We start from the raw sequence: 71453 nt of genomic DNA on the forward strand, positions 1-71453 counted from the left end.
GGCAAAAGGATTCAGTGTAATCAACGATAATAAAAATTATTTAAAATAATAATCATCTAGGATGAAGCAAAACACGACACATGCACAGAACTCTCGAACTGTAGTTGTGTGTGTGTGTGTGTGTGTGTGTGTGTGTGTGTGTGTGTGTGTGTGTGTGTGTGTGTGTGTGTGTGTGTGTGTGTGTGTGTGTGTGTGTGTGTGTGTGTGTGTGTGTGTGTGTGTGTGTGTGTGTGTGTGTGTGTGTGTGCGCGCGCTACGTTCACGGGGGGGTCGTGTTGTGCAATGGGGGTGGACAAGCGGTGACGGTGCAACTGGTGCAGGCAGTGGTGACGGTGCAGCAGGTGTGGGCAAGGGCGGAGGTGCAGTGGATGCAAGCAGTGGCGGAGGTGGAGTGTGTGCAAGCAGTGGCGGAAGTGCAGCGGGTGCAAGCGGTGGTGGATGTGCAGTGGGTGCAAGTGGTGGTGGATGTGCAGCGAGTGCAGGCAGTGGTGGAGGTGCATTGGTGGAGGTGCAGCAGGTGAGGGAAGTGGCGGATGTGCAGCGGGTGCAAGCGGTGGCGGAGGTGCAGCGTGTGCAAACAGTGGAAGATGTGCAGCGGATGAGGGCAGTGGCGGATGTGCAGCTGATGATGGCAGTGGAGGATGTGCAGCGGATGAGGGCAGTGGCGGAAGTGCAGCGGGTGCAAGCGGTGGTGGATGTGCAGTGGGTGCAAGTGGTGGTGGATGTGCAGCGAGTGCAGGCATTGGTGGAGGTGCATTGGTGGAGGTGCAGCAGGTGACGGAAGTTGTGCAGGTGCGGCGGGTGCAAGCGGTGGCGGAGGTGCAGCGTGTGCAAACAGTGGAAGATGTGCAGCGGGTGTAAGCGGTAGCGGATGTGCAGTGTGTGCAAGCGGTGGCAGAGGTGCAACGGTGCGGGCAGTGGCGGATGTGCTGCAATAGAAATTGGTAGAAATGAGGTCTGGGAGAGTTTTAGTGGGTGATGAGATTATTAAATATGCAGATTCTTCATTCTGCTGGAAGGATTGTGGACACAGAATTCTGTGCAGTTTTGAAGGAGCAGGAGTTGGGGACATTGAAGGAAGGGTGAACGATATTGTATCGGGTCATGGCAGGAAGAAGTTGGTTGTGGTACACCTTGGTGTGAATGATGTAGGGAAAGTTTACTCGGAGGTTTTGAAAAATAGACACAGGATATTGGGTAAGTGGTTGAAAGAAAAGGGTTGTGAGGTCATGTTTTCAAAGATTCTCCCAAGATTAGGAAACAATGTAGAAATTATGTGCAGAACAATAGACGTCAACCAATGGCTGGAAGAATGGTGTTGGGAGGAAGGTTTTACATTGAAGAAGCAGTGGGAATCATTTAGGAGACAAAGGGAGTGTTTCCAGAATGATGGCCGTATGTTTAAGAGAAAGGGGACAGCAAGTTTTGCAGTGGTTAATTGGGGAAGGAATTCAGGCTTGTTTAGATCAGTGGAGGGTGGGGAAGGTATTAAGGAAGGAACTGATGAAGTAATTGTGATGAGTAAGGCCAGGCAAGAAAATGGGATTTCAGGAAGGGAAAAGTTAAATATATTCTCCACCAATGCAAGGAGTTTACGTAATAAGATGAAAGAGCTTGAAGCCGAAGTAGATAGCGAGGAGTATGATATAGTTGCAGTGAGTGAGACATGGTTTAAGGAGGAGAGTAACTGGAGGACAGGATTAGAAGGCGACAAGGTGTATCGGTGTGATATGAGGAGCAGCAATCTGGGTAAAGGACAGCATTGTATCAAGAGAAAGGGGTGACATTAAGGAAGAAACAAATGTTGAGGATTCTGTGTGGGTAGACATTAGAGATTGTAAAAACAGGAAGATACTGGTGGGATGTTTTTATAAGGCTCTGGGTGTGGAGGAGGAAGAGGAAGGAGTACATAAAGAATTCTAAAGGGCATGTGGTGAGGGAAGAGTATTGATTATGGGGGATTTTAACTTGCCAAGGATAGATTGGGTCCAGGAATATGGAAAGGGCAGAGCAGATGAGGATTTCCTAGTTTTATTCCAAGATTGCTTTTTAACCCAGTTTGTAGATAAGCTCACGAAGGGGAGTACAGTGTTGGACCTCCTTTTAATTAACGATCCCAATATGGTGGAGAAGGTGGAGGTCAGGGAGCATTTAGGAGCAAATGACCACAACTCTGTGTGTGCAAAGATTCTGTTAAGGGTTAGAGTTCACAACAGTAGGGTAAGGCTATTAGAGTTCAGGAAGGCAAACTTTGAGGGTATGAGGAGAGAGTCGGGTGATGTAGATTGGGAGAAGCTAACAACAGGACAATCACCATCAGAAAAATGGGAAACCTTCAAGGACCAAATGTGTAGAATGCAGAGTGAGTACATTCCAATGAGGTGTAAAACTAGAAGCAGAAAGAGGCCAGGGTGGTTGAGCAGTGAGATAAGGAACACTATTAAGGAGAAGCAGAAGGTATTTAATAGGTTTAAAATAACAGGACTGGTGTTAGATTTATATCACTATCGAAGTAAACAGAGGTAAGTTAAGAAAATAACTCGGCAAGCCAAAAGAGAGTATGAGAAGGACATGGCGAAGAATATTAAACATAATATCAAGGCTTTCTTTCAGTATATCAGGGGAAAAGAACAGGTTAGGACCAGTGTGGGCCCATTGAGGAATAGCATTGGGAGAGTGGTTAGTGATGAAGGTGAGATGGCAGGCTTATTAAACAGGTATTTTTCTTCAACTTTTACACAACATCAGTCAGGAGAATTGCCAATCTCTGAGAGTATCTATTGAGGAGGTCAGAATGGGCTTTACAGAAGATCCAGGTTGGAGTGGAGGAAGTAAAGGAACGGCTAGATAATCTAAGAAAAGATGTGGCACCGGGTCCAGATAATATGCAACCCAGAGTATTGAGGGAGGGATAGCCTGGTGTTGGCGCAGTGGTTAGGGCAGCGGCTTGGTATCCAAGAGGTCCTGAGTTCAAGCCCCATTGAGCCACTGAATTAATACACCAGGGGGTTGACTCAGCCTGTCATCCTTCCGAGGTCGGCGAAATGAGTACCAGTATACTGGGCCGGTGTATACCCCGGTTAAAATAGGTGTACCATATCCCTGTGTCGTAAGAGGCGACCAGGGTTGCGTCAGGAAGGGCATCCGGCGTAAAACATGTGCCAAATCACTATGCGGATCATACGGATGATCCGCTGTGGCGACCCCTAAGGGGAGCAGCCGAAAGAAGAAGAAGAGGAGTATTGAGGGAGGTGGCTGAGCAGGTAAGCAAGATGTTAACGGATATTTTCAATAATTCGCTGGAGTCAGGACAGGTACCGGAGGATTGGAGAGCATCAAAAGTAACATCATTATTTAATAAAGGATCCAGAGAGGAATTGGGAAACTATAGACCTGTTAGTTTGACTTCAGTTGTGGGTTGTGGGGAAGGTGGTGGAGACATTAATTCAGGACCAGATGAGGAAACATTTAAATAAATACAAACTAATTAAAAATAGACAGCATGGGTTTACCAAAGGTAGTTCCTGTTTAACTAATCCTTTAGAGTTCTATGAAGCAGTGTCTGATTAGGTGGATGAGGGAAATAAAGGCAGTGGAGAGAGTATATCTTGACTTGAAGAAGGCATTTGATAAGGTACCACATCGGAGGTTGTGAGCCAAAGTGAGGGATTGTAGGTAAGTTTAGATATACTATAAGACAGCAGAAAAAGTAGATAAGTATAAGTTAGAATTAAATAGATACCTGGAAGTTCTGGAGGTAGAGGGGTATAGGGATGTTGACAGGACTTTGAGGTAGTTTGAGCATTGATGGGTGATTGTGTGCATGTGTACGGAGTGCTGTTGGTGGGAGTCTTGTCAAGGGGGGTTGTGTGGTTGATGTGTGTTTTTACCCAAGCCCATGCCTCCTCCCCTGAGGGTAAGAAAAGAAAAAAAAAAATCAAACAAACAAACAAAAATATTTATTCCATTAATTAAAAAGTTTTGTTTGGGACAACCCAGCCAGGCTCAATTCTAAACCACCATCCTCCTAGACGCATGAAACGGAAGACCAAGAAGGAACCTAAAGTGAAGAGCAAAAATGGAGTCATCACGAGGAACCTGGACAGGATTTGGCTTTCAGCCACTACCCCACAACCCTCAATGCCATCCAGGTGCAGCCAAGTGAGCCTTACAGAAACATTTATGCAAGAATTCACCTCTCTTTGGAGAGATAGATACCGAAAGAGAGAAATGAAGAGTAAAAGAGATGAATGAGAAGAAAAAGCAAGAATTAGAATGAATAAAGAGAATTGTGAAGAATTAAAATTAGAAAGAAATGTAAAAAGGAATAAAGTACAAAGATGTCAGGATGAAGATGGACAGACAGACAGATTTCAGCAGTTACTCCATAGGTTCAAACGCAGCAACATGTACAAGCTACCAGAGGTCCGAGGTCATACCAGAGGTCATAGCAGACACACACTCAGAGCAGACACATATCTACATTGCACTAGCCATTACACATACTCTTCACGAAGGACACCATGGGATCTTTAATGTCCACCAACTAATGCCGGCAGACAGGACGTCCAGTTGAACGTCCATCCGAGGGACAGCACACACATAGATGAATCATCCTGTTTGTGAAACACTGGGATAGTCGGGATTAAAGTTACACAGCTTAAATGTGAATGTGCATATTTCCAGTCTAGGCCATCCTGCCAGCACTCTCATCCATGATATATCTATACATTACTAAAACTCATCTTGTATGTATGTTCCTGAAATACAGTCGTAACGGCATACGATAGCGCAAAATTTTTAGGGCCACCTTACTCGCCATTCACCTACGGTGTGCAGTATCAAGTTTCGTTCAAATCGGGCAACGAAAAAAATTATTAAACTAGAGGGGGAGCACTCGGTAGAGTGCAAAACCTCTGCCGTCAATACTGCTGGGTCACTTAAGTGAACCTGATATCCTATTCATTGTAGGCCAAAACGGATCAGACTCTACTGAACCACGATTGAATAAACTAAACGAGATCGACGCGCATGTAGAAATGCCCAAAAAATAAAATCGAAATTTTTTTGAAAAAAAAGTTGCAAAATTTCTAAAAAAAATTTCTCTAACAATTTTTTTTGGGGGGTGGGGTTGGAAATCACTGAAAACATGTAGAAATGCAAAAAAAAAAAATGCAAATATTTTTCAAATAAAATCGAAATTTTTTTGAAAAAAGTTGCAAAATTTTGTTTTTTTTTCTCTCACAAAGTTTTTTTTGGGGGGTTGGAAATCACTTAAAATATGTAGAAATGCAAAAACAAAAATTCAAATATTTTTTTCAAAATGGCCGCAATAGCGGCCATATTGGACTTTGGACTAAGTCCAAAATCTAATGGCATGATCCTTGGACCATACCTAATCCCCCCACCAAGTTTCGTCAAAATCCGTCCAGGAGTTTTTCCGTAATACTGTTCACAAACAAACAAACAAACAAACAAACAGACAGGGGTGAAAACAGTAACCTCCGTCCATCTTCGATGGCGGAGGTTAAAAATCAATTCCCGATTCAGTCAAGTACTCTTTGGGAGAATTTGATCAATGCAAACAACCTCAGCGGTATAGCATACCTGCCAACCCTACCGATTTAGCCGGTAGACTACCGATTTTCGAGGCTATCTACCGGCTACCGATTTTACATGCTTAATATACCGGTTTTTAAAATTCAGGGAAAAATTTTTTTTATCCGAGTTACAGAATACGATACTGTACAGTACCTTGCAGTTTACGTTTTTCCGTCGTCACATGCGCGCGTCTACACCGTTACACGCGTCTGCTATCGTTAAATCTGATTATCCGCCCTTAGTTTAGTGATAGCAACGCGCGTAACTGCCTGGTGTCGCTAGCGTCGCATGGTTGAGTGATCAACAACAAAGCCATTTTCCGTGCGGATGCTTTCACAACAATCACAATGGACACGCCTGAAAAGAAAAAGCCACCTTTGCGGTATGACAATGTTTTCAAGGACGAGTGGACAAAAGAACATTCGTGGATCAAGGCATCGCGGAAAGGTACGAAGCACGCGTTCTGTGAGCTGTGCAGGACTGATATATCTGTGTCTCACAGCGGCTACGGAGATATTGCCACTCACATTAAAACGAACAAACACGTGAAAAACGCGAACGCTGTCAAAAGCATGCCCTTTATGAAAATGTTTTTGCCGAAAACACAGACAGCGTCGGCAATAAACGTTGAAGTCCTGTTCCAAGGATTTGTTGTTGAACACAACTTGTCACTAGCCGTTAACGACAACTTTTCAAAACTGGCGACACGAATGTTTCCAGACAGCGAGATTGCGAAACAGTACTAGTGCGGGCGGACCAAGGCGACACATTGCGTACAGCATCGCTTCACAGAATGTAAACTGTAAACACAGCAATGTCTATTGCGAATCCCTGTTCAGCATGGTCAAAAAGATTACATCTGACCAACGGAGTACACTTGGACGAGGGAAGGAGGGGCATGCCTGTGCCAGTGTGTATCAAGATCACTATGGTATCCGCAACACACTGTGTGGGCTATTGGCAGCCAAGATCAATATCTTTAAGAAAGATGGCTGCACTTGTAGCTGGAAACCATCAGAGGAGCTCGTGAAAACAGCTAAATCTGCCACCTACCAGGCACTCAATAATTAGTGAAGCTCTGGACGTTTACAGAATGAGTCCCACAGTCCCAGTGAACTTTACACATTTTGATATTGTAAAGTCACATTGTAAATTATTATCAGTGTACTGTATTACTGTGCTTACATTTATTTTCGTACATTATTATTTAAACTTGGTGTCATGAGTGCACTGAATCACTGGTTATAAAACATGAACTGCAGAACATCAGAGTGACTGGCATGAACTGTACACTTTGTGCACTGAATCACTGGATACTACAAAATGGGCATCAGAGTGACTGGCATGAACTGTACACCTATATACATGGCACATGTATACATGTAGTTCGTTTGAAGATACACAGTAAAATATCAGTGTAATTATTTTTGAAGTGGCTACATACAGTACACTTGTACATACATGTAATGCATCTGATTCTGTGGTAAATATGTCGTTTTTATTGAGGAAATTGTGTGGTCTAAATTCAGGATAATGCACTATTTTACCATTTTTGTTACTTGTTTCAAAAATGTCATGTATTGAAGTGCCAGTGTAATTATTTTGGAAGCTGTTACTTGTTGCACATAATAAATTTGACAAGTAGGTCAGATTTTGCTGTGGTAAATAGTTGATTTTATTGAGGCTATAAAGTGGTCTAAAATGCAGGAGAGTGCACCATTTTTTCAAAAAATTTCCGGGGGGGGGGCATGCCCCTGCGTCGCGCAAAAATCTACCGATTTTCATTCCAAAAAGGTTGGCAGGTATGGGTATAGTTCGCTGGAGCTATCTTTATTTTTTTTTTTCTTGAAATGATTTTTTTCATCAGCCGCCATCACAACGGGGACCCAACGGGTTCATGGGTCATCGAGTCACAACTAAATGTGTCTTCTCTGAGAGGTCTTTCTAAATCCATGCTGTGTTGTTGAAAACAACTCGTTGCCGCTCATTGACTCAACATTCTAATCTCGAATCAGCGACTCCATGATCTTGCGAACTAATCATGTAAAATAGGACTGCGTGTCCGAAAGCTCACCTGGATCAGGAGCAACAATCACTCAAACCCACCTTTGACCCTGATTTTCTATTTTTTTTAGACCCTGATTTTCTAATTTTTTTTTTAGATCCTGATACATCACGGGTGATGAAGGTTGTGGTGAAGTTTCATTGAAATAGTGTGTAGTAGTTTCGGAGAAGAGAGCAAATACCTATTTTGGGGGGGGGGAGGGGGGTCAACCTCCCCACCCCCCCAAGACCCCCTCAATGAGCACAGATTTTGATGCGGTTAATACACTTTCGTTAGGCATCAGATATGAAGCTCATGGCCAAGTTTCAATTAAAAAATCGTGTTTTTGTTTTAAGCGATAATGACTGAAGTGTTCAGTGACTGACACTCACTCACTGACGGACAAACAATCGCTAAAAACTCACAAGACGATATTATTTGCTCGTTTCTTGTTTATACTTCACAGTATTTACAACAAGGTCAGTCAGTAACAGATACCTGGAAATCTGCCATGCAATGTGACAGAAAGGCAAGTGATGATTTGGACGAGTGTGTGTGTGTGTGTGTGTGTGTGTGTGTGTGTGTGTGTGTGTGTGTGTGTGTGTGTGTGTGTGTGTGTGTGTGTGTGTGTGTGTGTGTGTGTCTACAGGAGTGATCTGATGTGGAGTGTGATATACCACAATGATCGTCATTATCTCGTGAGTAAAACAGGTCGATTAAGGACAAATATCCCGGAAGAATTCCCAGGTTTTAAACGCACGTCATCTTAAAGGTGTATAGAGCAGCTTAATCGGTCCTTCCGTGGCCTGGCTTTCCATTTACAAAATAAAAAACAAAAACAATGATAACATTGTAACAAAGTATACATCAATTGATACTAATAATAATAGTACCATTTGCAATAATAATAATAACGAACGTGTAATCTCCGTCCTGCCCAAACATATCTGGGGGGGGGGGGTGGTTAGGGAATGAGTTTGGGTGCGTGGCTTTTATAGAGCCTCTTAACTCTAACGCCAGTAAACACAGAAGAAGAAGCAAATCACGGGCATGGTGAAAGGCAAACTTGCATTCAAGCAGCGCAGCAGGCGGCTCTGCATCATAGTACTGCAGCATAGCAAACCAATTGTTCGACTTTTCATAAAAGCACCAAAATTGGTGCATATGTTGACTAATGTATTCCGAACAATTCTGGATATGGAGACACTCGAGATTTTGCCTTGGTCAGCTTTGGTGGCCATTTTCCAAAATGGCCACCATTCTACTTTAACAACATGGGATATCTGTCATTGTTATTCTCTTTGTAGGTTTCTCAGAGGTGATAAATACTCCATGTAATGTGCATTTTCAAAGGAAAACAATGCGAATGTCATTTGTGTTGATTTATTATATTTCCAACCATTGTATTGGGGAAAAAATGGTCATTTTTATGGGAAAATCCATTTTCGCACACATCATCATTGACAGGTTCAGAAGTATTTTGTTGTGGTGGTGGTTGTGGTGAAAGTGGTGTTGTAATTGGTAATATTGGTGTAGTAGTAGTAGTAAGTAGTATTAGTATGGTAACAAGGTGTTTTGTGTCTTTGCAGAATATGGAGTGATAATCATCAGGAGCGGAGTCAACACGAGTGGGAGTAAGCATGTCAAAGAAGTTCCAGCGAGTGCATTCTTCCATGGACCGTGCGTCTGTTGGCCTATCCAACACAGCCCATCCAACACAGCCCATCCAACACAGGAAGATGAAAGCTCTCTGGCTCCATGCGGTCAAGAAGAGGCGGACACTCGCATCATGCTACATGTGGCCCATGCTGCAGAACATGACCACCGTCGGATTTAAGTTCGAACCGTAGACACCGACGTCGTCGTCTTGGCGGTGATGGTAGCTCAGGCACTACCATGCGTGCATGAACTCTGGATTGCCTTTGGGACGGGCAAGAACTACCGCTACATCCCTGCCCATGAAATAGCTGCCTCCCTCAGTCCACAGAAGGCACGTGCCCTCTGTACTGTACTGAAATGGGAGATGCTTAGCAGGCAGACACGAGCGGAAGGACAGTCGAGCCGGGCTGTGTTGTACAAGTGCGAGCGCGGGCGTACTCTGCCCGGCGGCTCCCCTTTATTCCGTATTTGGCACACTCACGAGCCGGGCGACTCCAGTATTACTACGACGCCTCAGACGGCGCGCACACCTTATATCCCTCGCAGATACGATGACCACCACGACCCCTCCTCCCATCATCATGCCCATCATGCATCATCACCATGCCCCTCCCCGTAGGCCCGCAGACTACGCCACACTCCTCCCTCCTAAAAGTATGATTATTAAATGATCAGCATTATAAGAAGCATAGACAACACGAAGAACCTCGGTATAATAATCATGCAAATAAAATGAAAACAGCGAAGTATAACAGCACATCACATCATATAATGCGTGGAAGCGAGCTACTGGAGAAGCACAGCAGCACTACACAGCGAAAACGCCCCCAGGCAGACTTGAAACAGATAAACCTTTCGAGGCCGGACCCCCGCTGTCTGGAACCCGCGGCGCCACCGCCAGACCCAACCGACCTTGGTGGGGGCGCTGAACAGCACCCTTGGCTGGAAGCAACAAACACTCCCCAACCCCCACGCACCATAATCAGTTGAGATTCCACCGCATGGCCAAAACGGCCTTGAGCGCACCCAGAGAGCCACGCCCCAGGCGCCAGGCACGTCTGACCTCGCTGAAAGCAGAGGTGGGGGTAACGCCGACCAGCGCACGAGTCCCGGCTCCGAGTCGATCTCCGAGACCCACACGGCAGTTAGACGGTAGTAATTCCATTTAAACCCCACTTCAACCATAAGCTCGTTATAAATCAATAGGAATAACATTTGAACCATTGCGAATTCATTTTTCCGTACAGCGCGTTCTCTTGATAAAATCCCAGCACCTGACAAAACAACCACCCGTGGCCTGGGGCAACTGGAGGCCAATAAACCCTCTTTATTCGCCCCCACCTCTCTCAAAGCCCCCACATCACATTGATCATAATACAAATCCCATTGACTGATCCCCGCCAAATCCACTTTCACACGAGAACTGCTGGCATTTATTTCAACAACGTTAAACTGCATCACTAGAGCAAGGAAAAACACATATGCCATGAACAACAACCCACAACCCACATCACGAGTCCGCTTCTTGGTTGTCGACTTGATGTTGCGACTCGCGACTCCCTTTAACGCCACGGGCTCCCCGCCACCTGTTGAAGCTGCCTGAACAACACCGACGCGCATTGCCTCACGAACACTGCCGAAGCGCGGGAACTCATCGCGAGCGAAGCGCGGGAACTCATCGCGAGAGCTGATATGGCTCTCGCCGCTTCCGACCCGCACATCACCGCCGCAGGCAGCAACGAACGGTCGCTCCCGCTGCATCGACGCGGCCCCCGCCACCAGAGCCTCGCCCTCGGTACTCGACGAAGGTCTCGAAGAGAGCACTGGCACATCTGCAGGTACGAACCGGAGATCCAGTCCGAGGTGCGCCAGCCCGTTCCGACCCAACAGGGTCCGGCTCGCCGGCATCGTCATGCCCCGGTTGCAGGCCGATCTCCAGGTCACTGGGGTCCTGCTGCGGTGCCCCTTCGCTCCCGGTGCGACCGTGCTGCGGTGCCCCTTTGCTCCCGGTGCGACCGCGCTGCGGTGCGCGCCCTCGTCCCGCACCGCTAGGCGCGCGAGCACCCTGTGGCACCTGTGCCATCGCACGGACTCCGGGCTGCGCGACCTGCGGCACTTGTGCGGTCACCGCGTGGACCTCGGGATTAGCCGCCATGCTCCAGCTGGAGCTACTCATTACGTCCTGGCCAGCAATGGCGCGGACATCCGTGAGTGTCTGCTCGACAGATGAAGCAGTCGCGACCGCCGAGTCGAATGTGATGTCGGTCAACCGTAGGATGGCTGCTCGCAGACCAGAAATAAAACGATCTCTGAGCCGTGCCGGACGCTCCTCTGTCGTGAATTTGCACGGCACAGCCGAATGCGATGCGCGGCCAGCACGAGTGGACTCAATTCGACACCCGATCCGTGCCTCGCTCACTTCCACCTCCCCTGCCACTGATCTTGTCATCTCCGGATCAATAGGAAGCAGGTTTCGACCCGGGATGGAAGGATCGCTTCGCACACCGCCATCTATGACCGTAACAATGGGCGATGACCCTCGGCCCACACACCGTAGACGACCTCGAGAGCTCAGACCGCCGTCCGAGTGATTGCATTGCCACGCTCGCCCACGACCTGCGCCGCAGACCGTGCGCATGGCCGTGCGTGTCGAGATCAGGGTCTGCAATCAAGCAATGACTACACCAATCGTCGTAGAGAAGAGGTTTAATGCGCATCAAAAGTGTATACACGAGAGTAGAAAGGCACAGAATACCTACAGTATACCAGCCCAGTCAAAACTCTGGCCCCCAAGCAGTTTGGTTTACTTTATATATACTTTTCCTGCTCATCTGGTTTCTTTGAAAGTAACAACACCCCAGCAAATATTCTCTCCTGGCCTGACAAAGCCTTTATCTTTTCACAAGCAAGAAGATCTGTTATTGATCAGGCAGATCTTTATCACAATATATATTATCGTCTCATTCTGCTACAAGATGTTCCCCTTTGAACTATACCAAAACAGTGCTGATTTATAATTGGACTTCTCTGAGCCCAAGGCTCAAAGAATGTTGTTACAAGGGCCAACAAGAAAGCCAGATGTTCAGCTGCACGACAAAGAGACAGAGACAGAGACAGAGAAAGAGACACAGACAGAGAGAGTGAGAGAACACAGACAGAGTGAGAGAGAGAGATAGAGATAGAGATAGAGATAGAGATAGAGATAGAGATAGACATAGACATATAGCCGACTGGCTTTGATTACCAACAGTCAAAAATGGTAGCTTACTGAGAGCATTTTAAATGCTTTGGCTTCCTCAATTAAATGCTACATTCAATTTTAAGAAAAGGTAATCCTGTTAATTTGGCTGCTTTCATCTTGGGAGCTGTTCAACAGCTCCACATTTGCCCCTCTGTTACTTAGAAACATAGTGGAAAAGGAACACCACAATTATAGTATTTTTTTAGAGATGGGATCTCGATGGAGCGGCAAGGTGGTAAAAAGGGAGTCTCGTCCAGAAGTGGCCCACTCTTCTGAGTAGCTCCAAGTGGGTCATTACGTCACGAAAGCTCCGCCCGCACTTTCTTGCTTCATAGAAAAGCCCCCCCCTCCACCATCCCAACCGGCCCATCAAGACCCCACCCCTCTATAGAACAATGGATACATTTCAACAATTATAACTTGAATATAGGTCATGAGGAAGCAAAAAATTACCTTTCAAAAACAACTTACACAAAATTATTTCACACACACAAAAGATACATATATTTTCAACTAACTATGGTTCTTTATGAACAAGAATATAATTTTTATAAACAAGTCAGAATTAGCAAACAAGAATATAATTTTTATACACAACAAGTAAGAATCTATATATATTGTGTTCTTTATGAACCAACAAAAAGAATATCAGCAAACAAGAATATAATTTTTATACACAACAAGTAAGAATCTATATATATTGTGTTCTTTATGAACCAACAAAAAGAATATCAGCAAACAAGAATATAATTTTTATAAACAACAAGTAAGAATCTATATATTGTGTTCTTTATGAACCAACAAAAAGAATATCAGCAAACAAGAATATAAACTGCAAGCCAGAGTGAAAGAAAATTTTAAAGAAAAGTCCCAACATTTTCCAACAAGGCAATGTTCAGATAACATTTCTTTCCATCTTCGTCATCGGTGTGAGCAAGTCGAGACACTCATCCAATGTGAGTGTAAGCAGTGGGTCAACAGTCCCATTAAGTTCACAGTACTTTTCAGGGTCTATGGGTTGGGGAGGAAAACCAGAGTGAATTATCGGGGAGGGTAGAGACGGCGGAGGTGTTGGCAGCGGTTTGACCACAGCAACCACAGCAGGCTTCCCCAGGACCATCTCCGGTTTTGTTGTTTTCTTTGCTGTTGAAGAACAATGTCTCACGCACTCCCTGATTAGATTTTTAATACAAGTGATGACAACAATCACTGCTATGAAGATCATGAGCCCTATAAACAACCAATGGATTATCCAGGCTCCCCAACTCCCCAATATTCCCTTCAACCAAGATCCCATTGACCATCCCTTGTTAAAATCATGATATTTTGCACCTTCAGCTTTAATTTTTTCAGCCAAATTATCAATTTCTTCTGAATTATCTGGAATGTATGTGCAGCATTCCACACCTATAACCGCACACGTCCCTCCTTTTTCTGCTAAAAGCATATCCAGAGCGATGCGGTTTTGCATCACGGTTGTCCGTATAGCTACCAGCTCGGCACTCGTTTTGTGAAATCCTTCGCTGGTGGTATTAGCAAGCTTTTCCAAAGATGCTGCCAAATTGATAATTTCCCTTGCACTTTTGCCTGCTCCATAAAAGGGGAATGCAATCATGAAAAACCTCTCAACTTCTGAAATGGCTCTTTTCGATCTGACCTGTGGTACAAAGGGTGATTGGTCAGTGATCCGAATCCTGGGTAGTATAAATCCCAAAAACATGATCACCTCCATCCCACTGGTAGCCATGAGTATGCCTTATACCCACACACAAAATATGTACCATTTAGGGGTGCCTGAGGTTCAAGAAGGTTATTTACTTCGATTTTTACAGGTATGGTTGTTCCATTAATTCGCCCTTTTATGGTCACCATTTCATCCCCATGTCTAGCATAGTACTGGCATGTTGATTCTCCTAAATGGGGTCCCCCCCCTTGTCCTCTAACTAGACAAATCAATCCAATTTGTTTGTGCATGAGCTGAAAATGTGGGGGTACTTTTCTAATCCCTCCACCTTCTTCAATCCATCATAATTCGTTACTTTTATTGCTCTTGCCGGGCCCTGTCCCACAGCCTTTTGCTTAATAGTTCTGTACTTAGGGTAATACCAATGCTCATAGTTCGTGCAATTATAACCCCCCTTCTCCCAATTACTTTTTATTTCTATTATTCTACCTTCCACTGATGCCTTCTCTACTTTAGTTAAAACTGGTCTATCTTGTCTACGGACTATGTACCCACACATGTTCTCCCCCTGGAGTGGAACTGCAAACAAGGGTAATCCGTGTTTTCCCATATACGCCTTCCTAATGCAATTGATCCCAATGTTTACCTTTTTTCTTCCCTGTGCACCGTCACAACCCATTCCTTGTTTCCCCTACCATTGACCTACCAAACATTCTGATCTCTATGACATTCCCAAAATGTCCTCACTATCTGTTATTGTCAATATTATCACGATTATACTCATGCTAATCAAACACTGCCACATCTGTCATAAACCTCCAGTAATATTCTTTCTCTTTTCGATTTCCTGTATCCTTTTGCAATGAGATGCGTGAATCCATGATTGGCTTACCTTTTCTTGACAGCTCCTTGGGTAACCAATAATACCTGAAAAAGTCCAGTCCACTGCATCTTTAGGACGTTCCTCCATTCGAACACCCTGTTGTCAAACTCTTTCACAATATTTATAAGCGTCACAAGAGTTAATCTTCATTTATACATGTCCATATATTTTCCAGACATTCTACCAATAATTATATGTACTGTTTGGCCTTGCCCTTAAATTGGCGACCAGGATCCCAGAGCCCTGAGCTCAAGTTTAATTTACCACTAAACGAACCCCAGAGGGCTAACTCAGCCTGTCACTCCTTTAAGACTGGAAAAAAAAAAAAAAAATGAACATCAGTACACTGGTAATAGGGACACCGCATCAGCAGCACAGTCATGCTCCAACCAGTGATGCACCCAACAGCCCAAAGGCAGCACACACCACAAACATTTGATAACACATAGCTGCTTCCAAAACTTTCGATTTTACAAATTTTCGATTTTCTCCCACCTCTGCAAGTCCTTGAATGTACCATATTCTCAGCACCTCCTTCTACATCATCCCCCTTTTGTTCGTGCAGCTCATTTTTATGAGCCAAAGCGAGCAAAACCTTTTGGGTCACCACTTTGTTGTGGGGGCTGGGTATCAGCAGCAAGCACGACCGCTAGAGGGAGCAGTAGAGTCAGTTTCACCGACCGCACCCTTCTTTCCCATTCATAAGTTGGTCGTCATCAGAGAGCGTACATAGCCCCACGGTCTACCATTATGACAATACAATGCACAGAGAGCCTTCCCAGGTACGGTGGCTGCTATGATATGAAAAACGCGTTTTTAAAATACCAACCGATGTTGACGTCAGAAGACAACAAATTCAGATCTCAACGTAAACAAAGATGTGAATTCTGCCTGTCTGACCCGACCCATGGGTTCACACCACTACCTTCACCACAGATGCATGTGCTCACCTGCACCCACCATTTGCTCACCCACTGACCCAGATGATCCTGATGGTGCAATTATCCCAATCGCCCCTTGGCGTCCTGGTGTTGCAGACTCCCCGTCTCCAGCATTGCCCTGAGGGCCAATCATGCCATCATGACCACTTGGGCCTGGAGGTCCGATAGGACCTGAACCACTAACAGTTCCACTGCCTCCCGCTTCTCCAGGCGGTCCAGACAACCCAGTGGCTCCCTGGGCACCATCATGAAGCCCATAAGAAGCACATAAGGGCAGAGTCATTAGAATATAAAATAAATGGGAATTGATACACAAGCACCCATACAGGTGCCGCTTAAGGACTGGCCCTCACCAGACACACACCCCCCCCAAAAAAGGGACCCCGTTGGGTCGTTATTGATACTCCCCCCTCGGAGGGAAGGTGAGCTGGAGGTGAGAAGCTTCCTTGGACCTTCCTGCCTTGTGCAATCCTTGACAATCCGGCTCGATGGTACTCGAACCCGCAACTCGATACCGCTGCAAGCACCAGGTAGTTAGGTAGCGTTGATTGCCAATGGAACTCCCCCACAGGCGCTCGGCACGTATGCTCATCGGAAAGGCCAATGTTGGAAGGGAGCCAGGGAGGATGTCGTTGTTGTAGTTTTTTTCTTCATATGTGCTCAATATATTACTATCGATTTAACTATTCTTGACTAGCACACTTTGCGACATTAAATATCCTCTAATTTCCACAGTTCCCCTACATTGTGTCATCTGTACAGTATACACATATCAGGAATATGCTTTCACCCTCGGCATAGATTGCATACCGCAATTAGCACAGAATCACTTTCCAAGATGTTATTCTCAGTGTACACTACATACCCTGACAGTTATGTCCAGTATCGGACATCTTTCGATTACCACATTTTACTCTAACAGTGAGTCAACCAACACTGCCTAATCAGATATCATCCATTCATCCATTTGGCCCACACTTCTACAAAGCATTTGGTGCTGCCCAAAATAAAATAAAGTATTTTCCTCTGTTCCCGGCTGAGTTGTGTATGTAATTATGTCCACAGCCACAGTTGCGATTTTAACTCATTCTTCATTCAAACATGTCATGGTAATTGTTATTTTTTAAATCTGCCAAATTCTCAATTATCTTTTACATGAGCCTAAAGTAAATCCCAACACACACTCCGCACCTCACTTGCACGATTCGTATTTCCTCTTTCAAACCGTCAGAGCACAATGTCTATTGTTTGTGGCTCTTGGCGACTCCTGACTCTCAGTATCCCTGTTTCCTGAGGTTGACTCAGCCTGTCATTCCACCCAGGTCGGTGAGATTATTTATTCCAATGTGTGTATCGGTGGAGGGACACTGCATCATTTGCACTAACACGTCCTTGTGACAATTGATACTAATCTGTCGCCACGTACTGCACACAACTGACGACTCGAGTCCCGACCCATGCCCATCCTGACAGCAGCTGTGCCCCTGCACGTTCGAGCAGCAGTTTTGTAGCTTAATGTTCAGGGTGCCTGCAATAACTTGCCAACTCTTCGTAAAAAGCATCGTGGGATCTTTAATGTTCACGAACCGATGTTAGCAAACTTTGCAGTGCATGTGAAACACCAGGATGGCAGTTTAGAGCTCCGTTGAGATTTGAACCGAGGCTGCACAGCTCAAAGGGCAGCCATACCTCCAGACTCTTCGGAGGTGCAGGGGGCTGTAGGGGGTTGGCACATTGTGGAATTTACTCAGGTCCAGCACACAATGGTCTTGTCCATTTGCACATGTGTACTTGCAAACTTACAAGGCCAGGATGAAGTGGTTCGAAAATTTACACAGCACCCTCGGCACGGCCGATTTCAATGCGGCCCAGATGTTGACCACACTCGTGCTTCGTGCTCCATCTCGCACACCGGACAGCCCTCCCTCCTTCGAGGGCTCCACACACGGCTTACTTCGTACATTCAACCACAGATGCCTACCACAATTTATTGTAAAACCGAGCTCCTCACAATAATGATGCAACCAACCGTGTTGATAATTTTCCTGCCTCACTCGGTTAAAAAAGATATTTCTTTTCCAAATCATCTCCCCGTATTCAGGCAAACTTCACGCAGCCCGACTCTCCCAAGCAAAGATCGCGCACAGCCCGCACTTTACAGCAGGGCACCAACACATTTAGCACGATAACCGCTTTTATGGTCAATTTTAATCCAAATAATTTATCCTTACAGATCGAGGCTCATATAAGGACAACAAACATGCTCCTCTGTCCGCTTTCGTACAAAAAACTTGATCGCGCCAGGCAGAGGATTAATGCTCCGTGACAAGGTCCGCAATGGACGCGTGTTCAAAGACCACTAGTCATCTCCCCCAAAAACATTTCTTCAGCTTGCCTAATGTCTTTGTCCTGGTTCTTGGATGTCATTGTTTCATTCACCGACGAGTGAAGACACAGCACGCCTCTGGGCACAGCATGTGCACTTCGACACAGCGAGCCCCCACCTTTTATCCTACCCCTCCTTCCTTCGCACCTTGGTCCCGCGTCTCTCCCCATCTCCACATCTCCACATCCACAAAAAACTGCGTACATACGTTCGACCCACACATTAAAACGTATACAAATTAATTTAAACACATTTCAGAACTATTTGACTCTACATTAAATTACCTTTTATTTATATCCAACCGCGATTAAATAATTCCCAATTCAATTCGTGTTGTATGGACTCCTGGACTTGGAGATCACAATCAAGGCTTTATTCGGCACATCTGCCACAAATTCTCCCTTTGACTCGTTTTTGAGTCGTTAAAAAAAAATAAAAAAACTCTCAAAGAGGAACACGACCCCCACCTTTACCCTTCAGGCAAGACGCACACATTCCTCCACTTCACAATGGGGCATCCTTCCCTCTGTGGGTTATCATTCCCACCCACCTTCCATTTCCACACATCGTTTTCACGAGCAGCCGAGCTTCGTCCGCTGTTCTTTCAGAACTTCGCTTTAAATTTCCAATTATTATCACATCAGAACTAATCTCAATTCCTGTTCTTTTAATGGATATTTTACCGATTTTGAGTTGGCTGCACTGTAACCTTCCCTTCCGCCTGCGTTTTTCCGCCACCTCCTCACCGGGAAGGCAAAAGTCGTGGCCAGCGACCTCGTACCTTCCAGGTTTGGACACAACCTCGACGGATTAAGGAAACCCTCAGATGGGTTACCTGGTATTCTCTCTTGATTTCCCTGCTCTGTGTACTGCAGTTGCACGGGTGGGGCAAGGTGTTTTCTCAACTTATTCTTTTAATCTTAACACTTACAAGTTTTCTTTTTTGTTTTTCCAACATTATTTATTTGTCATGCTTCTTCCCTACACATCTTACAAGCTTCAAGTTTGGTTCGGGCTTATTCACAAATGCATATCTTAACAAATTTTTATTCTAGGAATGCATATGGGTACTTTTATATTCATTCATAGCATGATTCCAATTGATCACATTACCTTGGTCCATAATTTCCGTGACAGCTTTATTTTCCCACTTTCCCTGAATCATTTCTAGAGTATTCTTGGACTGGTCAGTGTTTTGCCTGGGGTGATCTTGGGTTGGGTTGAGTGTCTTTCACACCTTTCCACGAACCCTCACACTCCCTTGCACACCTTGCACGTCCTCAATCTCCCACAGAAATACCTTGTCTCTTGGAGATTTCTCAGATTACCCTCCCAGGGTTTGTACCTTGCAATCTCCCCTTTAGACATTGTTCTCCAGGGATTTCTTAGATGAGCCTGTAAGCATCAGCTGCAACCCCCCCTGCGAACACTTAACCCCCCGGGGGTATCCTTCTTTTTGATGCGCACAAAGCTCCCTCTTTTCTCGTTCTTTTAAGATAAGTACAGATCACAAAGAGCAGCGAACCTGTATGTCCCAGTGCGAGAAAAAGAGACAGTTCTTACCTTATCTTTAAGCCGGCCGGCTGCTGTCCTCTTTTTGTCTCACCAAGCAAGAAGTTCCCCTCTTTTGCTCTGTTTTTACCATCCTGCCGACTACGCCAAAATGTCGAGATCAGGGTCTGCAATCAAGCAATGACTACACCAATCGTCGTAGAGAAGAGGTTTAATGCGCATCAAAAGTGTATACACGAGAGTAGAAAGGCACAGAATACCTACAGTATACCAGCCCAGTCAAAACTCTGGCCCCCAAGCAGTTTGGTTTACTTTATATATATTTTTCCTGCTCATCTGGTTTCTTTGAAAGTAACAACACCCCAGCAAATATTCTCTCCTGGCCTGACAAAGCCTTTATCTTTTCACAAGCAAGAAGATCTGTTATTGATCAGGCAGATCTTTATCACAATATATATTATCGTCTCATTCTGCTACAAGATGTTCCCCTTTGAACTATACCAAAACAGTGCTGATTTATAATTGGACTTCTCTGAGCCCAAGGCTCAAAGAATGTTGTTACAAGGGCCAACAAGAAAGCCAGATGTTCAGCTGCACGACAAAGAGACAGAGACAGAGACAGAGAAAGAGACACAGACAGAGAGAGTGAGAGAACACAGACAGAGTGAGAGAGAGAGATAGAGATAGAGATAGAGATAGAGATAGAGATAGACATAGACATATAGCCGACTGGCTTTGATTACCAACAGTCAAAAATGGTAGCTTACTGAGAGCATTTTAAATGCTTGGGCTTCCTCAATTAAATGCTACATTCAATTTTAAGAAAAGGTAATCCTGTTAATTTGGCTGCTTTCATCTTGGGAGCTGTTCAACAGCTCCACATGCGTGCCTGGCCCATCGCGATGACCCCCAGACCATCTGCCGTGCCCCGACCATCAAGACCTCGGACATTCTCCAGAGCTTGCGCGACGTCCCACGCCGCGTTCGAGCCGAAACGCGTGTCCTCGACAAAACGAACAGTGAGCGCGGCTGTTGCCCACTCGACGTGGCCGAAGTCGATTCCGATGAAGGCGGGCACGCGTACGTTTGCCGTGCACCGACCCTCTGCCATGCTGGCGAGACCTTTGGCTCCGTAGCTTGGAACCGCACGGGTCATTTGCCGCCCTTACACACGCCGATCCGAAGATCCTCGTTCGCCAACTGTACTGTACTGAAATGGGAGATGCTTAGCAGGCAGACACGAGCGGAAGGACAGTCGAGCCGGGCTGTGTTGTACAAGTGCGAGCGCGGGCGTACTCTGCCCGGCGGCTCCCCTTTATTCCGTATTCGGCACACTCACGAGCCGGGCGACTCCAGTATTATACGACGCCTCAGACGGCGCGCACACCTTATATCCCTCGCAGATACGATGACCACCACGACCCCTCCTCCCATTATCACGCCCATCATGCATCATCACCATGCCCCTCCCCGTAGGCCCGCAGACTACACCACACCCTCCTTGTCTTCCATGCCATGACCGGATATGACACGGTATCAGCATTCGTGGGGCATGGGAAGAAATCTGCCTGGGCCACATGGAACTCATTTCCAGAACTGACAGATTCTCTTGTGACCCTGACCACCACGCCAGTCAACATCCAGGATGACACAATGCACTGCATTGAAAGGTTTGTGGTGCTCCTCTATGACCGCACCAGTTCCTATATGGACGTCAATGAGGCCAGAAAGAAACTTCGCCAAGAGGAACTCCGTCCAGCGCATCCCACCGACCTATGATGCTTTGGAACAGCATGTGAAGAGATCAGTCTTCCAGGGTGGCTATGTCTGGGGGCAGGTCTTGGTCCCTCAACCCGTGCTTCCATCACCAACAAGCTGGGGCTGGCAGCAAACAGAGGATGGGTCCTACGAACTGCTCTGGACCACACTCCCTGGGGCTTCAAAAAGCTGCTTCGAGCTGGTGTCGTGCGGCTGCAAAAAAGGCTGTAGAAACCGCTGCAAATGCAAGAAGGCTAATCTGCAATGCATTGGACTGTGTGCTTGTGAAGGAGAATGCCAGTAGACAGACGCAGTAGACACAGACTGAGATATCGGCCTAGCTTAGAATGTGCAAATGCAAAGTCGCATTGCTTGTAAAAGTGTTGACTTCTTGATTCAGAGCCAGTACACTTGAGCTCAGAAACTCATATTGTACTAGACTGATGTATGCGTGTACCATGTGTCCTGGTAGTATGGTAGTTGACAGTAAACCGTAGCCGCTTCAAAGTGAAGTGTGCAATAATTTGACTACATTTTCTGAGTGTCATTATCATGATTATCAGTTCCCTTTTCAAAATAGAGTAAAGTATGTAATCTATAATGCAATTTTTATTTATTCCAAACCCATTGAATGTGATGAATATCATTTGACTCGTTCTCCAGGCAATAATGGGTAATTTTCAGCGAAAAGTTTCAGGAGAGCAGCAATTTACAAATCAAATAATGTCTTTTTTTACCGAAAATACTGGCTTATAATATTTGAATACGCCTTTTCATGGTCAATTTACTGAATTTTACACTTTCCTTATATCTACCACCAATAAAATAAGAAAATAAGAGCATATAGCCAATTTCGCTAAAGTAGAATGGTGGCCATTTTGGAAAATGGTCGCCGAAGCTGACCAAGGCACAATCTCGGGTGGCTCCATATCTAGAATTGTTCGGAATACATTATTCTACATGTGTACCAATTTTGGTACTTTTGTGCAAATTTGAACAATGGATCTGAAATATCAGACAATATCAGACTACGCTGCTGGACTATCAAGGCCGTGAAGAGCAATGAAAACTGATATCCGAAAATAAGAAAGTACAAAGGAATTTGTAAAATGTGAAGGGAGTTATAAAATAAAGGGCAGCACTAATTCATTAAGTGAGCTGTCGGACGCCACCGACATCAAGAACTTGCAGAATCGAATGTGATCGAATAAAAATAAACCACTCACACACACACTCACACTCACTAACACACACACACACACTCACTAACACACACACACACACTCACTAACACACACAAACACACACACACAGACACACACACACACACACACACACACACACACACACACACACACACACACACACACACACACACACACACACACACACACACACACACTCCCACACTCACACACTCACACACATTCGCCATCCGTTCCAATTCTACAAATAAGTTAGCTTTCGTGATTCGAGAGCAATACGTGGCAATAACGTGACGTCCGCCGCGACGCAGACGCTCGATGGCGGTGACGTCACGACGCAAGGTATTTTCCTCATCCGTAGGATTAATGTTTCGAATAAAGTCGCTTTTTCCCCTTTACATCGCTCCTTGAAAAATTTTTTTTTTTAATTCCGTTTCACCTGCAGTCATTTCAATTTCGCTTCTTGCTCTTCTTCACGCCTACGTAGCCAAGCATTGCCAATAAGCTTGCCAAGTTCCTTATGAACCATTTCGTCGGAATGCTGCGAACGCCGTACGAGCTGATCGGAAATTGTGACACACCCCCAGCGGTGAAGCGTCATATGACGTCAAATCGACATTTTAATTTTTTTTTTCCTTCTCCTCACAGTCATTTATTTAATTTATGACGTCGATCCAAAGCTATTGTTTTCACACTCTGTGCACGATTCGATTATTTTATTCCAACGATGAGAAATTTCTGTTTTAACAAGAGCAGTATCAACACACGAGCGTTTATATATATACATATATATATATATATATATATATATATATATATATATATATATATATATATTGTTGAAATAACAGCATTTGTTGAGAGTTATTTTTTTATTTTAATACACTCGAAAATAAATAATCCTTGGCGTGTGTACGTGTGTACGTGTGCTGATCGAGCAGGTATTCCCGCGGATATAAAAGGCGCCGTCGGACGAACTTCCGGGTCCCTCTCTCTCTCTCTCTCTCTCGGTGGCGAGTCATGGCCGATTCGACGTTCGACGCGTTCGCTGAGGCCGAAGTGCCGGTGTCGAGTTCCGCGATGGAAGAGGACCCAGCCGCCGCTTTCCTGGCCCAGCAAGAGAGCGAGATCGCCGGCATCGAGAGCGAAGGTTACAGTATCTTGGACACCGGCGAAATGCCGTCCGACGTGCAAGGTGGGTCGAGCCGAGGGTCGAGCCGAGGGTCGAGCCGAGGGTCGAGCCGAGGGCCGAGCCGAGGGCCGAGCCGAGGGTCGAGCCGAGGGCCAAGACCCGATGTGATGGCCACGTTTAGCAGCCACTGTCTGGTTCTTGTGTCTCGCCTCTCGGGGTGGGGGGCTGTGACGTTCCCTCACATTCGGGTGTCGCAAAAAAGGGGCGAATCTGTTTGGTCGTTTCGAGCGAGGCCTCGGCTCGACCCTCGGCCCACGTCCATTGATTTAATGTATTTATTTGTTTTCCAGACGTTGAGGCTCCTGGAGGAGCAGGATCGATCGACGGACAAAACTGAGCAAAGGGGGAAGTAGTGCTTTGATTACCAATGGATGCATACCGGCACATATTGTGAGACTTGTGAGAGGAGGGTATTGGTCATGGTAGATGAGGTGACTGGCGGTAACACACTTGAAATGCAGTTGGGGAAGAGCTTGGGACTGTGGAGTTGGACTGTTCTACAGGGAAGAATGCAGGTGATTGTTGACTTCAGCTGAGGGTAACGAGGAAAGGGGTTTTGGCACGATGTGTGACGTGCAAAGGGGTGAGGACGGGAGGAGTGAGCTGATTTAATGTAAATGCAAAGCCACCACTAAGATGGTGAGCAAGCGGCACGCACTGAGTTTCTGCTTCTTGACGTGAGGGTCCAATGGCATTGAGGGCCTAGCGTTCCAGAGTTTCATGGGGAAGGAAAGCAAAGTGGAGGGTGACTTTGAGAGCTCAGTACCAGTCTGCAGTGGGGGACCCTTCCATGACGCTGAAGGAAGATTTTGACACTGCTTGAAGCCAAAGATGATGAAGGAAGGACTTGGCTTTGTGGATAATTGAGGCAGTAGCTGGCACGAATATATTGTTGTGGTCATGGGGGTACTACGAGGGTGGGGGGGGGGGGTTCTCCAGGAACCCCTTGGTTCTTGGGTTCTCCAATCCTTGGTTCTCCAGGAATGGCAGACTGTCACAGAGGGAAAACTCCGTGTCTCGGCGAGTCGCTAAACGACCATGTGACTCAGGGTCCTCCGTCTGACGCTCTTTACCCAACAACACTTGATCTCCTTATCGGGGAAATCACACCCTCAGCAATTATGCTATTATCGTTATTGCATCGTCATTAATGTGCCTAAGCATTCCACAAGCACAATACCGGACTGATACGAGAACCAATTGGTGGGGAATTGTAACCTCCTGGCTTATCCACAAATGGCATTGCTCGACCAATGGAAGAAAGAACAACCACAGGAAGATTAGAAATATAACAAGAATAATCTATTTGCAATGAGCGATGAGGAGGGAGGGGGGCTTAAGGGCTTTAATGGTGTGAAAGGGGAAACGCAATAAAAAGGGAAAGCAAATGTACAAGTTGCAGACTTAACTTATGCCTTATCTGCTGGCTAACAAAACAGGGTACCCATCAGACCACACACATGGGGAGACAAATTGGGACTGGTACGTATGTCACCGTCGCCCGCCCCAACTTGGTACCGTTCTCCAAAATGGCCCTGATACAGCTCTCCACCGAGACTCCACCAGCTCTGTCGGTAGCACGAACCGACTCGCCTCGGACGAGGGAAGAGGGAATAAACGAGTGCAATGACCCAGACAGAGTGAGAACGATCACGTTCCATGATCAGGACCCCGTCAGCTCGAGGCAAAAGAAGAAAGAACGTGGCAACCAGGACCAAAGTAGCATGGTGGCGACGACAGAGGGAGTCAGCGTGCCGAGTGCAGCTCTACAGCCCTGGGAGCACGTGGGGCCAGAGCCACACGTCAGATCCCCTGAGGTGGCCTGGGACCAGCCATTGGGCCTTGACAGCCATTGGAGGGGTCCCCCACAGCCCCACACATTCTGCCTCCCAGCTGGATATTTGGTCCTTCCGGCTGTCATGAACAGAGCTCCACACTTAACAAGGGGGGGGGGGGAATCCGGTCTACCCCTATGCTCTTCATTTTTAAAGTGATTCTTCACCCATTGAGCGATAGGGCCAAAAACAATATACAGCATGACATTTCAAAAATTTATTGGGCCCGATATGTTGTCGTTGATCAGGCATTGCGTGGTGGAGGTATGTGCTCTACCGAGTGTCCTAGTTTGAGATGTTTTTATATTATTTTTAGCCTCATCTTTCAACGGTGAAGAATCGCTTAAAAAAAAAACAAACAAAAAAAAAACTCATTGGATTTCTTTCTGGATGTTCACCAAATTCTAAAAATTTCGTCCTTGTCACACACCCAACCAGTTTCATTTATTTATTTTGAATCCGTCCACACCTTTTAGAGATATCCTGCAGACAAACAGACTGGGATGAAAAAAACAACCTCCGTCCACCTTCAGTAGCAGAGGTAATAACAGGTCTTGGGATACAACAAGATAACAAACGCCACTAAGTAGAGCGCATACCTCCTTCCGCCATGCTGAACAGTTTACATTTTATATCTGGACCCTAACCAAAATCTAATCAGTTTCTCACCAACTCGACTCGTCCACCATGGTTCGTCTGAAACCATTGTTGTGGAATTTTCTGATTTGTTCTATTAATCGACTTGGTGTAAATCCTATTACTCAATTTGTAAGAAACAATTTAATTTACTTTCCACAACGAAAAGTACATTTGATCAGACTACTTTTATTTGTGGTACCACAGAGTCCAAAGCACTGAGATGTAAACATCCCAATGATTTGCACTAAGCTGAGATTGCATTTCCTGGCATTTATATGCTTTTGTGGGAGTGGAGGGGAGGCTGATAAGCATTTGGCAAAAGAACTCCAACTGAAATAAGTGTCCACTGGGTGAAAGAGAATGACGTAATCATGGCAAAAGTTGCAGTGTTATCAACCAGGTCACCCTGTTTCATAGTAAGACATTCCTTTTATCAACATTTAGGTCAAAAGACTTGGGTAAAGGGAAACGTAACTGACAGCCGATTCGACTATAACATAAAAATTCAATTTATAAAGCACCAGCAACAATTGTAATTGAGTACATGAATATAATTTTTTTTCTTTCACGACCATGTATGACTTTTTGAAATATGCTATATATCGTTTTTGGCTCTATCTCTCAATGGTGAAGAATCGCTGAAAAAATATATTTTTAATTATCGTATCCAGATCTCACAAAAATCTCATCGGTTTGTCCTTGTCACACACCCAAATTGAACTTGCATGCAATATATTAGAGCTTTTATTTAAATGAAACTTCATTGCTTTTGTTGTCATTCAATAACTTTGTTATACGTTGCACCTGATAAAACTCCTTGGCTAGCTTTGGTGTACTCCTCACAATTCAAACTGTCGAGTCGGCCCGCTCGCCCGAACGGTGCAGCACGTGGCCGAGTTTCAAGTGCAGTCCAAAACCACACCGGTCAAAAAGAAAAAGATTTAAAAATTCAACACTAATCAGGAATACTCGAAGTGCTGGAAAGCTAGTGGGCAGATGGACGTGCTTGCCTTGGGGAGTTGTTTCATAAATAAAGGACAAACGGGACAAAAATTGAGCAGATCCTTGAGACGTGATACCGAAACTTTGGAGTTTGTATCATATTTGAATAAAACGGTAAAATCCATTTTTGTCTATCACGGTTTTCCTTGAAGCCAAAAGCCTCCATGAGGCAGACTTGACGGGATCGCTTCATCTTGCGTACCCTTCACTTGACGGGATCGCTTCGTCTTGCGTACCCTTCACTTGACGGGATCGCTTCGTCTTGCGTACGCTTCACTTGATGGCAGCACGGGAAATTCCGGCAATTCCCGGAACATCCGTGCTGACTTGTCGAAGGCATCTCATTGAACAAATTTATGTTTGGGACTCGCCCTAATAATAATGATGACAGTTGGTGTCAGGGACTGAAGATTGGGGAAAAGGAAGTTAGTTATGGATTATTGCCGACTACATTTTGATGGGGCTTATAAGTAAATCGTATAACAGGAGCAATTCTGCAAACTAATTTTGTTCGGCCCAACCCTTCCCCACTCCCCACCCCCCCCCATATAAAAGTTGCCGGTCGAACTTGAACTGGGCAGGTAAAAAGACCAACGACTAGCACCAAAGTTCATCCGTGCCCAAGTTGCACAGCACGGGATAGGATGATCCTGTCAAGCGATCCACTGCTTTTAATTGCACAGGAAATGTGTGGTCCATTTTTGGTGGCAACTCTGGACACCATTGGCTGACAATTTGGAAATTGGGATGATTATGCTGGATGGTCAAATACACACGAGATGACCATTGAGATAACCCTGACTTATAATTTGAGGTTGACATCAATTGATTGTTGACAGACAGTAGCATGACCATTGCAAAAAACAAATTCATAGTCAGTTCAGAAGGCAAAACATGAGTCCTTGGGTCTACTGTTGCCTATTCCATTACTCTGCTTGCCGTGGGGTAGAAGGCTGAATGGTCTCGTTAAAAGGGTGTGTTTTGCACCATTCATGTGAATTGGACTAACATTGAAGATGTTCCATGATGCAGGCAAGTGACCATCTGGAAAAATGCTGTTGAAATTGGCAGTGAAGCATGATTAGATTAGAATGTCACACTGTAGAGTGCATACCTCCACCAGTATAAATGGTTTAAGTTTTGTATCCCACTGATTGCCCATATCCCAATCCAGATCTTCAACAAAATCGAAATCGATTGTCGCACAACCAACCTGTCCAAGTTTCATCTAAATCCGTCCATACATTTTTGAGATATCCTGCTCGCAGATAGAGTGGTGAAGACTCCACCTTTGGTGGCGGAGGTTTGAGTACGAGTGCACTGACTGTCAGGATGAATAATCTGGACCTTACAATTGGTGCAGGAACAGGGATTAGGGGGACCTTTGCCTTTTCTGCAAATGCCAGTCCAAGGTGGTCTGCTTTGGCATGAGCTGTCCTTTGTGACACCATCCTTCCAGCGCCAATGTCTTTCCTCAAAGTGTTGAATGGTGTAATTGTTTTTAGTATCCACGTTTTGTTTTCCTCTGGCCTGCCATAGTTTATTGAATAGATGGCCTTTTAAAAACTAGCCATTCAGCTTTTCTTTTTCCTGAGAGTGTGGGGTGGGTGGTAAGGGTTCTGCTGATGCAACTGATTTCATTCTGCTGACTGTAAAGTCATTCACTGTTGTTCTGATTAAAATTTTTGTGACTTTAAAAAAAAATAAAATAAAAATTATTCATATTTTTTTCTCCTCGTCACCATCAGCTTTCTTTCCATCACACCTTCCTTTCACTCATTTTTATACATTCCCTCTTTGCCACCACACCAACTCCAGTTTTCTTTGGCTCGTATAGTAGTTTCTAGCATTGTGCTATAGTTTGAGTTATTAATGTGATTTATAATATTTTATAAAAAAATAAAATCGATGTAATTTGAAACTTTTTGTTTATGTCGCTTTACAGACTTTTCTGGGTCAATTGGTGAGATGAACGGAGATATTTATAAGGTGAGCTTTTGTTCATTCTTTTTGTGATTATAATATGCTTCTGTGTTGTTTATAATGATATAGGTCTGTGTACTGCAGTACTACCTGGGCCTTTCCAAAAGCATTGGCAAGACAGTGTGCAGTGAATGAATTGGTGTCGCCTGCAAGCCTCTACGCATCATCTGCAATGTCATTTCAAAACTAAAGGACACTATACTAATTGCTGATAAATCTGGAGTTATTTGGCATGCAGACTGTGACCAATTATACATTGGTGAACTGAAATAAATTGTAAACAAGGGCTCTGAACATGATCGAGCAATTGGGTTTGGAAAGGTGATCCAGTCAGCCATAGCACGTCATTGCATGCAATCTGGCCACAAATTTGATTTTAGGACTCGTGTCCTCGACACGATGTCCAACAAACGACATGGGTTGATGCTGGAAGCATGGCAGGTGAAGAGCCAAGAGGGTGGTCTAACTGGGGAGACTGGACATACCCATACAAATGGTGAAAACTCTGTGTGAGAAACAAACACTTGATCCCGAATATCACATCCACGTGTGTGCAACACCCATCGTTAACTCCAACAATCACACAACCCACACCTCAACACGTCCAACCCGGACACAAAACCAGCCATGTTAGTGCTTCAGGAACAAAAACGACAAATGCACACACTTGCGACACAAGATCACATGTAGGTAATAGTATAAAAGCAGAGCAGCCCATTAATATGATTTGATGTCTGTTTGCATGAGGTTGCAAAAATTTATTTATTTATTTTTAAAGCACTCCTCCATTTGTCCTCCACACTGGCACGTGACTCTACATGATCGGTCATTTCGGGGGAAGGGGGGGGGGGAATCCAGACATGCTGAGGCTCAGGGTCTGTTGGCCTGATACCGGCTATGAAGCTGGTGAAACATTTCCCGAGACTGGGTGAGACCTGCTCTTATTGCTCAAATTGGTAGATCAGAGTAGATCTTGTTCACTTTTGGTTGGAAGCCCCCCCCCTTTTTATTTTTTTTTCTTAAAAAAAAATATAATAATGTATATATTCTGATATTCCATATTCTGTTACAGAGCATCGGTGCTGCTGAAGTAGTTTCTTGGGAAGGGTATTTCACAGATGCCAACCCTCCCGATTTCATCGGGAGGCTTCCGAAAATTCACCCAAACTCCCGCCCTTACGATCACTATCCTTATCCTCCCGAAATTTTGATATTTTTGCACTGTTCACTAATCAGAATGTACTCGTATGAGAATTGAATGAAAAGCATCGTCTGCTACGTATAGCATGTGGTAACTCCATAACGTTCGCTGCTACCAAATTGTACGTAAAAAATTGCAAATTCAAATGAGGAGCAGCGAAACATTGGGTCTGGATCTCGCTTATGCGATCATGCACTGAGATTTAGTGCATGCGGTATGTGTGCAATACAGTGCATGCGGTATGTATGCACAGTGTATATGCATGCGATACGCTCACTGCATGCAGCTGGGCCCCGTACCAGCCCGGCGGTCGCGACCACCGTGCGGTGTTTAATTTAACAGCCGCTAGAGTTCTACGAGTCGCGCTGCAGCTGTGGAACATCGACTTCGAAGTTACCGATGCTTCAAGCCCTCGATGTTGATTACGAAATGGCAGAAAAGAAGCTTACGAAGACCAATAAATGGTCTCAGAAGTACAAGACCGAATACAGTCTCCAATACCCGTGTATTCGAAAGTCTGAAAGAGGAATTCATCATGCGTATTGTACAGTATGCAGCGTTGATATTTCAGTTGAGCACGGAGGTCGCGATGATATTCGGAAGCACGTTGGAAGCAAACGGCACACGGACATTGCAAAGGAGAGATCTTCGAGCACGAGTACCGGTACACTTCTGAATTATTTCACCAAACAAGGGACAAGCGAGGAAGAGGATGTTACCCGAGCGGAACTTCTCTTTAGTGGATTTATTGTGGAACATAACTTGCCCATATCAGTCTCAGATCATGCTGGACCTCTATTTCAAAAGATGTTTCCAGATTCAAAAGTTGCTTCAAAGTATGGATGTGCAAGAACAAAAACTTCAGCAATAATTGGTGAGTTGTCAAATGTTACTGCTTCATCTATTGCCGATATTGCTAGACTAGCTCCATTTAGCCTAGCTACAGACGGTAGCAATGACAGTGGTGAGGCCCAGCTATATCCTGTCCTGATTTCGTACTATGACAACAGTGCTGGGATTGTGAAGCAAGGTTTGCTAAGTTTGCCTGCGTGCAAACAAGATTCCACTGGAGAAAACATTTTCAAACTGCTTGATCATGAGTTCAGTGACAGGAAAATTCCGTGGGGAAATTGTGTTTCCTTTTGTGCTGATAATGCCTCTGTCATGGTGGGCAAGCACAAAGGAGTCGCTGCTTATATCCACAAGCAAAATCCAGAGTGCTACATCATGGGATGCCCTCGCCATATGATGCACAATACGGCCAAGAAGGCGGCTCAGGCCTTACCCATTGAATTAGATGACTTTCTCATCGATATTTACTACTACTTGGACAAAAGTAGTAAACGCGTCAAAGGAGTGAAAGCACTGCAAGAACTCTGTGATGCCCCGACACACAAGATTCTGAAGCATGTCGCAACAAGGTGGCTGTCCCTTGGTCAGTGCCTAGACAGGCTGATTGAACAGTGGGAGCCACTTCGCCTCTTCTTCAAAGAAGAAGTACGAAGAAAAATGCAACCAACTGTAGCCAAGACTCTAACAACGAGCAAGAAGGACGGCACTGTATCTACTGCCAGTACTGGCACTGCAGGATCAAGCACTAGTGGAGCAGCATTCACCACTACCACTGCAGTATCTGCTGCGAAGAAGACAGCAGGGACAGCACCAAAACCAATGCTGAGAGCAGGTAGCATCACCGGCCCTTCATCACGTTCATCTACAAAGCAGATCCCTTCAGAGTCGAGAAAGACTGTGATAGTCCCATCTACAGGCAAAGAAGGACCCAAGTTAAGTTCTGCTTTTGCCAAATCACTTGATAGAAGCTCAGCAAAACCTTCGAATCAGAGGTCTTCTTCCTTGGCTGCACCTACCTCAAGCTCTCTCCTCAAACGTAAAATTGGATCTGGTACTACGAGTCTGACCTCTTCTGCTGGCAGTAAACGCAAGTGTGATCGCCCTGCGGCTAAGTGTACTACGAGTTCTACGCATCTTCCTCAAACACTGTGCAGGAATCTAGAGAAAAACGTGTCAACAGGATGTTCTTGTCTCCACAAACAAAACTCTATTGTTTCTTCCTTCGATATGCTAACAAGCTTTTTGAGAAGGGGAATCTTCTGCTCCAAAGAGACGAACCCTGTATTCATCTCCTGCACGGAGAATTGAATGGTCTTCTGAAAGATATCTTCGTACGGTTTTTGAAACCATCGGTGTCATCGGTTGCTCTGGTAAATGTACCCTTCTCTGACAGAAATCATCAGAAGAATGATGAGGACCTCATGATTGGGAACGATGCCAAACTGTATATAAGGGAACAAAGGAGTCTCAAGAAATCCACCTTCACTCTGAGTGAGTCAGACATCTAAGGTTTCTTCAGTGCAGTTCGCTCATATTATGTGAAAGCCTGCAATTACATCTTCAAAACCTGGCCGCTAGATGATGAATTAGCCAAGCATGCTCAGGTGCTGGATGTTAAGCTACACCAAGAAGTGGGGTTTGACTGTGTGGAGTTTTTCATCAAGAAATTCCCCTGTCTGTTCAGTGGCGGTGATAGTGACATAGACAGTCTTGAGAGTGAATTCGCTCACTACCAGGCAGACGCCTCCATAGCTACAATTGCTACTGAGACAGTGAGAGTGGATGAGCAGTGGCATCGGATTTCACAGCTCACAGATCCCTGCACTGGTGCCAAGAAGTATCCTAATTTGAGCAAAGTGATGAAGGGAATCTTGGTCATTCCTCATTCGAACGCATCATGTGAGCGGGCACTCAGTCTTGTACGGAAGAATCATACTGAATTTCGTCCCAATTTGAGTGTCAAAACCCTGGAAGCTCTCTTAATTGAAAAACTAGCTCATAGCACCCCTTGCTACCAGAGAGAATACAGCAAAGACATAATCAGAAGGGCTAAAAGAGCCACACAGCTGTCACTCAGCAAAGCTGCCATGGAAAAAGCAAGCAGCAGTAGTACCAGCCAGTAAGGTAAGAAAAATATTGCTTCTTTTGTGCTTTTTGTTAATCTTTGATTGTCCCCTAACTTACTAATATTAACATACATGTAACATTAAAAAGTGCACAATTTTCCCCTTTTTTTGTTCAAAAAGTGGGAATTCTTAACATGTTAAATGCTCCAAAATAGGGCTCAGAGGGCACGAGAGAGCGTCTAGAACCCCAGAGCTTCCAGGGCCCTAAGGCGGGCCCTGGACCCCACCGCAAGGGTCGAGCGCTCCGCGCTCGAGATGTGCGCTTCGCGCACATTATTTGGTGTCGGTTGCAAATCCTCCCTAATTCTGATTTCCAAAAGTTGGCATCTCTGGTATTTATGCCCATGGCCTTCAATTGCACGGTCACTATATTTGTTTTATTTTTGCTTTGCATGAAGCATGAGTACCTTCTGACTCTACCCTCTACCTCAAGATGACTGACAATGCTTTTTCCAAGATGGCAATGCAAAGATTATAAATATAATGCTCAACCTCTGGGAGAGAATGACCTCCTTGATATCTGGTACATGATGTAGCAATTCCTGCTGGCATCATCGCGTCGTATGTATGTATTGCGGTTCTCAGAACCTCATGCATGCAACAGATAGTTTTCCTGAGATAGTTATCCCATTACTGTACGTGTAGAAAGTTCCCTACCTTTTGTCTCGCGGGACAGCAGGGAGTGTGTTGCGATGGGCTATAAGTTGGGTTATCAAATCATTTTTCCCCTCCATTCCACTTCCCATGCTTACTCTTTTCACTCCTGAGGTAAATCTGTCTCGCTTACCACAGCGTGACGATCCACGGTGCCTTCTGCCTCGCTTGCTTCCCTCGTCTTGCTTACCACAGCGTACCACAGTCTACCCGGAGTCTCATTTTCCGGGCGAGAAACCAGACATGGGCGGTGAGTCGCGTGTACGCTTAGTACCCAGGTGGGCGGAGTGTACCGGCGTCTCGCCGAAGCCCAGCCCAGGAAGGCGGACCACGTGAGGTCAGAGCCAGTCGGAATGCCTGACTCGGACGATGACGTCAGATTCGGCATGGCCCCTCCCCGAACCTTGGGCTCTATAAAGCACGGAGAAATCCTCCGTGTAAAGAGGGAATTGAAAAGGAAGGAAGGAATGAGGAATAGGAGGAATTGAAGGAGGAGTGGTGTGTTGAGAATTGTAGAAGAAGTTAGTGTTCCTGCATCTCATCTCCGCCCACACGGTCTCGACGAATCGCCTCCTGCCTGGTTCCACCTATTGCTCCACCCTCGCCCTCTGGACTCCTCCCTTCTCCACTCAAGCTCCTCCTGTACGGAACACGATCTCCACACGTGCAGCTGTGGCCCAAACTACGCAACCATTGTCTGGTACCGCACCACGGAGCATCCCTCCCCGAACCACCCAGGTACCAAGAACTATAACCTCAACCCCCTCCCTCCCTGGCTGCAAAAGTCCCATCTGGGGTTTCCTTTTCTGAGTATGCTGGCACCTGTCTGTTAAATAAGCCTGTAGAAGATCTTTCATTGTTGTTACTATGAATAATCTCACGACAAGTCTGCACTGTCTGCTTTGGTAAGTTGCTTGTATAATTGTCTCACCCCCACACCCCTCTCCTCTTTACCTGTGTTAGCTACCCAATAAACCTTTGTGCCACATGCTTTTCCTCGCTTATTGTAAATAACTAATTGTTGTAGAAATGTTCCCAGCTCGCCTTTGTCTTTTCCCTCATTGGTCCGGCATGGTTCGAAGCCAGGTTGAGCCGGGTCTTTATTCCCAACCGTCTATTCCTTCTAGCCGGTACGTCCTTGGCAGTGTCTCTCAACTGCATCCGATCCAGTAAAGTGATCCGGATCGGACAAGGCGTACCGAGGGTGTGGTTCCCCGGTGGTTAAACCACATGGTTAATCAGGTAGGTGGGAGGACCTGAGGTCACGCGGTTAAGCGACCCGCCGGATCACGGATTTATCCGTGAGCGACGGCAGACAATCCAGGGAGTCTGGTGGGAATCAAGATAGCTTCCCCCACCTGGTGGTCTTCTCACCCGACCCCGCCGGCCCGCAACAGTATATTTATCTCCGTGTGTGCCAAGCAAGACTCAAAAGCGGGCTTTCTCAATTGGCTCAGTTTGTATGTCTCTGTCCGCAAACATCAGTTTATAATTGAGGAACAACTTTATTTCAATTGAATGCCATGTTTTGAACATGAATCGGAACATTAACTTGCAGTTTGGCAGTAACTTGGCAAATTTTATGGAATCTTGTCCCAATCACTCGTGTGGAGATGGGATTAAGGTAATTTTTTAACTATTATTTATTTATTTGTTTGTTTGTTTGTTTATTTTGTCTGGTAAGAAAACAAAATATAAAATTATTCCAAACAGGAAACTTAGTTTTTAGGGACATCATGAAGGACACAAATGGGCACGAAAAATGAATGTAACTTAAGGTGATGTAAAATCATCGGCAATAAACTTCCAAAATTTTTTTCTTGGCAACCTTTAAAATATTTATTGATCTATTTATTTTTCCCTTTAAATTATGTACTTGAACACTAACACAAATTGGCTTTTTGACACTTAAAAACCCTTTCGTTTGGCAGTACTTGGACAAAATGTTTTGGCATTTTACGTCGTCATGACTAATCAAATTTTCCGCTCGCAGACCCTGCCAATGCCCTTGTTTTTTTCAAGACTGAGTTGTTGCAAGAACTATTTTTTTGTCCTCCGACAAGGTCAGACCAGGGACATTAAATGAGCACCAACTGACCAATCGAGCACCAACTGACCAATCATCTGTCCGTAGTTTTGTGTTCGTGATATTTCAAAAACTCTTGAACATTGAACTTTCATATTGCAGATATCTATTCCTCTTGACATTCTCGCAACTTATTTAGATCATGGCTGTGATTTAATTCTGTTGCCATGACAACAATCTTGGTAACATGGCTTTTGTGTGTGATATTTCCAAAAATATATTCATCGTCTCACCCAAAGGTGGGGGACCGAGAGTATCAGCTCTTTTTATTATTATTATTATTATTATTATTATTATTATTAATATTATTAGTGCGGGTCCGAAGGTGTGTGCCAGTATGTGCAGCTTCGTTCCTTCGCTCTCAAACGACGACTGGGTTGGGGCATTTTTTTCAATAAGATCGGACCAACCGTATCATAATTGGCCATAACTTGGGAAACACCTGGGAAACGTACTCAGGTCCCCAGCGTCAATTGTAACATCAAACGAAGAAGAAGAATTGTGGCACCCCTCTCTCTCGTCCCCCCCTCTCTCTCGTCCCCCCTCTCTCTCGTCCCCCTCTCTCTCGTCCCCCCTCTCTCTCGTCCCCCTCTCTCTCGTCCCCCCCCTCTCTCTCATCCCCCCTCTCTCTCGTCCCCCCCTCTCTCTCGTCCCCCCTCTCTCTCGTCCCCCCTCTCTCTCGTCCCCCTCTCTCTCGTCCCCCCCTCTCTCTCGTCCCCCCTCTCTCTCGTCCCCCCTCTCTCTGTCCCCCTCTCTCTCGTCCCCCCTCTCTCTCGTCCCCCCTCTCTCTCGTCCCCCCTCTCTCTCGTCCCCCTCTCTCTCGTCCCCCTCTCTCTCGTCCCCCCTCTCTCTCGTCCCCCCCCTCTCTCTCGTCCCCCTCTCTCTCGTCCCCCTCTCTCTCGTCCCCCCTCTCTCTCGTCCCCCTCTCTCTCGTCCCCCCTCTCTCTCGTCCCCCCCTCTCTCTCGTCCCCCCTCTCTCTCTCGTCCCCCCTCTCTCTCGTCCCCCCCTCTCTCTCGTCCCCCCTCTCTCTCGTCCCCCCTCTCTCTCGTCCCCCCTCTCTCTCGTCCCCCCCTCTCTCTCGTCCCCCTCTCTCTCGTCCCCCCTCTCTCTCGTCCCCCTCTCTCTCGTCCCCCTCTCTCTCGTCCCCCCTCTCTCTCGTCCCCCCTCTCTCTCGTCCCCCCTCTCTCTGGGTCCCCCCTCTCTCTCGTCCCCCTCTCTCTCGTCCCCCTCTCTCTCGTCCCCCTCTCTCTCGTCCCCCCCTCTCTCTCGTCCCCCCTCTCTCTCGTCCCCCCTCTCTCTCGTCCCCCTCTCTCTCGTCCCCCCCTCTCTCTCGTCCCCCCTCTCTCTCGTCCCCCCTCTCTCTCGTCCCCCTCTCTCTCGTCCCCCTCTCTCTCGTCCCCCCTCTCTCTCGTCCCCCCTCTCTCTCGTCCCCCCTCTCTCTCGTCCCCCCTCTCTCTCGTCCCCCTCTCTCTCGTCCCCCCCTCTCTCTCGTCCCCCTCTCTCGTCCCCCCTCTCTCTCGTCCCCCCTCTCTCTCGTCCCCCCCCTCTCTCTCGTCCCCCCTCTCTCTCGTCCCCCCCTCTCTCTCGTCCCCCCTCTCTCTCTCGTCCCCCGTCTCTCTCTCGTCCCCCGTCTCTCTCTCGTCCCCCGTCTCTCTCTCGTCCCCCGTCTCTCTCTCGTCCCCCCGTCTCTCTCTCGTCCCCCGTCTCTCTCTCGTCCCCCGTCTCTCTCTCGTCCCCCGTCTCTCTCTCGTCCCCCCGTCTCTCTCTCGTCCCCCGTCTCTCTCTCGTCCCCCGTCTCTCTCTCGTCCCCCGTCTCTCTCTCGTCCCCCGTCTCTCTCTCGTCCCCCCGTCTCTCTCTCGTCCCCCCGTCTCTCTCGTCCCCCCGTCTCTCTCTCGTCCCCCGTCTCTCTCTCGTCCCCCCGTCTCTCTCTCGTCCCCCGTCTCTCTCTCGTCCCCCCGTCTCTCTCTCGTCCCCCGTCTCTCTCTCGTCGTCCCCCGTCTCTCTCTCGTCCCCCCGTCTCTCTCTCGTCCCCCCGTCTCTCTCTCGTCCCCCGTCTCTCTCGTCCCCCGTCTCTCTCTCGTCCCCCCGTCTCTCTCTCGTCCCCCCGTCTCTCTCTCGTCCCCCGTCTCTCTCTCTCGTCCCCCGTCTCTCTCTCGTCCCCCGTCTCTCTCTCGTCCCCCGTCTCTCTCTCGTCCCCCCGTCTCTCTCTCGTCCCCCGTCTCTCTCTCGTCCCCCGTCTCTCTCTCGTCCCCCGTCTCTCTCTCGTCCCCCGTCTCTCTCTCGTCCCCCGTCTCTCTCTCGTCCCCCGTCTCTCTCTCGTCCCCCGTCTCTCTCTCGTCCCCCCGTCTCTCTCTCGTCCCCCGTCTCTCTCTCGTCCCCCGTCTCTCTCTCGTCCCCCCGTCTCTCTCTCGTCCCCCCGTCTCTCTCTCGTCCCCCGTCTCTCTCTCGTCCCCCGTCTCTCTCTCGTCCCCCCGTCTCTCTCTCGTCCCCCCGTCTCTCTCTCGTCCCCCGTCTCTCTCTCGTCCCCCGTCTCTCTCTCGTCCCCCCGTCTCTCTCTCTCGTCCCCCCGTCTCTCTCTCGTCCCCCCGTCTCTCTCGTCCCCCGTCTCTCTCTCGTCCCCCGTCTCTCTCTCGTCCCCCGTCTCTCTCTCGTCCCCCCGTCTCTCTCTCGTCCCCCCGTCTCTCTCGTCCCCCGTCTCTCTCTCGTCCCCCCGTCTCTCTCTCGTCCCCCCGTCTCTCTCTCGTCCCCCCGTCTCTCTCTCGTCCCCCCGTCTCTCTCTCGTCCCCCCGTCTCTCTCTCGTCCCCCGTCTCTCTCTCTCGTCCCCCGTCTCTCTCTCTCGTCCCCCGTCTCTCTCTCGTCCCCCCGTCTCTCTCTCGTCCGTCCCCCGTCTCTCTCTCGTCCGTCCCCCCGTCTCTCTCTCGTCCGTCCCCCGTCTCTCTCTCGTCCCCCCCGTCTCTCTCTCGTCCGTCCCCCGTCTCTCTCGTCCGTCCCCCCGTCTCTCTCGTCCGTCCCCCCGTCTCTCTCTCGTCCGTCCCCCGTCTCTCTCTCGTCCGTCCCCCCGTCTCTCTCTCGTCCGTCCCCCGTCTCTCTCGTCCGTCCCCCCGTCTCTCTCTCGTCCGTCCCCCGTCTCTCTCTCGTCCGTCCCCCGTCTCTCTCTCTCGTCCGTCCGTCCCCCGTCTCTCTCTCGTCCGTCCGTCCCCCCGTCTCTCTCTCGTCCGTCCGTCCCCCGTCTCTCTCTCGTCCGTCCGTCCCCCGTCTCTCTCTCGTCCGTCCGTCCCCCGTCTCTCTCTCGTCCGTCCGTCCCCCCGTCTCTCTCGTCCGTCCGTCCCCGTCTCTCTCTCGTCCCCCGTCCCCCGTCTCTCTCTCGTCCCCCCGTCTCTCTCGTCCCCCGTCTCTCTCTCGTCCCCCCGTCCCCCGTCTCTCTCTCGTCCGTCCGTCCCCCGTCTCTCTCTCTCGTCCGTCCGTCCCCCCGTCTCTCTCTCTCGTCCGTCCGTCCCCCGTCTCTCTCTCGTCCGTCCGTCCCCCCGTCTCTCTCTCGTCCGTCCGTCCCCCGTCTCTCTCTCTCTCGTCCGTCCGTCCCCCGCCTCCCTCTCTCGCTACGTCCGTCCGTCCGCCCGTCTCCCTCTCTCGCTACGTCCGTCCGTCCGCCCGTCTCCCTCTCTCGCTACGTCCGTCCGTCCGCCCGTCTCCCTCTCTCGCTACGTCCGTCCGTCCGCCCGTCTCTCTCTCTCGCTACGTCCGTCCGTCCGCCCGTCTCTCTCTCTCGCTACGTCCGTCCGTCCGCCCGTCTCTCTCGTCCGTCCGTCCCCCCCGTCTCTCTCGTCCGTCCGTCCCCCGTCTCTCTCGTCCGTCCGTCCCCCCGTCTCTCTCGTCCGTCCGTCCCCCCCGTCTCTCTCTCTCTCTCGTCCGTCCGTCCCCCGTCTCTCTCGTCCGTCCGTCCCCCCGTCTCTCTCGTCCGTCCGTCCCCCCGTCTCTCTCGTCCGTCCGTCCCCCGTCTCTCTCGTCCGTCCGTCCCCCCGTCTCTCGTCCGTCCGTCCCCCGTCTCTCTCGTCCGTCCCCCCGTCTCTCTCGTCCGTCCCCCGTCTCTCTCGTCCGTCCCCCCCGTCTCTCTCGTCCGTCCCCCCGTCTCTCTCGTCCGTCCCCCCCGTCTCTCTCGTCCGTCCCCCCCCGTCTCTCTCGTCCGTCCCCCCCCCGTCTCTCTCGTCCGTCCGTCCGTCCGTCCCCCCGTCTCTCGTCCGTCCGTCCGTCCCCCCCGTCTCTCTCGTCCGTCCCCCCCGTCTCTCTCGTCCGTCCGTCTCCCCGTCTCTCCGTCCGTCCCCCCGTCTCTCTCGTCCGTCCGTCCGTCCGTCCGTCCGTCCCCCCGTCTCTCTCGTCCGTCCGTCCGTCCGTCCGTCCGTCCCCCGTCTCTCTCGTCCGTCCGTCCGTCCCCGTCTCTCTCGTCCGTCCCCCCGTCTCTCTCGTCCGTCCCCCCCGTCTCTCTCGTCCGTCCCTCCGTCCGTCCGTCCGTCCCCCCGTCTCTCTCGTCCGTCCGTCCGTCCGTCCGTCCGTCCCCCCGTCTCTCTCGTCCGTCCGTCCGTCCGTCCGTCCGTCCCCCCGTCTCTCTCGTCCGTCCGTCCGTCCGTCCGTCCCCCGTCTCTCGTCCGTCCGTCCGTCCGTCCGTCCGTCCCCCGTCTCTCTCGTCCGTCCGTCCGTCCGTCCGTCCCCCGTCTCTCTCGTCCGTCCGTCCGTCCGTCCGTCCGTCCCCCCGTCTCTCTCGTCCGTCCGTCCGTCCGTCCGTCCGTCCGTCCCCCCCGTCTCTCTCGTCCGTCCGTCCGTCCGTCCGTCCGTCCGTCCCGTCTCTCTCGTCCGTCCGTCCGTCCGTCCGTCCGTCCGTCCCGTCTCTCTCGTCCGTCCGTCCGTCCGTCCGTCCGTCCGTCCCGTCTCTCTCGTCCGTCCGTCCGTCCGTCCGTCCGTCCCCCCCGTCTCTCTCGTCCGTCCGTCCGTCCGTCCGTCCGTCCCCCCCGTCTCTCTCGTCCGTCCGTCCGTCCGTCCGTCCGTCCCCCCCGTCTCTCTCGTCCGTCCGTCCGTCCGTCCCCCCCGTCTCTCTCGTCCGTCCGTCCGTCCGTCCGTCCGTCCGTCCGTCCCCCCGTCTCTCTCGTCCGTCCGTCCGTCCGTCCGTCCCCCCGTCTCTCGTCCGTCCGTCCGTCCGTCCGTCCCCCGTCTCTCTCGTCCGTCCGTCCGTCCGTCCGTCCCCCGTCTCTCTCGTCCGTCCGTCCGTCCGTCCGTCCCCCCGTCTCTCTCGTCCGTCCGTCCGTCCGTCCGTCCCCCCGTCTCTCGTCCGTCCGTCCCCCGTCTCTCGTCCGTCCGTCCGTCCCCCCGTCTCTCTCGTCCGTCCGTCCCCCCGTCTCTCTCGTCCGTCCGTCCGTCCGTCCCCCGTCTCTCTCGTCCGTCCGTCCGTCCGTCCCCCGTCTCTCTCGTCCGTCCGTCCGTCCGTCCGTCCGTCCCCCGTCTCTCTCGTCCGTCCGTCCGTCCGTCCGTCCCCCGTCTCTCTCGTCCGTCCGTCCGTCCGTCCGTCCGTCCCCCGTCTCTCTCGTCCGTCCGTCCGTCCGTCCGTCCGTCCCCCGTCTCTCTCGTCCGTCCGTCCGTCCGTCCGTCCCCGTCTCTCTCGTCCGTCCGTCCGTCCGTCCGTCCGTCCCTCCCGCCTCTGGTCTGTCCCTCCCTCCGTCCGTCCGTCCCCCCTCTGGTCTCTCCGTCCGTCCGTCCGTCCGTCCGTCCGTCCCCCCGTCTCTCTCGTCCGTCCGTCCGTCCGTCCGTCCCCCGTCTCTCTCGTCCGTCCGTCCGTCCGTCCGTCCCCCCGTCTCTCTCGTCCGTCCGTCCGTCCGTCCGTCCGTCCCCGTCTCTCTCGTCCGTCCGTCCGTCCGTCCGTCCGTCCCCCGTCTCTCCCGTCCGTCCGTCCGTCCGTCCGTCCCCCCGTCTCTCTCTCCGTCCGTCCGTCCGTCCGTCCGTCCCCCGTCTCTCCCGTCCGTCCGTCCGTCCGTCCGTCCCCCGTCTCTCCCGTCCGTCCGTCCGTCCGTCCGTCCCCCCGTCTCTCCCGTCCGTCCCCGTCTCTCCCGTCCGTCCGTCCGTCCCCCGTCTCTCCGTCCGTCCGTCCGCCCGTCCGTCCCCCCGTCTCTCTCGTCCGTCCGTCCGTCCGTCCGTCCCCCCGTCTCTCCCGTCCGTCCGTCCGTCCGTCCGTCCCCGTCTCTCTCGTCCGTCCGTCCGTCCGTCCGTCCCCCGTCTCTCTCGTCCGTCCGTCCGTCCGTCCGTCCGTCCCCCCGTCTCTCGTCCGTCCGTCCGTCCGTCCGTCCCCCGTCTCTCGTCCGTCCGTCCGTCCGTCCGTCCCCCGTCTCTCGTCCGTCCGTCCGTCCGTCCGTCCCCCCGTCTCTCCCGTCCGTCCGTCCGTCCGTCCGTCCCCCCGTCTCTCGTCCGTCCGTCCGTCCGTCCGTCCCCGTCTCTCTCGTCCGTCCGTCCGTCCGTCCGTCCCCCGTCTCTCTCGTCCGTCCGTCCGTCCGTCCCCCGTCTCTCCCGTCCGTCCGTCCGTCCGTCCGTCCCCCCGTCTCTCTCCGTCCGTCCGTCCGTCCGTCCGTCCCCCCCGTTTCTCTCGTCCGTCCGTCCGTCCGTCCGTCCCCCCCGTCTCTCTCGTCCGTCCGTCCGTCCGTCCGTCCCCCCCGTCTCTCTCGTCCGTCCGTCCGTCCCCCGTCTCTCGTCCGTCCGTCCGTCCCCCCGTCTCTCGTCCGTCCGTCCGTCCGTCCCCCCGTCTCTCTCGTCCGTCCGTCCGTCCCCCCGTCTCTCTCGTCCGTCCGTCCGTCCCCCCCCGTCTCTCTCGTCCGTCCGTCCGTCCGTCCCCCCCGTCTCTCTCGTCCGTCCGTCCGTCCGTCCGTCCCCCGTCTCTCTCGTCCGTCCGTCCGTCCGTCCGTCCCCCGTCTCTCTCGTCCGTCCGTCCGTCCGTCCCCCGTCTCTCTCGTCCGTCCGTCCGTCCCCCGTCTCTCTCGTCCGTCCGTCCGTCCCCCGTCTCTCTCGTCCGTCCGTCCGTCCCCCCGTCTCTCGTCCGTCCGTCCGTCCGTCCCCCGTCTCTCTCGTCCGTCCGTCCGTCCCCCGTCTCTCTCGTCCGTCCGTCCGTCCCCCCGTCTCTCGTCCGTCCGTCCGTCCCCCCGTCTCTCTCGTCCGTCCGTCCGTCCCCCCGTCTCTCTCGTCCGTCCGTCCGTCCCCCCGTCTCTCTCGTCTCGTCCGTCCGTCCGTCCCCCCCGTCTCTCGTCCGTCCGTCCGTCCCCCCGTCTCTCTCTCGTCCGTCCGTCCCCCCCCGTCTCTCTCGTCCGTCCGTCCGTCCCCCGTCTCTCTCGTCCGTCCGTCCGTCCCCCCGTCTCTCTCGTCCGTCCGTCCGTCCCCCCCGTCTCTCTCGTCCGTCCGTCCCCCCCCGTCTCTCTCGTCCGTCCGTCCGTCCCCCCCGTCTCTCGTCCGTCCGTCCGTCCCCCCCGTCTCTCTCGTCCGTCCGTCCGTCCCCCGTCTCTCTCGTCCGTCCGTCCGTCCCCCCGTCTCTCTCGTCCGTCCGTCCGTCCCCCCGTCTCTCTCGTCCGTCCGTCCGTCCCCCGTCTCTCGTCTCGTCCGTCCGTCCCCCCCGTCTCTCTCGTCCGTCCGTCCGTCCCCCGTCTCTCTCGTCCGTCCGTCCGTCCCCCCGTCTCTCTCGTCCGTCCGTCCCCCCCGTCTCTCTCGTCCGTCCGTCCCCCCCGTCTCTCTCGTCCGTCCGTCCCCCCCCGTCTCTCGTCCGTCCGTCCCCCCCGTCTCTCTCGTCCGTCCGTCCCCCCCGTCTCTCTCGTCCGTCCGTCCCCCCCCCGTCTCTCTCGTCCGTCCGTCCCCCCGTCTCTCTCGTCCGTCCGTCCCCCCCGTCTCTCTCGTCCGTCCGTCCCCCGTCTCTCTCGTCCGTCCGTCCCCCCGTCTCTCTCGTCCGTCCGTCCCCCCGTCTCTCGTCCGTCCGTCCCCCCCCGTCTCTCGTCCGTCCGTCCCCCCCCCCGTCTCTCGTCCGTCCGTCCCCCCCGTCTCTCTCGTCCGTCCGTCCCCCCGTCTCTCTCGTCCGTCCGTCCCCCCCGTCTCTCTCGTCCGTCCGTCCCCCCGTCTCTCTCGTCCGTCCGTCCCCCCCGTCTCTCTCGTCCGTCCGTCCCCCCGTCTCTCTCGTCCGTCCGTCCCCCCCGTCTCTCTCGTCCGTCCGTCCCCCCCCCGTCTCTCTCGTCCGTCCGTCCCCCCCGTCTCTCTCGTCCGTCCGTCCCCCCCCCGTCTCTCTCGTCCGTCCGTCCCCCCCGTCTCTCTCGTCCGTCCGTCCGTCCCCCCGTCTCTCTCGTCCGTCCGTCCCCCCGTCTCTCGTCCGTCCGTCCCCCCGTCTCTCTCGTCCGTCCGTCCCCCCGTCTCTCTCGTCCGTCCGTCCCCCCCCCCCCGTCTCTCGTCCGTCCGTCCCCCGTCTCTCTCGTCCGTCCGTCCCCCCCCGTCTCTCGTCCGTCCGTCCCCCCGTCTCTCTCGTCCGTCCGTCCCCCCGTCTCTCTCGTCCGTCCGTCCCCCCCGTCTCTCGTCCGTCCGTCCCCCCGTCTCTCTCGTCCGTCCGTCCCCCCGTCTCTCTCGTCCGTCCGTCCCCCCCGTCTCTCTCGTCCGTCCGTCCCCCCGTCTCTCTCGTCCGTCCGTCCCCCGTCTCTCTCTCGTCCGTCCGTCCCCCCGTCTCTCTCGTCCGTCCGTCCCCCCGTCTCTCTCGTCCGTCCCCGTCCCCCCGTCTCTCTCGTCCGTCCCCGTCCCCCCGTCTCTCTCGTCCGTCCGTCCCCCCGTCTCTCTCGTCCGTCCCCGTCCCCCCGTCTCTCTCGTCCGTCCGTCCCCCCGTCTCTCTCGTCCGTCCCCCCCGTCTCTCTCGTCCGTCCCCCCCCCCGTCTCTCTCTCGTCCGTCCCCCCCGTCTCTCTCGTCCGTCCCCCCCCCCCCCCGTGAATGGAATGGTCTCGATCAACGGAATGGAAATTTAAAAATAATTATTTCTCTTGAACCACTTCCTCGATCAACGTGAAATGTCAGTTATGATCTCGTCACAGATAATATATTGTTGCGGATTCGCGCCCGCCGGCGTGCGAACGGCCACGTAACTCGAATCGCGGCACGTCGCCCACCGGACGGACAATCCAGTCGTGACCCTCTCGGACTAACGCCGGGAACCAGTCACGGGTGGACCTTTCGGTCTCACCGCGATCGAGCCAATCGGCCCCCGCGTGGGATAGGGTTGCTCGCCAAATTCGACCTACCTAAGTACCCACACGGAGGGTAGACCGGGCGATCGCACCTCGCCGCAGGTCGACTTCGGACACGGGCCACTTAAGCGACCCGTTCCGTACTATCGGGATAACCGAGCGGTGTTATTCGTCGGCCTCGACGGTTCGATTAATTATCGGGCGTCTTAGCCCACGACCAACCCTTTACGTGAAGCAAGATGGGGATTCAATGAAAGAAATGACGAAGCGAAGCGGGAAAACAGTTCAACAATAAGCACATTTATTTCGCGATGAACGGAAAGCACACATATACAATTCCACCAAAAGCACATGTAAAAGAAGACAAAAAGCAAATGCAACAATGCAGATCTATCCGACTACCGGGCACTCGGCAACACTTATACAATTTTACTTCACAGACGGCGCCGACAACACATATTCCCAAAGCAAAAGAAAAGAGAACCACCCTCCAGGATGAGGGGGGTAGGCGGGCCTGGGGCCGAGACCGTGTCGGGCCTACCCGTCTGATGAGACGCGAAGTGGCGGTGGTGCCTCAACTCCCGCGGGCCTCGCGGACAGTGTCTGGTAGGGGGTGGGAAGGGGGCCCCCTTTTGTCGCACTATCTCAGCGCGGGGGGAAACAGGAGGGGGTTGCTGATGCTCGGGGAAAGGAGGATTTCACAAAATCTCGGGTCCCGCGACGAGCGTCTCCACCACGACCTCGGTCGCGCCGCCGGCCTCTCCCTCCGCAGTTCCTCGAATCCGACGCGAGCATCCCCTCAACCGCCTTCGCCGCCGCCGCCTCTCCACAGCTTCGTCCTCTTCACTCCGACTCCGCGAACTCCCAACTGTCCACTCGACTGACGAACGCAGTCGTTTTTATAAGCCCCGTGGCTTCGCTCTTTCATCTGACCCTCTGCCTCCGACCTTTCACCTCGCTCCCCATTGGCCCGAGGAAAAGTGGGCGTGAATGCTTTTTAATCCATGAATTTGCATATAGCGACCGCCCTCCAACGCCCTGGAGGCGGGGCCAAATCACCCCTCGCTCACCGATTGGACGGAACAAAAGTGGGCGTGAGTCGTTTTTGATCCGTTTTTCTTCAGAAAGTCCGCGATGCTTTTGAACACGCTGCTCGGTGCGCGCCCTACACGAGTCCAGCATCGGTGCCCACGAGTGGCGCGAGATGACGGTGATGCGATGGTGGCGAGTTGTGACGGTAAAGGTCGTGGCGGTTGTGGTGAAGCGGCGTTGTGGTTGGTGGTTGTTGTGTGATGGCTGTTGAGACGTGGTTGGTGGTGGTAATAATGGCGGCTGGTCCAAAATAAAGATAGTAAAAGAAAAACGGCTATCCTGAAGAGTCGCAGCCCTCATGAATGACATTTATTCCCTCTAGACAACGGGTTTGGGCCTAACTACACATATACTTACCGAGATATCTCACCTAAGGGACCTGAATGGTGGTTTGCGAATTTGGTCAACCACAACACTACCCCCTCCCCTTTTTACAGACTCGTCCCGAGTCGTCAAATTTTCGTGTGCCATCATGTGTAGTTTTCCCCTAGTACATTTTACCTACGGATCCCTGAGTGCGACATTCATGGTATTCGTGTCCCCAAAATAAATAACCTAAGGGCTGCGTAACTACCTAAACAAACTCACTCACACGGACGACTTAAATAAAATTGCCGGCGCTAAGACATACATGCCGGGGGCGCACTCATATGTACAGTACATCTTAACCTTAACTTACAAATTTTACACGAAACCATGGCCCAGGATCATTGAACTCTGCAAAAAGAAAGCAGTTAGCAGGGAGCCAGGCTGCCCGCATGCAGTCTCTGGCTCAAAACAATGCAGGTGACGGAACGTGGCCGGCTGCTCACACGCAGTCCAAGGCCTTCCCTTTTGAACTGAACGCAGTGAACCACAACGGTGCATGGGCCGCACAAACATAGTCTCCGTGCCAGCTCAAGTGGCACACACAATGAACACAACGAATGGATGCATGAATGGTTTGAACTGAACGCAGTGAACCACAACGGTGCATGGGCTGCACAAATGCAGTCTCCGTGCCAGCTCAAGTGGCACACGCAATGAGCACAACGGATGGATGGATGGACACAAACACGGTGCACGGGCCGCCACTGCAGGCCCGTGTTGTAGCTGCCAACAGGGCAGTTCTCGCAGCTTGCAAACTGTTGCCTTGCTCCTGGCGCACATGGCAATGAACAGGGGGGGGGGGGCAAAGCAAAAATTGAACGGGGCTGGTGAACATGGGCAGTGGGCATGGCATGGCAAAGGCAAGTAGGCAAACACAGCCCGCAGAAGAAGGCCGTTGCAGGCAAACACAGCCGGCAGATGAACTGGCCGGCACAGGCCTTGAAGTACCACAGCTGCAGATGGTCCGGCCGACACAGGCCTTGCAGCAACACAACAGCTGCCGATGAAGTGGGCCGGCCTCTGCCTTGCAGCAACACAGCCAGCAGATGAAGTTGGCCAGCCTTTGCCGTTCAGTGGAGGTTGGTGGAGGGAGTGCGGTGGTGCTGGCCACTCGGAAGGCGGGCTCGGACCTACCCTACGGTCTCCCTCCCACCTATCGCCTTTGCCTGTCACTGTACATATCCACTCCCTTAATTTGTGAATAACCAATTTAGCCCCAACTTTTTTTATTTTTATTTTTACTTCCCCACTATAAATCGTCCCCTAACCCCCTTTACTGTCCTTGTTCGGCTAACCTATCCTGTCACCTAGCCTACTCCCAACCCCTACGTTCCCTTCCCGGAGGGGAATAAGGGAGAGCTAACGTCCTGTGTCGAGGCCCAACGAAGCCTCAGAATGGCCTCCCCAGAGTTCGGCGATCTATAACCAAAGTGGGTCCAGCGGCCCACAACGACAGCGAGGGGATGGATGGTGCGGAGGGGTACATCTCCTAATCTACCCTAACCATTTAACTGTTAAACTACCCCGGGGCTTTCAACAAGCGCCTCTCGCTTAAACTATTGGTTTTAACAACCCAGATTCCTGTCGCCTGTGTTGGTGTCCTCACAATTTCGGGCCTCGCCCCCCAATTTTCTCTCCGTGCCCGCACACGGTCTCATGGCTGGGACACGTGGCTCCCTTTGGCAGGCACAACCCTCTGCCGATTCTCCGCTATGGCACCCCCGGGCACTACACTGCCTCCGAGCCTACCAGCTCCCTAACACCGGGGAGTGCCCCCCATGGCACCTCCCCTGAAACGCACACGTGGCACGCTGGCTTCCCAGGCCCCTTTCCGAGGGTCACCCGTGCCCACAACACTGCCCACGCGGCTAATGGCGCCCCGGGCCCCCGCACCAAGCAGGCGCACCCGTGCCCACTACGCTATCCCGGCCCCCCATGGGCCCTTGGCCTACCACGGCCGACTAGCCTGGTGCCCGGGGTACCCACTCAGCGATACTCACCTTTCGCAGCCACGCTCCCAAGCCCGTCAACAGGGCTCCTGCACCCCTCCAAATGGGTTTCGAGCCTACATTCCCACCAACAGCAAAACGACCTCCATTTTTGTTAATTTGACTGACCCAGCTAACTCACTCTACACTGACCCCGGGGGTCCCTTGGGCGGGAGTCACTCCTCCCCCCAATCACTCATCGCACCATGCATTCCCCATTCACTCCATTCACACAGACCCGCTGGCCTCACTCACTCACCAAGCACATGCTTCCACTTCACTCACCAACTCTTCCACACACACACCACTGAACTCTGCCATCCTTCTAACTACCTCCCCTAACTAACTCGTGCTCCCACGTCGTCCCTTAAACTATAGCACGTTCCATTTAACACTACGTAGCTAAACTACGTCCCCTCTACACATTCACAAGTCTGTCCATGTCCCCAAATAAATCATTTTATTTCCCAACCTCAATCTCGCTGCAATCCCTCTAACTAATCCATTCCACGGGCCCCATGAGGACTTACCCCTGCCCCATGAAGTCGGTCTAACTAAGCTAACCCTTCCCCCTAACTCGTTTCCATCCTGTGCCCTAGGGTCAAGGGGGTCTTCCACCCCTTGCCCAGGAATCCTGTGCACCCGAAAGTGAGGCTTGCTTTTTTTTTTTTTCCATGCGCAGCACCAGCGCGGCAACTCGCGCACTTTGCACCTGCCCGTGACGTCATGCAGCTGCACGTGTCCCTCGTCCCTCCTTGGACGGTACCATCCGGCAGGGATACCCCTCCTGCCGGATTCCAACCCCACGTGCAGCCATGACGTCACCGTGCGCATAAAAAAAAACACAAGCCCCACGTCTCGAGGGGTTCCCCACGCGAACACATGTGCTTTGCCCGTTGGAGCTTAACACACACGATCGCGTGGAGAACCCGTCCGGTCCAAATCCGTAGTCCTGCCTAAACTTTGTCCGTCCGCGGGATCGGCAAATCCACCGCTGGCGTTTCCGGACCGGGACTTCACTCTCGCAAGCGAGCACGTGGGGGTCTCGTGCATTGCACAGCACGGACCGCGTGCTCACTGCTGGGTGAACCCGGCACGGTCCCCGAAACAACTCCAGCCGCTACCCGGCTTTCTTCTGTCGCCGTCGTCGCCATCCGACCCACGCACACCTGCATGTTACGACGCTCGCACTCCATTCCATTACATTCACCCCACGCATGGTCTGGCAGGCGGAATTATTTCACATTTTGAATCTGGGTTCAGGGATTTAAATCAAACGTTGTACAAGTTTGTATCATGTCATGTGGGTGCGGATGCATATCTGGTGACGTCATGTCAGTGCCCTTCTCGTTTGTTTTTATATTTATTGCGTTTCTGGGAAAACAAGCCAGTGACCATAATCCCTCTTGATCACAAGTTTGGGATTAAGAACACATGTATTGGCACCCTTGTGAAACTTGCAAAATATTTGTTGTACATTTTTTATGCAATGCTTCCACCCCTTGCTTTTATTTTTATTTGACCGATTTCTTGCTTCACCTTGGTAAGTCGAGGTTCGTTTACGGATTATGGAGCGGTTTATAAATTTTGTCATGGATAATTCAGACACTTGGGCCATCAATTTTTAATGCATGTGAATCAAACTTGATTGAAGGCTACCAATTTTTATTTTGATGTGCTGTTGCAGGAAGCAAATGGCCCATCAGATGGATTTGCTGCAGTTGCTCAGGCAGATAAGTTGAGTGCAGAGCCAGAGAGCCTACGACGCTGGCGGGAGGATCAGACGGAACGCCTTGAGGAAATGGGTAAGACTGGGATTAAGAAAGTAGGTAATGGTGATATTGGCAGCTTTGTAGAACTTGCAAGAAGTTTTTTTTTTTTTTCTTGTGCAGATGTCACATCACGCAAGTTGGAGGCAGAATGGCGGGAAAAAGCACGCCATGAGTTGGAAGAATGGTATGTTCGTCAAAGTGAGCAACTGGAGAAAACCAGGAAGAACAATCGGTGAGAACTGTGTATGCATTTTATTTGTTTGAAGTTTCAAAAAAAACTTTGCAGAAATCGTTTTGATTACCTGCAATTGTGCTGATTATGAACACTATTGTTTTGAGTTTTCAGCTTCCATGATAATGTGTGCCATGCCTGAAATTTCTCGATGAGCTGTATCACATGTTTCCTTCACAGTGAAAGTAATTTGGTGTTTCCATTTCCTTTTTTTGTCCTATTTATGATTCTTATGTTTCTTGGCAAGGGTTGTACTTGGTGGTTTGCCATTGCCTTCACAGCTGTAGTTAAGGGAGAAATTGGAAAGTTGTTCAGGGTGCCGGCAATAGCTCACCTTCCCTTCACAAAGGACACCTTGGGATCTTCAACATCTAGCAACAAATGCTGGTCGACTGGATACCCAGTTTAACGACCATCAGAGGGGCAGCACACCACCATGAATTGAAAACTGCCTGTGAAACACCAGGGTGATAGTTTATAGCTGGGTTGGGATTCAAACCTCAGTTTGACAGCCTGGAGGTGATACCTCTGGGCCATCCTTCCTGCCAGCCTTGTTGTCCTATTGCTCTGAAAAATGTAATTTCCAGTTTTATAATTCTTTGCTTGAAGCAAACCGATTTTTTTTTCTTTTTTTTTTTTTCCCCTTTCTTCTTCAATGGTCATGCGGGGGAGGGGGGCGGTTTGAGTTCAAATGATGTTTATTTTAAAAAAAATTCTGCATTTTAGTTATACAGCTTAGTTTTGTTGAGTTTAACTTCTTGTTTGGTGTGTTGGGGATGCTATTCTGCAATTTGGGCCTGGCTTCTTGCTATATGCTTCTTGCACTTGTACCATGCTGCTGGCCTGTGCACAGCTTTCTTGAGGCTGTTGCTCAAACTTTCTGCATGTTTTCATTTTACTTCCTCTTTTCTGGTATCTCAAGCATGAGTCTACTTCGAGGATGCTGTGACCACTTCACACGGAGGAAATATTTAATTGTTTATTGCTACTTTTCTGCCTTTTTCCTTCTCTTCCTTTTTCCTATCATTTTATTTTATTTCCTTTGATATTTGGATTTATCAATTTCTTGTGCAGCTTCAAGCTAGAAATGCCACATTTATGACAACTTGTTCAGGATTTGTCCTGCACTTCACTCCATTTGACAAAGATGGCAGATGAATACACTGCAAATGATTTGCCAATGTGTTCCATGGTCTCCACTGTTTGTTTAACCTTGCCTGGCTGTTGAGCTAACCACCTCTCCTCTGTTCCCTTACCTCATCCTTTTGCTGCCATGGACGACGTTCCTCCTGTGCTCTCTACCACTGTCCCCTCATTGCCTAGAGTGGCTGATGGGGCTTTCTACAAGCAGCAGAATGCTGATATGATTGGCTACATGTAGGTGCCTCTCATTCCCAGGTGGTGGGCTTGCTGGTTTAACCAGGTCTGCCTAGGCATACCTTGGCCAGGCACCGTTTTAGACTGAGGGTGGGGTGGGTTTGTCTCGGTCTTCATTGTAGTTCGATGTGAGACTGACATATCGATAAATCTCATCCATAACTGGAACATGAGAAAGTTCCTTCTTTGCAGAGTTTTCCCTTTTATGAATATCTCATTTTTGTGATGGTCATTTTGTCTGCTGATTTAAAAAATTTGCTGGCGCCTGTGAAAGGGGAAATGACGTTGAACAAACTGAAATGTAAACTTTCAGCTAGTCGACTTGAGTTTGGCACCAGGTCAGTTTGAACAAGTGTCTCGTATCCACCCCACTGCCCCCCTCCCCCCAACCAAAAATAACAGGATGTATGGAACATTGCCATTAATGCTGTTTGGATCTGAAGTAATTTGATTGGTTGCAAGCATAGTTTTCACATCTGTAAAAGCGAATTTGTTGGGCAACTTTTTTGGTGACAATCCTCCTCTCCATTCCAAAATAGGAAAATAATTTCTGCCTTCTAAAATGCATGGTAATTTAATAAAACTAACTGTCAACCTCTTGATGAGGTCGACCTAATGCAAGTTACCAACATGGCAGTTTACCTGCTGATAGTGATGAAGTTTTTAATTTGAACGAAGCAAGATTGGACAGGTAGGTGGAATACTCCTTTGCAAAAAGAGCAAGTTCAGATTCCAGCGAGTCCGTTAATGAGCACACTCGGCACTGCCGTTGCTGTGCACGGCTGTTGTGATTCCATATTGTATAGATTAGCACCTTGATGTAATTCCTGACGGCTATGCCGAGGCTTGCTTTGCGACGACCAGAAAGCTGATGGTTGCAACTTTTGTTCGGTGATGGGCTGAAGGGAAATAATTCCGCGTATCAGAGTTCTTTGGCATTTGCTGCTGTTGTCCAGTTGTCATTGTGCCAATGGCCATGACTACCGTGACGTCAATCGACATAGTTGGATGATTAAGGCATTAAAAACGAATTGAACTGGAAACGCCTGGGTACAGAAATCTATGTCGAGATATGTATAGAAGAATCCTTGGACGCTGGTAAGGCGTATCGATTGCTCTGATTATTGAATCTGTAGATAAGGTATTGACCATAATTTAAAGGCAACACTGAAACTTAAAAACAAAATCCACTAACTATTTACTAACTTGGTAGGTAACTGGTATGTTTTAATTTTGATCAACAAAGATTAATGCAGTTTGTGCAACTAAAATGTTTTGATAAATAGACCAATTTATTATGATGAGTGGGAGATCACTCACCCACCCCTCCCCTCAAAAACAAACAAACTTGTTGAGACTTATTTCCATACCCCCTGAAACAAACCTTGCCATGTTTAATAATTGGATTTGACTTGTGTTAAATAAGTTGACCTTTGATTTTGCCAGAAATTGGGATAAGGGATTGAGAAGCAGCTGGTAGTTTATTTATTTTTGCATCGTTTTTCTCAAGTGCCCAACTCGTGGAAAATTAATCATTGAGCATCACAAGTTTGACCCCTTGGTGCGACGTCTGCCAAAAAAAAATAAATTGTTTTGGTGTAGAGGAATTTGTAGCGAAGATCAGTGAAGTGACAAAACTAGGAATAGGCATCCACAACCATCCTTGACCATGTTTTGGAGCGATGGCAGAGGCCTTCGCATTTTCACGCTTATTCGCTTTCTGCACAACCACTTGAGCTATCAACACGAAACTTTCAACATAGACACATGGAGAATCTTTTAACAAATTTACCCCCTGATACTTCCATGCTGTATTTGATCAGTTATTTGATTTCATGCTAATTGAATGGAAAACGTGGCCAACGTTCCAGAGTTTTATTTTGCCACGGGTTGCAGGGTTTCACACATCGGGAATAAACAGCCTCAGCCTCAGCCTCAGCCAAATTATTAATTAATGGTGGGTGAGAGAATTACTATTTTGATTGAGGCAAAATTATTGTTTGTTTATTTTAATATGCATGTAACCTGCCATCTTTCTGGTCACTATATTTGGCTGCGACACATTGGTTCTGTATTGGAAGGACTGATTAGGCCGTACAATTTGTCAACTTATCTGAGTACTCGAACCACTGATTTTCATCTACCATTTAAAAAATACAAAAACCCCAACATCACTTCTTATTTGAGCTCCCATCGACCCGAGAGTATGGCACTCCTTTCAACCAACTCGTATTTAACGCCTTGTGCGTGTTTCCGACATTGTCCAAAGTGTTTATAATGTCAGACCTGAACCTTGCCCAATCAGACAATTATTGCTTCTGGTGTATTTATTTATTTATATTTGAACACAAGTTCTCCCAACCAAGTGTTTTTTGGGGGATTTCATTGCCTCACACTCAGTGGAATAAGAATTTTGCTGCTGTTTCATCTTGCAACTCGAGTCCAGAAATCTGGATATTATCATACTTTGAGCACTGAAGGCAAAGGAGTGAAGCCTTGTCTATTGGCTTGTAGGAGCTGAGTTGTCGGGGAAAAAAAAATTCTGACTTTGTGCTTTGACATGAAATGCATTTTCTTAAGTATTTTGTGATGATTATATCTTCTGTAGCTGCATAATTGGTGCACGGAAGCAAATATTTTGCTTAATTACCTGCAGTTTGTGGATTTGTATCAGTTTCCTGTCGTCCAGGCTCATTCTCAAACCCATATGGTAATTTTGTTTCGAGCGAGTTCATTAGATGTGTTCCCTTTTTCCTGAATTGTAAGGATGTGTGCAGGATATGGACAAATTGTCATTTTGAACCTGAGGTTGGAGCATGAACTACACGGCCAAATGGCAACGCCGAGCAGATTTGATACGATCTGCCTTGCTCCGTTCTGTTCTCGCTCTTCCAGATGGAAGAGCCAAGTACCTTGAAACAAAAATTGTTCCATTGCCTGACGTATTGATGTTTTAAGCATGTTTGTGAGATGACAAAAGAAAACGCAAGATGTTTGGGTGTGATTAACTCTTTTGTGGAACCCTGCTTGAACAAATGCAGCAACTTGTTTCACATGCACAGGGACCTCTGCATTTGGGCAATGGCAATCGTGGACCACCACATGGACGGGCTCCACCTCATCCCCATTTTGCTGCTATCCATAAATCTAACATTCCTTTTCTTCCCCTTGCTCTGCTCCTTGTATCCGATCCTCCCTTCCCTCCTGCATTCTTAGCCCTTACATTTAAACCTGATGCTTTTCTTAAAACAGCACTTGACCCTCCCCCCACATTACCAGCCTCCACTGACCCCACCTCCCCACCCCTGTAGTATTTTCAACTGTCAAATTGTTGAAGCCACAAGTTGATGTTCACTTGATTTAATTAATTAATTTTTATAATTTTTATTATAAGGAAAACAAAAAAAGGGACTTCAGTCGTTATTGTATTGCAGAATTTGTTTTGGCCAATGGACATAATTTGAGGCTTCACACATGACAAGTCGTTTTCTCGTTGAAACTTCAACTTTGCTCTCTTTTCAAAATGAAACTCGTGTTAACTGCAAAATGTGGTCAACAACTCGAGTGCCTTTTTCCTCTTGACAAGAAGAGCGTTTGCATGTGCAGTTTAATACGGCATTTAAGATGGAAGAAGTGCAAGGTGTGCTTTGGCAATATTTTGAAATTGTCTGGTTGGTCTCCAAGGACAATGGAACCGATGCAAGCGAGGGCCTGGCTGGCTGTGGATTGCTTCCTGCCTTTGTCCCACACCGCTGGCCTGTGCTCATTGCTATGCAGTCTTTTGCTATCATAAATACCTGCTGGCTTGTGCCTCTTAGCTTATGCTTGATGTGAGCACATACCCAAGGTGATCGAGTTACATTCTGGGGGTTTGTCTGGCATCGCCTGCTGCATTGATAGCAATGTTGTGCAGGCCACTGTTTCAGCTTTTTCTTTTTCCTTTCTCCATTCCTGCTCTAGCTCTAGCATTAAGCAGCCATGTTACGATGTAGAACAGTTAAGTGCTGCCTCACGTCCTTTTTTTTTATTTTATTATTATTATTATTATTATTTTTTTTGACTGTTTGCTTCCACCTCTTGCTTTGCTCTCGTGTGTGCCTACGATCTGCCTTGGTGATTGTATTTGTTGTGGGTGAGGATGTGAAGTATTAAGTGATGACATTATTTAATGTGTGTGTGCATGTATTTGTGTTGTCGGAGCTTTTATGCCTTGCTTTGCTAGCTTGCCATTAATGTTCCCACTTGTATTGTTGTGCTTGTTGGTGTGTACCTGTTGCTCCTGTGTGCTTTTCATGGTGTTCTTGAAGCTTTTTTTTTGTCATCAGTATTTTGAGCACTGCACTCTCTTGTGTGACATGGCTGATATTGATTATTTACCTTCCAACATTTTGTTTCCCATCAACATATGACTAGGGCTGCTGAGGAGGCTTTCGTGCAAGATCGAGATGAAGAGTCACCCGGCACAGAATGGGAGAGGGTTGCACGACTCTGCGATTTCAACCCCAAGTCCACCAAGCAGTCGAAGGACGTGTCTCGCATGCGCTCCATAATCATCTCACTAAAACAGTCCCCACTTGTTCGCTAACCTTTTGCTGTTTCTTGGCAGACCTTAGTCCAGCCACTTTCACATAAACCCTCCCTGACCCGATTGGGTTCAGCCTGACCAGTCACCTCTGCCAATACAATCTGTGACTTGTGTGTACCCTGTAATTCAATCCTTTACTGATATCCTTATCCTGGACTCTTGTGTCTTCTGCCCCAAGAGGATAATTGTGGGACCAATATCTTGTTGGTTTGGGGTGCAATGGGCTTGGTGCAAGACTTGGTCTATATATATATATTTGGGAGGGGGGAGGGGGAGCTGAGGGGAGAAGTGTAGCATGTGTATGCTGTCTTTGATTTGTTTTGTTTTTTTTTGTGAACTGTAGCCCACCTGCCTGTGATTTGCTTCCTTCGTTTGCTCTCTGCTTGGTCAGCCTGTTCAATCGTCCATTAAATGTAAACTGGTTACTGATTGTTCCTCGGGTCCACTTTTTGGGGAATGCAAAGCAGTAAACCAAGGATTTTAGTGTGCTGTACTTTTGATTTCATCATTTAAATTGTCTTGTTTTGCATCTGCTGCGAGATGAGCTAAAATATTCACTTTATTGGGGAGAGGTAGGGAGGGGTGGGTGGAGTGAGTTTATCAGGTTGGCTTGGCAGGATGTAAACAATTTTTGAAATCGTTTTGTATCTTCCACAAGCTGCGATGTTGGGACGGTGAGGTCTTGATGGCTAACCAGTGTGCTGTGGACGAATTCCCAAACATTGATTATTGGGATCGACAGTCTTATAAAGTGCTCATGACCCAGTCTAATTGCTTGCTTGTTTGTATTGCTCATTGGGTGTTTAATCTGGATCCAAGGAACGTGCAGCTGTGATCAGGATGTGGTACAAGGACCTTCATGTGGAAGTGTCGGTTGTTGGGAAATGTATTCAGGTGCCTTGAAATGCAGATACAACCCTTGTACCCTCGATTCTCTGCTATTTGAATATCAGGATGGTAATCCCAGGTGAGTGGTGAATGAGAACTGAGGTAAAGCTGAAGTTTCAAGCTTACATTGGTTGATGGTGTAAAATCCATGCTTGGACAGAGACATGTTGGCTTCTCAAATGAGTTCATTGAACACCTTATCCCATGCAGTATTGAGAAAAAGGCACTGGAAGGGTCTTTTTCAACTTTTACTTTGCATTTCCTTTGAGTAGTGGTTTTTCTCTGAATCTTGGGTCAATTCCTAACGTTGAGCACGAGTGGCAAATTGGATTGTTTGAGATTGTCATTTTGTCCAAGTACGACGAAGCTGGAGGTTGTTGGAAGCGTCAAGGCAATTTGTCATTTGTTCTTCGGTGTTCAAGTATATAATTCAATTGAAATAAAAGTGAAAGGCTGTAGAATAACAGATAAATTTGGGAAGTTTACCGCCATTGATACACCTTAACGCGTTTTTTTTTTTGTCAAAAAAAAAAAATCCCTGGTTTGAATGAGGTTTCAATCTTGTTTGGCTGCTGCAGCACCAAAAAAATAAAATAAACCAATGTCACCCTCAGGGTGACCCGTATCTTGCCAAAAGGTGACCGTGTGGCTTCTTTAAGGTCATACTGAGGTGAACAGAGCTGCTATCCACCAGGAGCGACTCCTTGAGGAATATCTGCCTACGAGAGATTCCGATGAGAATCGTTCTACAGAGTAACCATGAAAAATATACGTTTGCCTCATGACGTCATAATGTCTCAAGCTTGACATATCTAGAAAGCACTCATTGAGGTGTTCAATTTGAGGTTCTACACGATATGGTTCCTAAAACTTGAAAATTTGACCTTGGGGTCAAATATGTTTGACCTCAGGCGCTAACCATGAAGGTCAAGGCCAATCGCCACCAAAAATTAATCAGCTGAGTGCCAGACCATGAACTATATTCCCATGAAGTTTGAAGACTATCCGATCAAAATTACTCAAAAAAAATAAGGGTTTCGTCGACTCCCCTGATTTGCGACAAAGTGACCTTGACCTTCAAAATTTTGTGCACTGAAAGGGACCTCTATAGGCCTCTGATATGCGAAGTTACAAAAATTTCCGATGATAACTGTGCTCTGCAGAATTTTTTATACGTGATTACAGACAAAAAAAAAACATACAAGCTGACTAACATATCTTGCAAAAACTTCGTTTTGGCAAGATAAAAAATCCCCCCCACAGGTGCATGTGAACTTGATGCGATTCTGTACAATTTCCCAAATTCAGAGGCAAAGTACTGCTTAACTGCAGGTTCCTGTTTGACTAATGCATGTTCTACATTGTTCAAAGTATTAAAATCAATTGAAATTACTGCAAGTCGTTGATCATAGACTGATGTCTACAGATAGTGACCAATTTCTTAGCCCTGCTTTGCGCTATGCACATGGAGTACTGAAATGACAATTCCAGTCAATTAAATAATGGAAGGATGACTTTTACTAACTTGTTTCCTTGTCCCCAATTTTTTTTTTAAGCTTATGGCCTCGATCACATCCCTCCAACGATTTATATTCCTGACCAACTCTGCTGCTTCTTCAATTGTCATTCCATTCAATTATTTTGGTGCTTTTGGATCAGGTCGATCCCCACACCCACCAAAAGTGAGGATTTGTTTTCAGTTGGCAGTGGTTAAACCACTTGCATTCTTATATGTATGCAGGTGAAAATTGTAAGGGGACTTGCCACACTCATGGAGAATGTGGTGGGAGGGGCCAGGTCAAGTATGGTACTCCAGGGGACTCTGGCTGGCCCATCCCCATCTTGAGATGAGAGAGCCTTGCGGCTCCCTCCATTGAGAATCTGGTGAGCAGGATCAGCCATATGTTCTTGCTACTGCAGCTGGTGTTTACTGACTATACAGGTAACAAATCTAATCAGTCTCTCGGCAAACATTTGTTGGACACAGTCTGATCAGCGATAGCCAAGGATTCTTTGAGCTGAGATGGAGACTTAACGCCTTGGGGACATTTACTGAAAGTTGTCTTCATCTCAGATCCTTGTTCGGACTCCGTCTTGCATCTGTCGAGCAAGACCAACCACCACGGATTTAAAGACTCGACTTTTGTCGGCTTGTGTAGGTACAGACAGTGCCACTCCCTGTGATCCTGTGAATCCATGACCCACACATCCATTGACCTTTGGTTCACAACATGCAGACATGAATTTCTCTGTGACCTTGACATCCTCACCACAAACAACAGAGCAGCATCCATGATGTCAGTGATAGCCTGGATTTTAGTGTTGACCCAGGAGATTTGTAATCCCTGTATCTCTGACGCATTCAGTACCTTGAGGATCGCTGCAAGGATGACTGCAAAATCAAGGTCAGATCTTGACATTCCCAAACGATGCTTGATCTCTCTGACGTACTCCCCAGAATCGAATCCATACAAGTGTTAAGTGGGGAGAGCCAGTGCACACCCAAGATGAACTCCAGTAACAACTGGAATTGAAGATCAAGAATGAACCTGAAGAAGTAAAGAGCAAAGATGGAGCCATCAGGAGGGACCGAGACAGTATTCGGGTTTCATCCGCTACTCCACAACCCTCAAACCAATCTCGGTGCAGCAAAGTGAGCCTTGCAGAAAAATTTCTACAATAATTCACTTCTCCTTCAAGAGGGAGAAAACGAGAGAGAAATCAAAGTAAAAGAGAAGAAAAGGCAAGAATTAGAATGAATGAAGAGAATTGTGAAAAAATTTGAAGTCGGTAGTTACTCCCCAGGTTCAAAAGCAGCAATATGTACAATAATAATTAGAGATTGAGCCACCACACCTCACAGCACTCTCAATACCAGAGTATAGTTCAGATATCAGATTCATCAGCTGTCGTGGCACCCAAGAAGACCAAGGATCCTCCAGAAGGCATCCCAAATCACTGAATTTAACGCTTTGGAAATCAACGTAGACTGCGAGCAACCCTTGCTGAAACTCGCCTGTGTTCCGTGAGCACCCGAAGAGCAAGTAAACGAGGTGTGTTCAAAAAGTATCCAACCTTAATTTTTCGTGCGTAGACAAATTAAGCTAGGGAGGCATGTTTTGGTGCACATATGTAGGCGATCCTAATTCGTATGTGTGAATATTTTCCCGCCTGCAGAAGCTGTCAGTCGCCGACAGACCGCCGATGAGTGAGGAAGTGCAAGTGAGCGCCGTCGGATTTTCGTTTTTGACAAAATGACGGATCACTGTGGTCTCATCGCCAGTGATCACTGTGTTGAAGAAGTTGGGATCGCTGTTCACAGTCTCCAGCATGTCCTGTGCGATCTCCAAACGGAGTTGCTTCTGCTCGATCGTTAGCAGCTTTGGCATGAACTTCGCTGAGATTCTCCTTAAGCCCAAATCCTCAGTCACAATGGAATGAACGGATCCAATGGTGACGCCCGCCTCGTCTGCAAGTTCTCTGATCGTGATTCCACGATCCTGCATCAGCAGGGTCCTCACTTGGTCAATGACGATCTCATTTCGGGATGTTGAGGGCCTACCAGAACGTGCTTCACTTTCCACTGATGTGCGACCATCTTTGAAGCGGTTGTACCACTCTTTTATCTGTGTGGTGCCCATTGCTTCGTTCCCGAAGGCCTGTTGAATCTTGCGGATCGTTTCCACTTGGGAATCGCTAAGCTTTACACAAAATTTGATGCAGTAGCGTTGTTCAAGTTTTTCCGTCATTTTGTCAAAAACGAAAATCCGACGGCGCTCACTTATACTTCCTCACTCATCGGCGGCTGACAGCTTCTGCAGGCGCGAAAATATTCACCCATACGAATTAGGGTCACCTACACACGTGCACCAAACCGCGCCTCCCGAGCTTCATTTGTTTACCCACGAAAAATTAAGGTTGGATACTTTTTGAACACACCTCGTACATTCAATGGTTGACCTCTTTCGTGTAAAGCGAGATTGCTTTGGGTGCTGGTGCTAAAGTCAATGGGGGCAAACCCTATCGAGAATGATCTGAGCAAAGACCTTGCATGGCACAGAACAGTGTCACCCTGTGGTAGTTGTTGCAGTCCTAGCGATCACCCTTCTGTTTCTGGAGATGCAGGGAGAGACAAGGCCCCTCTTCCAGTCAGTTGGGATGATGCTTGTGCTGTAAACGGAGCACAGAACTGCATGCAATGACATGAGTACAGTATTTCCACCAGCCTTGAGAAGTTCAGCATAGATTCCACAGATCCCAGGAGCTTTACCCCTTTCAACTGGTTCGTTGCAGCCTGTGTTTCTATAAACAATGGTGGTTAACAGTTGATTGGAGGGTCAGCAATAGGGATAGTAACACCCCTGACATCCAACTTCACAGCTCGTGGGTCAACCTGGTACAGCCGCTCAAAGTAACCAGCCCAACAGTCCTTCACTTCAGATTCCTCTGTGAAGAGCCCACCACCCTCTGCTCTAACTGCAGTCCAACGAAGGGCAGGCTTGGAGGAGAGCAATTCACAAATTCCTCCTAAGTAGGACGAGAATGATTTGACCACAAGTGATGCTCTGCCCCTTCACAGATTCCTCGCACATTGGCCTCCATATCTGCCTTTAGCGAACCTTTCAGTTTTATGCCTCAGCACCCTGAACAGCTCAATTCTGCTATTGAGCCTGGCCCTGCATCTCTGGTCAATGGTATCTGGTGCCCCTTTGGAGATAAAGCTCTTTTCCTGATGGTGGATTCCAAGACACTCACCAGGAACATCAAAGATGGTAGTCTTGAAGGCACTTCATAACTTTTCAGGATCCCCCGAAACACCTCGACACCCCCACATCCCAACTCAACTTGTTCACAAACTCCCTAGCTACCCTCTCATCATTGAGCTTGCCAATATGCAGCCTTGGCTGGGATGGTGCCATTCTCCTGGATTTGAGCCACAGCTTCAGAGTTACTACAATCAAGCCTGTGGTCATTATTGAGGACCTGAGCACTCTGGTGCTCCCTGCAGTTCTGGAGTATCCTCGCGCAACCATCAACGAGCAGATGGAAAATCTATTTTGCTACACCAGCATTGGAATACCAGGTCCAGCGATGTCCAGTGGATGCTGAAATTATGAAACAGCCACTCTACGTCCACACCATTTTACAAAGTCAAGGAACTTAGTACTGTTCTGTTTCAGGGTTGCAGACCCATGGGGACCAACATGTTCCTCGTAACCATCCCTCAGTGCCAGTCAATGTATTCAAATTCCCCAAGCCTAGAAGAGTATCTCGGCTGGGGCACTGATCAACCTCACACTCGAGCACGGCATAGAATGCGTCCTTCACGGTGAGATCAGCCAGAGCATATGCACAGATCAGGGAAATGACAGCCAAGGAGTGACGACTCATCAGTCTTGTAATACGCTCTTTTATTGGTGTTACCACAAATATCATAGGAGTCAACTGATTAGACACAGCTGCAGCAACTCCCTGGGCATGGTAACCATCAGAACGACCAGACCAGTTGTGGGTGTAATTACTATCCAGTGTCTGAACATCAGTGCCGTTATGCTGATGTTAAAATGCTGGAGCGCAGATGATAGCAGGCGTGATCATCCACCTTTAGAGTGAGGACATTCCATGATGAGGACGAGTTTTGATGGACAACACTGGAGGAGACCGCCGTCTGCTGAACACCGCACACGACCACAACCTGACCCATTAATGTTCCCTGTTGTTCTCCTCATGACCTGACCTTGGTTTCTGGATTTTTTATATTTTTATTAAAAATAAAATTTAAAAAACGAACATCTTGCAAATCTCAGGGAAATAGCAGGATTTTGAGGAAGCGGTGATCAAAGTTCACCTCTCGTGTATGCTCCTCTCCCTGGCCTCATTCCAAGCAACCTTGCCTCAGCCTGCTTGTGCTGAGGCTGAATGTCAATCCTGTATTCAATTTTAAAGCTCCCCATGTTGTTATTGCCATCTCCTGTGATGAGTCTGAAGCACCAATGCTTGTTGCTCTCAAAACAATCATATTTTTGAGAGCCTGGTGGCCCTGTTCCATGCCGTTGTTGTGCTTCTCTTATGTTCTGTGTTAGTTCTAAAACGAGCCTCGAGTACTTATACAAAAAAACCCCCACAACCCCGACAAGTCGGTGGTGATTTTTTATTTATGTATTTTTAACCCACCTTTCCTGCCGTTTAATCGTGATAACAACATGATGCCACATAATTTATTCGTGGCCATACTATGGTTGTTAATAAACACAAATTGAACAGACTAACCCAATTAGGGAGCAGGGCACAGATTGCGTCCCATCACAGCAGTGTGTCGTCCTGACGAGCCCATAACAAGAGCAAAATCTGATTCGGCAGATCTGCTTTCATTTATTCATGACCATAATCCACCGATATTAAACAAAGTGTGTATTTGTTTGTCCCCCTTCTTAAGAACAGTTTCGGGAGGATTTTAAAGGCCAATCTTTTCACATGACTGTGTTCACTCTGGTCTATTTTTCAGGATTAAATAAAACGAAAGAAACAAACATTTTTCATGAAACAAGAATTATGTCCCCTCTGTTAGAATTGTAGATCAATAGAATTGTATGTCTATGTAGAATGTCTATTGTAGAATGCAGGAATTGTATGTAGAATTGTAGAATTGTATGTCTTGCAAACCGAGCCTTAAGGACACTGCAAAAACTTTTTTTTAAAAAATAATAAATACAAGGTACAGGGAGGTGAAATTTGCTGCAAATGATGATGTGTAACATGTGCAGTGTAAAACGAGTGTTCATTTACGTCTGTGGGATGTCTAATAAAAAAACACATGAAAACACACCTGACGCTATGCCGAGGCTTCAGACCTTGACATGCTCACAAGGCTGTACTGTCGAAACAAAATGTCCCAGAAGATAAAGAAAATAGGGTCATATTTGTGCATGTTTTAAAATAGCACTTTTTCTTACTACGAAACATGTCTTCCAGTCTCCTTAAATATTTTGAATAAAAGAATTCCAACCTGTCATTTTTGATGGGCTTTAATACAAGTAAAGGTGTAAATCGCAGTGTTAAAAACACCTGAGTGCTGCATGGACGCCATCCTAGTTTGGAGGTTGTTTGTAGGCACATAATTTATGTGTATGACATCAGTGTCACGTCATCTCAGGTCAGTGTGCTCCTTTCGTCGAATTTATTATTCCTGACTGAAAACCTCTAAATTGGTGATCAGCATGACAGAGACAATGTGTTGGGGTGGCAGACATCATCGGTCATTCGCTGACGTCAATACGTCTGTCGTCGACAGACCATCACTGCTGAGAGGCGTAATGACGTCATCACATCGACGGTCATTCGCTGACGTCATTACGTCTGTCGTCGACAGACCGTCACTGCTGAGAGGCGTAATGACGTCATGCCATCATCGGTCATTCGCTGACGTCATTACGTCTTTCGTCGACAGACCGTCACCGCTGAGAGGCGTAATGACACTCCGAGAAAACAACGTCTGCAATGTAAAACCCTCTTCTGCACATGCTGACTACCTCAGAAGGTGAATTTGACACAAAAAAGTTACAAGAAACATTGTATATAAAGAAATTCTATAAATCACATTGTGAACACTGGATATACTGTATTAACGTCCTAACGAACTCTCACTTTAAGCTGTCAGGCCTGGGTTCGAATCTCGACCCAACTTTTTAAACTGTCAGCTTGGCGACACGCAGGCATCGATGTGTTGGTCGAAATTCCGAGCTGGGCCAGACGGTTCATAAAAGACAAGCCAAATACCTCCCTCGGGTCAACCTCACGTCTCGGGAATATAATACCGTTAAAGAAAGGAAGATTCCCTCTTCACGTCTGTGGATTAAATTGTGGATGTTGTGGATTCCCAGTTTACCGACTGGAAACGTTGTGGATCCAAGTCGGTTTTCAAAAGGAGAATTTCGTGCGGTGCTTATAAGTCATGGTAGTGTAAGCAGCAATAGCGTCTACATGCTTGGTGGAGTCTTGATGAAACGATCAAGCCAATTATTTTTTTGATGAAACGTCGAATGTGCATGTATCTGAATTTTCTATTATTAGTACTGAGTCTATATATGTTTTTGTGATACGCAAAAGCTGCTTCGCCGACACCGGAAACGTCATTGCAAACGAACAAAGAAATTGGATATCGGTGAACGTGTGTGGAGTTCGAAAATTATAAAATACGCAAAAGGCCAACCTGTTGAATATTTCGTGTCAGGATATAAAATTGAGTTGAACTAAAGGAGATTATGGAAATACCGGAAGTGACGTCGGGACCTAGTTGGCGTGTTGGCTCTTTTCAGCACGTGGGGCTACGTGAGCAGTTTGGAAGTCCGTCATGGTGAAAGCGAAGCGCAGTCGGCGTGGAAAGAGGTTCGATTACAGTAAAGACAGGAAGAAGTTGTATCGGAAAACGAAGCGGAAAATGAAGCCGCATATTTCCTGGTGAGAATGAAGCTCGGGACTTATTATTCGATTTGGAGCAAAACGTGTGTGTGTGTGTGTGTGTGTGTGTGTGCGTGTGTGCGTGTGTGTGTGTGTGTGTGTGTGTGTGTGTTCGTGTGTGTGTTTGTGTGTGTGTGTGTTTGTGTGTGTGTGTGTTCGTGTGTGTGTGTGTGTGTGTTTGTGTGTGTTCGTGTGTGTGTGTTCGTGTGTGTGTGTTCGTGTGTGTGTGTTCGTGTGTGTGTGTTCGTGTGTGTGTTCGTGTGTGTGTGTGTTCGTGTGTGTGTGTTCGTGTGTGTGTGTGTTCGTGTGTGTGTGTTCGTGTGTGTGTGTTCGTGTGTGTGTGTTCGTGTGTGTTCATGTGTGTGTTCGTGTGTGTGTGTGTGTGCGTGCGTGTGTGTTCGTGTGTGTGTGTGTTCGTGTGTGTGTGTGTTCGTGTGATCGTGTATGTGTGTGTTCGTGTGTGTGTGTGTGTTCGTGCGTGCGTGTGTGTGCGTGCATGTGTGTGTTTGTGCGTGTGTGTGCTTGAGCGTGCGTTCGTGTGTTTGTGCGTGGGTTCGTGCGTTTGTGCGTGTGTTCGTGCGTTTGTGCGTGTGTTCGTGCATTTGTGCGTGTGTTCGTGCGTTTGTGTGTTCGTGTGTGTGTGTGCGTTTGTGCGTGTGCGTTCGTGTGTGTGTTCGTGTTTGTGTGTGTTTGTGTGTTCGTGTGTGTGTTTGTTTTTTACACCATGATTTCTACCCCATACTCTTCCCTAGTGCTACGATCCGAGAAGCTTGGGATGGCAGAAAAAATGCGGCTAAGAACATGGCGGAGATGGGACTCGTGACAGATCCGAATATCGCTTTGCCTCTAAGCCATGATCAGGTAGGTCGAGGATCAAGCAACTGAGGCGAGTGATCGTACACACACACACACACACACACACACACACACACACACACACACACACACACACACACACACACACACACACACACACACACACACACACACACACACACACGGTTCTGCAAAACCCCATGCCTCTAAGTCGAAGGCAATGGCACCCAACATACAGTTATCCCCATGCAGTTATTTTGTTGGGCTTCGTGTAGTTAGACCTCCCCTCATGTCTTGTGGGTTAACGGGACGAAGTACGTTGTGTGGGTCTCGTAGTTAGTTAGATCTATTAACTATCTCTAATGCATATTCTGATTCCTCCTCGAACCCTGTCCTTTTAGCCATAAAACAAAACAAACAAGCAAGCACACACTTCATTCAATAGGCAACTGATAATAGGCACACCACGATTCATCCCGTGACTCGGATCCATCGCACCACTCCACCACACACTATACCACACGTGCATCGTGCGCCATTATTTCGTTCAAATCTGGGCGCCAATTCACAACTGGCATCTCACCTTGCTTCGCACCTCGCTCACCAAACCTCACCACTTTGACAACAAACGCCTCCCGCACACGGGCAAAATATTCCCACACCCCCTCGTATCTCTGCATCGCCACAATTTGCCACTTTATTTTTAGGAATATCGCACGACTTGTATTGTCCTCGGCACTGCGCGATGCTTGACCATGCAACAGACAAAAGTTTGACCTCATCTCACCGAGGACGTCCGGGGTGAGCATCCGGAATTGATACAACCCTCATCCAGTCGCCAGACTACGGCAAGTCCTGGGGCAATGACGAGGGATCGCGAGAAAGGCAATCTGGGAGTTTGGTATGGGGCCCGGGTGTGCATTTTGGCTCATAAGGGTGCCCGGGTGTGCATTTTGGCTCATAAGGGGGCCCGGGTGTGCATTTTGGCTCATAAGGGGGCCCGTGGGTGGCGGGGAAAGTCCGTTGTTATTCGACATTCAGATTGTATTCGGAGCACGTTCAGGGCTGGGGTGCCGGCTCGGGGAGCATGCCCTGTGTTCAGTCAGGCGCTCCGACCCGTGCCGAAGCAGGTAGGCAACTGATAGGGTTTCCGGTCCCAGAAACTTGCAGGGCGTGGCGAGGGCCGCTGTGGCCCAACAGAGGAGCAGGATTCGGGCCACAGCAAGTCACTTTCCGGTCATCACCCCACCCTTCGCCTGGGGCTTATAAAAGGGATTGCGTGGAGCCGTTAGAGTCTCCTCTTCGCTGCCTCCTATTCGCTGGCTCTTCGCTTGCTTCTCGCCTCTGCTTCACGCTCTGTCTCGCTATTGCTGTGCAATTGCCAGAATGCGCTTCTTGGAGAGCCTGATTCGGGGCGACTGCCCAGACTCCTTGCCGTGCTGTCGACGTTCCGCCACCACATTCAGCCAGACGGACCAGTGCGGAATGCACGTTGCCACGAGCCCCGGAAAAGTAATTGAGCAGGAGATAACTCGCCATATCACGAGGTGGGAACACTCAGGCAGAGCGTCCCACATAGGTACACGCTACACATACAGACCTTGACACAGCTAGGTTAGGGATATTTCTCCTTACGCATCTATTCTCCTCTCTCTCTACCCACCCATCAATCCCATCTTCTTTGCACACACAAAAAAAACATCATTCCTGACTCGCAAACCCATTTTCCTCTGGCACAACACCGCACCCTCCACATTGCACTACGCCACACTTCTCACCCCCACACCTTAGAGACAACCAGTATTCCTCCCACCTACCTCTTCCTATGCGTTCTGGGTTGCGTTGGTCTGCCGACCGCACCAGATATTGAGAGGTCGTTTATCCTCACCTGCTTTCTTTCTCTCTGGCTATCTAATCGTGTGTGTGTGCGTGTGTGCGTGTGTGCGTGTGTGCATGTGTGCGTGTGTGCGTGTGTGCGTGCGCGTGTGCGTGCGCGTGCGCGTGCGCTCACCTGTCTTGGCATAAGTTAAGATTGTTGAAGATATAACAGGATAAGTCTGCTCTATGTCTGCTTTTGTACGGTTGCTTGTCTTTTGCCACACCCCATGAATTCCTTGCTATCCCTGCTATACATTAAATATAACCCCATTCAATGTGCCACATACTTTTCCTCACATGCTTGTGTAGAAATGTTCCCAGGTCATTTTCATGTTTTCTTACATTGGTCCAGCACGGCCCACACCCTCATTTAGCCGGGACTTAATCCCCCAGCGATCTGTTTCCGAGTCCTGCTCGGCTGCATCTGATCTGGTAAGGTGATCCGGTTTGAGCAAGTGCGTATCGAGGGCGTGTCCCCCAGTAATTAGATCATGTAACCTTTAGGTAAATGGTATTTATTAGACTGAGGGCCCTAAGTCACGTGGTTAAGTTATTGGCGTTCACGGTCAATTAGTGACCTGCCACATCATGAAGTTATTCGTGGGCGATTGCCTGCGATTCCGGAGAGTCTCTTGGAAACCTGAGGTAGTTCACCCCTCGTGGTCTTCGCACCCCGACCCCGGGTCCGCAACAACATTTATCTGTTTTCGTCAAGTTTAGTTTGACTCCAAGGCAGAGACTGGCGGACTTTGCATTCTGGGTTGCTTTCTCATCTTGTATTTGTGATCTGTATGAAAGTACCCTTGGGGAAAATCAAACTAACTTTTATGATGCTTTGTTTATGCCATTCTTAGGGCTCTACTTCTCTGGGTGATGAGACGCTTCCGATGGAAACCGATGTAATCACAGTTCAACCACCAAAGAAAGCTCACGTTGTGAAAGGTATATGGACCGTAACGTCTGATGTCCAACTGCTCTGAATGGAAGTGCTTGAATGGAATTCTGGAGGCTTGAATCTTAGGAGTTACTTTGGAGATTTGGGGTGAATTTGGGGGAAAAAAAAATAATTGAAGTGGTGATGGCCATTGCCACATGACTTATCCAAGCTACTTGGTCAGTTTGATGCAGAAGCTGCTCCGCACACCACAACTACAGTGTAAGATGGCAAAAAGTGTAACCTGGTGTTGAGTAACCTACTGGAAGACCAGACCATTTGCTTGCTGCAGTTCAGGCATTAATTTATAATTTGTTCATGGTGCTGGAAATAACTCGCCTACTTTTCGTAAAGGACACCGTGGGGGCTTTAACGTCCACCAATTAATGCGACCACCAGTTTAACGGCCATCCGAGGGACTGCACACACATTGATGCCTTGTTCTACGTACAAAGCACAATGATGACGGTTTATAGCTGGGTCAACCTTCAAACACAGGCTAGCTCAGTGGTGACTGCGTACCTCTAGGCTATCCAGCCAGCTGAATTGAATATAATGAGTACGTTAATAAGTGGGAAAGCTTCGTTGATCATGTTTATAAGTGGGTCCATTGGGATGGAAGAAGAGAGTGACAGTGACAGTTGTGGTGTTTCATTTGCCTGAGGAAAGTTTCAGCTCACTCAAGGCCAAAACTCTTTCATCTCGGTCCATTAAATTTGAATAAGTTTGGGGTCATTTAACAATTTAATCAGAAATGTCAAAACCCCTCCCCCCCCACAAATAAATTATATTTTCAACTAGAACGACACTCGGTGGAGTGCATACCTCCGCCAGGCTGAGCAGTTTGTTTTGTATCCCACTGATCGGCCGGATCTGCATCTGAACCTGAACCAAAATATAATCAGCTTGTTCTTGTCCCCTAACCAAAACATCCACCCAGTTTTTGTCATAACTTGTCCATAACTGTTTGAGATGTCATGTTATATAATATGGTTTTTGGCCGCCATCTCTCAATGGTGAAGAATCACTTTGAAAATTAAATAAATATTGGATCCGCATTCGGATCTTCATGCCTGGTGTTGGCTTAATGTTTAGGGTGGTGGGCTTGGGATCCCAGGATCCTGAGTTCAAATCCCACTCAGCTGTTGAATTAATACTAGGTGGTGTTGATTGTGTCTGTCTATCATCCTTCCGAGGTCGGCAAAATGAGTGCCAGCTTGCTGGTATCCTGTGTCGGAGTGGCGACCCCTCCAGGATTGTGTCTTATAGCCCAGGAGACTGCTCGGGCAGCACCAACGCTCTGCACAGAGTATGGTCCCGATGGATGGATGGATGGAACATGTCCAC

The 71453-nt window shown here is 48.8% G+C and overlaps 2 protein-coding genes across 4 annotated transcripts in view; both read left to right on the forward strand.

Annotated features, from left to right (window-relative positions):
- Positions 1–23837: 23837 nt before the first annotated feature.
- Positions 23838–57562, forward strand: LOC147033028 (clathrin light chain A-like). Of its 3 annotated transcripts, XM_085871149.1 has the most exons (7): positions 23838–24109; positions 29528–29571; positions 50855–50972; positions 51060–51171; positions 52495–52548; positions 56509–56544; positions 56962–57562. In XM_085871149.1, exons 1-7 carry the CDS (start codon positions 23935–23937, stop codon positions 57131–57133), a joined length of 711 nt encoding a protein of 236 aa, XP_085727275.1. In that variant the 5' UTR covers positions 23838–23934; the 3' UTR covers positions 57134–57562. The 3 variants fall into 3 exon arrangements, with proteins under 3 accessions (XP_085727275.1, XP_085727277.1, XP_085727278.1); XM_085871151.1 differs by lacking the exon at positions 56509–56544; XM_085871152.1 differs by lacking the exons at positions 52495–52548; positions 56509–56544 and having other exon boundaries at positions 23840–24109.
- An 8722-nt stretch (positions 57563–66284) lies between these two features.
- The window catches only part of NOP16 (NOP16 nucleolar protein), a 25121-nt gene continuing 19952 nt past the window's right edge, over positions 66285–71453 (forward strand). The window contains exons 1-3 of the mRNA XM_085871153.1: positions 66285–66478; positions 67231–67339; positions 70027–70114. Of these exons, the coding sequence (XP_085727279.1) occupies positions 66372–66478; positions 67231–67339; positions 70027–70114 (304 nt within the window). The 5' untranslated portion in view covers positions 66285–66371. The remainder of the gene's footprint in view (positions 66479–67230; positions 67340–70026; positions 70115–71453) is intronic.

The sequence above is a fragment of the Eptatretus burgeri genome, chromosome 2, assembly GCF_056783735.1.
Source record: "Eptatretus burgeri isolate ZD-2024b chromosome 2, Ebu_testis_v1, whole genome shotgun sequence".
NCBI lineage: Eukaryota > Metazoa > Chordata > Myxini > Myxiniformes > Myxinidae > Eptatretus > Eptatretus burgeri.

What these genes read in the sequence shown, in the direction of transcription:
- LOC147033028 (XM_085871149.1), top strand. Translation starts at nt 23,935, where the DNA reads ATGGCCGATTCGACGTTCGACGCGTTCGCTGAGGCCGAAGTGCCGGTG. An exon ending in AATGCCGTCCGACGTGCAAG is followed by an intron (nt 24,110 to 29,527) that starts GTGGGTCGAGCC and finishes GTCGCTTTACAG; the next exon opens with ACTTTTCTGGGTCAATTGGT. An exon ending in GCTGATATGATTGGCTACAT is followed by an intron (nt 52,549 to 56,508) that starts GTAGGTGCCTCT and finishes TTCCTGCTCTAG; the next exon opens with CTCTAGCATTAAGCAGCCAT.